This window comes from Pollachius pollachius (genome assembly GCF_949987615.1).
Source record: "Pollachius pollachius genome assembly, chromosome: 11".
Lineage (NCBI taxonomy): Eukaryota > Metazoa > Chordata > Actinopteri > Gadiformes > Gadidae > Pollachius > Pollachius pollachius.
This window is the reverse complement of record NC_136944.1, coordinates 13,724,918-13,785,181: the sequence shown is the minus strand read 5'-3', so window position 1 is coordinate 13,785,181 and position 60,264 is coordinate 13,724,918. Positions and strand designations below refer to the sequence as shown.

The 60,264-nt window shown below is 45.7% G+C and overlaps 1 protein-coding gene and 3 long non-coding RNA genes across 11 annotated transcripts; 3 read left to right on the top strand and 1 right to left on the bottom strand.

Annotated features, from left to right (window-relative positions):
- The first annotated feature begins 17,113 nt into the window (after positions 1-17,113).
- LOC307083172 lies at positions 17,114-18,366 on the top strand. Its single transcript, XR_013812274.1, has 3 exons — positions 17,114-17,178; positions 17,313-17,483; positions 18,121-18,366. It is a non-coding gene; the product is annotated as an uncharacterized lncRNA (long non-coding RNA).
- A 2,202-nt stretch (positions 18,367-20,568) lies between these two features.
- Positions 20,569-22,029, top strand: LOC307083044. The gene is made up of 3 exons (XR_013812265.1): positions 20,569-20,637; positions 20,772-20,942; positions 21,580-22,029. It is a non-coding gene; the product is annotated as an uncharacterized lncRNA (long non-coding RNA).
- A 2,234-nt stretch (positions 22,030-24,263) lies between these two features.
- Positions 24,264-44,416, top strand: LOC307082626 (nuclear body protein SP140-like protein). 8 transcript variants are annotated; one of them, XM_079746251.1, is made up of 16 exons: positions 24,264-24,321; positions 24,456-24,626; positions 25,264-25,432; positions 30,181-30,261; positions 30,858-30,991; positions 31,933-31,971; positions 32,093-32,129; positions 32,294-32,443; positions 37,434-37,550; positions 37,797-37,936; positions 39,930-39,998; positions 40,853-40,980; positions 41,300-41,408; positions 41,916-41,990; positions 42,232-42,372; positions 42,881-44,415. In XM_079746251.1, the coding sequence occupies exons 2-16, from the start codon at positions 24,456-24,458 to the stop codon at positions 42,962-42,964; spliced, it is 1,644 nt and encodes a 547-aa protein (XP_079602377.1). In that variant the 5' UTR covers positions 24,264-24,321; the 3' UTR covers positions 42,965-44,415. The 8 variants fall into 8 exon arrangements, with proteins under 8 accessions (XP_079602377.1, XP_079602378.1, XP_079602380.1 ...); XM_079746252.1 differs by lacking the exon at positions 24,264-24,321 and having other exon boundaries at positions 24,375-24,626; XM_079746254.1 differs by lacking the exons at positions 24,264-24,321; positions 24,456-24,626 and adding an exon at positions 24,809-24,947.
- A 403-nt stretch (positions 44,417-44,819) lies between these two features.
- LOC307082223 lies at positions 44,820-45,257 on the bottom strand. The gene is made up of 3 exons (XR_013812204.1): positions 45,237-45,257; positions 45,085-45,159; positions 44,820-44,982 (listed from the first exon to the last, which is right to left on the bottom strand). It is a non-coding gene; the product is annotated as an uncharacterized lncRNA (long non-coding RNA).
- Between the last annotated feature and the right edge of the window lie 15,007 nt (positions 45,258-60,264).

Sequence of the window (60,264 nt, the reverse complement as noted above, 5' to 3'; positions counted from 1 at the left end):
AAATCGATGTCTACAATCCTCTCGTAGGCGATTTTCTTAATTTCTGTTGTAGCTGCCTCACATGCGTCAACATGGTTTCTCAATACGGCTGACGGTGTGAAGTGAACTAGTGCTTCGGAATATGTTTTCACCACTGACTCTTTATCTTTCTCCAGAGCATCGAGCAGAGATGCCAGCTCACTTTCATTGAGGTCTTTCTTTAACTGCTCTCTTGACTCACGGGCTTGACTCTTCCATTTTTCATACGCTGTGAGGATCTTTCTTTCCTTCTTCTTCACCTCATCTTGTTGAAGTTCAAGCATTTTTGGAGTCAGGATTTTTGTTCGAGTTGAGCGTCGGCGGCTATCCTCTTCCTGTTCTTGAAGTTGACCTTGGAGGCTATTTAATGTTTCTTCTCTACTTTGAATTTCCTTCTCTAAACGTTCTCTCTCTGTAGTCACCAGTGTTTCATCAAGAGCCCCTTTAAGCCTTCCTATTTTATGCTGTAGGCTATCTATCTGTTTCTCTAGCTCTGACTGTGGGGTAGGATTCTCTGCTCCTTTAATATTCAATTCTGCCATTATTGATATGATAAAATGTTCGTCTTTACAATAGCCTATAGACTGTACAGCGGGAAGAAGAATCCTTAATATTTAGACTACACAAAGATAGGAGCAGATAATCTGACATAAATACAGACCACTCAGAGGACTAGAGCCTATTACTGTAGGCTGATTGTTAAATGATTGACTGCAATGTTAAAATGAAATCAACCTCTCCAATTAATACAAAATTCAGTTAACATTTAGACTGCACATTGTTACACATTGAAACACCCCTTTTTCTTTTTTTTTTCTTTTTCTATTTGGAGTTAACAGGAAGGATGATCAGAAAATGTACAGTAGCATAGCAGTCAATAAACATAAACAAAGTCACAAAATTCACTTGTTTTTTCTTTGTGTGAAGAGTACCTTATTTTTTCTTAAAGGTCCTATAAGCTTTACATTTAGTAGAAGAAAATTCAATAAATGTCCATTTTTGTTGAAATAATTTTCTTCTTAATTTCTTTCTTCTTAAACCGTTACAGATGAATATGAATGTTCTTAGTGAAGATGAATCGTTCCTTTCCAGTCAATTAAATGTTCCATACCTTTAATGTCTGACCGTCACACCAAACCTTTAAGCCAGCTGCACGATGACTTAAAGTCCCTTTGTCTAGAAGACCCGTAGAATGGAGCCGAGTTGCTCCCTACATGAGGTGTCGGCCGTGGGACATCTATCCCCGGTCTCCCCTAGTCGTGCTGCAACCTGGGTCCGTGGATCGTCTTCGTAGACCTCTCCTCTCTGGCAGCGTGGTGGCAGGGTTGATGAAGGGTCTAGCTCTTACTGTAGCATTCCCAGCTGGACTTTATTCAGACTTTAATTAGCGATGCACTCCATAAAGATGACTGATGGCCCATGGTGCGGTATCAACCATTTATTTTCACACATCCACACCACAGATACACCGTAAGAGCTGAAAGCAAATAAAAAAGGTACAATCATGCACTCGTAATATGACCATGCTTTCCCCACAGCTAGCTACCACCACGAGGTGAATAGCACTAGCTAGCATTAGCTAACTCCAAAAATGCATACTCTTACACATATATCAAAAACAAAACGTAACAGAACTTAATTCCACAGTTTATCAACACACATACCTGTTCGCCTTCCAGCTAGGTGCTATTAAAGGGATGAACAATGCTTCATATGTTTTGTGAACAGTTCTAAGCATGAACAAACGTGTTCACCTCTTAAACCTTCCTTTCCGTCTGAGTCGCGCACCGAGAGACGGCAGGTAAACGTCTCTGTGGCCTTTCAAAATAAAGGTCACACAACAAGGTGCAAGTAAAATTCGCTATGAATATTAATCAGAAACACATTTAGGGCACCATACAAGTTTGAATGAACAAATGTGATATCCAAGGCACTATAAACCAATCTCAATAATATAAAATATGATAAAACAAAATTATATGGGTCATTTACAATGGTAGATGAATGATTTTAAAACAGTATGAAGATAACGGAATACATAAACAAACAAGACAAACCCACAGGCAATATTCACACTCAGTCTCCTGTGTGTAGCGTATCGCTACCGTGACGGTAGCTATGCGCCCCGTCACAGGGACATTTCATAGTGGTTGCACATTTTGGACGTGCCTGTGGACCCGAAGGACCTGTTTGGCCCAGCGTACGGCGTCATGCTAAAACGCTGGGAGGAGAAAAAGAGGGAGGGTGAGGCGCTGCGACTGTGTCTTCCCAGAAGAGCGCCTTTCCCCGCCAACGCACCCGGCCAGGTGTTCACCCAGCCCCGCGCTCCTCCGCCGGCTTACCGCATCCAGAAGCGTCAGCCCCACCCAACCCACGGGGCCGGCCGGGGCCAGAACAAACCGCCGGAGCACAGTGGCGCGTGTGGGAAGGAAACCACCCGCGCCCGGGGCGGCGCCAGGTGACCGTGCGGCCCCTTCGGCTACTCAGGGAGCCATGAAGAAACGGCGCGCTACCTGAGGCGCTGCGACCAGGGGGGTACGGCAGGCCCGGCCAGACGCCGTCGCCGTGATGTTCTGTTCCACACCCGGTTCCAAAAAAGGTTACAGAGGGCGTGTTCCAAGCCCTGCAAAAGGCGTGCAGAAGGCCGTTCGGTCTTCACAGTTCACGACGCGAAGGAGAGAAGGGTCGGACCTGCAGAGAGCTCAGTGGAGCCGCAGCGGTGTCTCGCAGACACATGCATGTGTATGAGCACACGCCAGTGCCCAACATCACACATGTGTCCCCCTTCCCAAAATCATTGTTCATTAAATATGTTTGCCAGCGCGCATCCAGGCTCCGAGCCGACGGCGCAGTTGTTTGTGAAAACAGAAAAAAATAAAAAATAAAAAAGGAACAGAATGTCATAAAACGGTGCCTGGTGGGCATGAGCTCCGGTGCGCAGCACACCATGCCCGTTCGGCCCGGCACGACAGCGGAACCAGCCAGGATGGGGCCGCTGTCTGGCCGGGCTCAACAGTGGCGTGCATGTGGTGCGTCAGATTGGGTTATAAAAACTGTAACCGCCGGCTACCGGCTCCAATTTGCGTCCACTCCTCCCCGTTTCAAGGGGATACTGCAGTCGCAGGCCCGTGGAGAGAAAGCTCATGTTTTACGGGAGGTAATCACCTCTCTAAAAACCAAAAGGGCAATTCAGATATTGCCACCGGAGAAAAACCAAAGCGGTTTTTACTCGAGGTACTTTCTAGTCCCAAAGAAGGGAGGGGGCCTCCGGCCGATATTAGGTTTACGCGCTCTGAACAGATGAGACAGTACAGTTTCAGGATGCTGACACACGCCGCTCTCATACGCTTCGTGCGAGGCTGGTTCACAAGCATAGCTCTGACGGGCGCTTATTTCCATATCCCCATTTATCCCCCTCACAGGAAATATCTCAGGTTCGCCTCCCAGGGCGTAACGTACGAGTATTTGGTTCTCCCGTTGGGCTTTTCGTTAAGTCCACGGGTGTTTGTGTAATGCACGGAGGCTGCTATCGCGCCCCTCAGGTTGAAGGGAATGCGTTAAGCAACGTACATAGACGACTGGCTTCTAGCCACACAGTCACCCCAGGAGGCTCAGGGGCAAACCAGCTTGCTCATATCGCACCAAATGTCCCTGGGTTTCACGTGAAAAATAGTGTTTTGGTCCCTACTCAAAGCATAACGTTCATAGGCTTGTGTCTCGATTCAGTGACGTTCAAAGCACGTCTATCCGCGGAGAGAGTGGAAGCCTTTCAGGCTTGTCTGGCACTTTTTCGCAGGGGGACGATGTTGAAGTTCAGAACGTGCCTCAGACTATTGGGTCTGATGGCGTCGGAGCTGGTAGTAGTCCCACTTGGCCGCCTCCATATGAGGCCGGTTCAGCGATGGGTTGCATCACTGAACCCTGACTGAACCCGACGTGCCATGGCCATCGCCGAGTTTTGATCTCCATGGCGTGCGTCTTGGCGCTGCGCCCTTGGGGACGCGCGTCCTTTTTAACTACAGGCGTTACCATGGGCACTATCCTGGCAAGGAAGGTCCTTTCGACGGATGCCTCTCGGGCGGCCTGGGGAGCCGTATACGAGGGCAGAACAATAAATGGCACGTGGAGTTCACATCTGCAGTTTGTTCACATAAACTGCCTGGAACTTCAGGCGGTGTAACTGGCGCTGAAACATTTTCTTCCCTTTCTGAGAGGGCAACATGTTCTAGTCAGGACAGACAACACCACGTTGGTGGCGTATATAAACCGTCAGGGGGGGCTACGCTCCCTCAAATGCACACGTTGGCACACAGACTGACCATGTGGGGCAACGCCCACCTGTTGTCGCTGGGAGCAACACACGTGCCGGGCGCGCGGAACTGGGGAGCAGATTTAATGTCCAGGGACGACCCTCGCTACAAGGACTGGAAGTTCCACATCGTGGTCGTGAACCAGATATGGGAGAGATACGGTCGAGCGGAGGTCGATCTCTTTGCATCAGAGGAGAACACTCAGTGCTCAGTGTCCTATTCCCTAACCGGTCGGAGCGCCCCGATGGGGCTGGATGCTTTGGCATCCGAGTGGCTGCGCGTCCTCCTGTACGCTTTTCTCCCATTAGAACTGATCATTCCTACTCTCGCCAGAGTGCGAGAGAAGGGTCATTTGCTGATCCTTATAGCCCCCCGTTGGCCGGGGAAATATTGGTTTGCGGAAATAGTCCAGTTGCTCTGCAGCCAGCCTTGGCCTCTGCCTTTACGCAGGGATCTCCTGACGCAAGCGCATGGGGAAATCTTCCATCCTCATCCGGAGCGCATGGCTTTGTGGGCCTGGCCCGTGAAAGGATGAACCTAACGACGGCTGGACTCCCATGGAATGTCATTACGACCATCCAGGGCGCCAGGGCTTCCTCTTCGCGTAACGCATATGACAGGAAATGGCGTGTGTTCGAGGAGTGGTGCACGAAAGCTGGGGAAATAGCTTTCCAGAGTCCCGTGCCTGTTATTCTGACGTTTCTAAAGGACTTGCTGGATAAAGGCCGGGCTTTCTCCACTGTCAAAGTGTACTTGGCCGCTATATCGGCTTGTCACATAGGTTTTGGGGACAAAACGGCAGGCCTATCGTTTGCCGGTTTATGAAAGGTGCACGCCGTCTTCGGCCGGTGTCGCGGAGCTTGGCTGCTCCGTGGGATTTATCTACGGTGCTTGATGCACTGTCACGCCCACCGTTTGAGCCCTTACAACAGGTAGAGCTTAAGAAGCTCTCGTTTAAGACGGCTTTGTTGCTCGCGTTGGCCTCGGCTAAACGCGCGAGTAACATCCATGCGCTGTCGGTTAGCCCGGCATGTATGCAGTTTTTGCGGGGGAACTCAAAGGTTTTATTAAAGCCGAATCCTGCGTTTGTTCCCAAGGTATTCGACTCTGCGTTGTCATACCGCCCTATTGAGCTGTTGGCTTTCCATTCTCCTCCTTTCTCCTCCCAGGAGCAGGAGCGGCTGAATGCGCTCTGCCCGGTGCGGGCTTTACGCGTCTATGTTGATAGGACGGCTGGATTCAGGAAATCGGAGCAGCTGTTTGGATCATGTGCTACGTCACACCTGGGGAAGCCTCTCTCGAAGCAGCGTTTATCACATTGGACCGTGGAGGCTATAGCCATGGCTTATAATAGCGTGGGTTTGGAACCCCCTATCGGCCTGCGCGCAAATTCGACTCGCGGCATGTCCGCATCCTGGGCACTGTTTCAGGGGGTCTCAGTGGAAGAGATATGTGCGGCTGCCAGCTGGGCGACGCCTCACACTTTCACTAGATTCTACAGGTTGGATGTTACTGCGCCTAATCTGTCTCACAGTCTTGAGCGTTGGATCAGTGAACATGCCTGTTTGATGGGTTTGCACTGGTACTTCTTTGGCAACACGGGAGTTACTATATCCCATAGTGAGATACCGAGCGAATATTGAAAGAAAACTTAAGGTTAAGAAATAAACCAAGGTTTTCTGATAGATGAGTGAGGTATCTCACCAGACCACCCTCCTTGCCCGGAGCGAGGAAGAGGTGTTTGCCTTTAGACTGAAGAGATGACGTGACGACGGGACTTATGTAGTAGGAGGGAGTCCCTCCTCTGCAAGCAGACGTCACGTCTGTTGGCCAGTAACGACAGGCGTAGTGTAAAATTGCTTCTGGGGGACAGCACGAGGGGCGTGTCCCATAGTGAGATACCTCACTCATATATCAGAAAACCTTGGTTAATTTCTTAACCTTAAGTTATTACTATAAACGTCAACCCAGTCAAACCTGGCACAATGCTAGGCATAGGAAAGAAAGTGCCTAGTGCTAGGTCGTGGATGATCAGCTGGTCTGACGAGGAAGTGACGGAGTTCCCGCCCAGAAATAGAATAACAGAATAACATATTCAATTGCATTCGCTGATTTTGCAAAATCTTATGCAAAGCGTTTTGCGGATTGAAATATAATTTTAATTTCGCAACATACGGAGCGTGGCGAAGTGCATTGCAATCACGGGGACGCTATAGCTTTTCAATTTGAATAAAGGAACTCCAAAAATTTGTTTTCTATTTCTATTCTATTTCTATTGTTATAACTTTTGCAAATTTAATTGAGGATTTCATTGTCACTTTGCATATTAAAATACACTTTGAATAACGTATTTACATTATTAAATTGCATAATGAATTGTCAATTGCATAATGTAATGACTTGCAAATTGCATTGCCATTTGAATTTTGCTACATATATGCTTCCATAGTTTGTTGACAATTGTTTTGATTAAAAAAGATTGTGTAATCTTGTTCATCAGACAAGTATCAATCAGTTTTCTTACATGCTGCAAGTTGATTTTACACCTGGGACAAATATACATTTTATTTTCAAGCGGGATGGCGACTTTGTCTTTTTCGGCTATGACGATGTATTGAGCAGAGATGTTGGGATGTCCAATACACAGCAGGTGGGACTGGTGATGTTCAAGGAGGCTTGCAGGATCGTACAGCACACTGGAAATGCTGGTTCCAATCATTTATTTCATTTTATTATCAAACAAGAACAAAAACTAGTCAACATTACACATATTCATGGTTCCAAACACATTTCCAAATCGATAATACTTTTTTTTACATAACACAGTCATAATTGTAACTTTGTGAACCCCTTGGAATTATTAGGTTTTCTGCATTAGTTGGTCATGACATGTACTCAGTCACTAAACAAATACAATATGCTGAAGCTAGTAGCGCAAATGGAGTGTCCCTAGCCAAGCTATTCACATCAGACATCCTAAAAATATGGCTCAATTGAAGAAACAATGGGTTAAAATACCACATGGGCACTGTGCATATCTGATTCACAGCTATGAGGAGCACTTGGTTGAGACTACTCCTGTCAAACGAAGCTTAAACAGTAATTGATTCCAAGGGGTCACTTATTTTTGGATGTTTTCAATAAACACGAGACAGACAAGAATTTGCTTTGCACAGTTAGCATCAGCACTTTGTTTTTAGTCATACCGGTGAGTTAGATGAAGATCAGATCACATTTAGTGAAGTTATACAAAAAAACGAATGATTTCATGGGGTTCACAAACTTTCAATTTTGACTGTGCTAGATTACATTGCACCAAAAAATATATGCAAAACATGCGCCAACAAAAGGTCCAACATGGCTCACTAAAATACGGCAGTATGTCTCAATCACTATCAGACGTTAGGGAATCCTGTCATAAATGCTGCAAAACCTATCGAGAATTATCCACTATTTAATGTAAAGACATTATTATTGTAACTAAGAAATGTCTCTGAGGTGATGTAAAAGCTATCTGTCTGCCACCTAATTTTAGAAACCATGTTATCAACTTCCCGTTCGAAGCACACCTACCAAGCAACAATCGCCAACGCCAAGTGATCAAATTGCCTTCTCTCCTGTACCAAGTCTGACCTAGGGGTAATGTATTTCCAATGTATAGAAATTCATTGATTTTCAATGTATATATATCAATGGGGCTGAAACAGGTAGTGCAACCCAAAATGTTCAATGTTAACATGTTAACATTCACATTCATGTTCAGCATGGTCAGACCTTTAAAAAAAATTGGTTTCGTCGGGAGGTGGTTGCATGGTAAGGCCCCGTAACACACAGCCTATTTAAGTGGTAGCTTAGTACTAAGCTACCATGTCAACATGTCACTATAGCTAGCTATAGTGACATGTTAAAATGGTGTATTAACTTACAATCTCTTCCCCTTAACCAAGACACTGACACCAATCCTAACCAGGAGTTTCCTCGATTTCTCAGACAGTATTCTAATGGCCTCGTTATCAGCCAGAATAGTGGGTCCTTTCCTCTCCAGTACTGCTTTCATAGTTTCAACTTCAACATCATTCTGTTGATGGGGTAATGTCTTTAGATGTGGGCTCAATGGCCATGCTATATCTCAGTACATTCTGACATGAACCATTTCTAATGTTATCAGTGTTAATTAAATGTATATAACAGGGTTAATACAGAAGTATTCATTGCACATACCTGCTGACTACTAGGACCATCTACATTGTGATGTTCAACCTTAAAAAAAAAACTATTACCGCCACACACACACACACACACACACACACACACACACACACACACACACACACACACACACACACACACACACACACACACACACACACACACACACAATGTATATGTAACCCAGGCCGTGCGAGCTCAAGCCACTCCACACCCCGACTCTGCGTTGTGTTTGGTGTAGGTGTTGGGGGGGGTGCGGAAGGAGGGACACACGGATGGTTTTCTTGATTTATGGCTCGGACCACGCCGCCGTTTATTTCTCTCATTCACAGCTCAAACGTTCAACCTTACGGCAGAGAAACAAACAACTGACATAAGTATAAAAAAGAAAAGAAAGAAGAGAAGGATTCACCTACGGCTAGCATTCTACCACAAAACATACGGATAAAACATAAGTACTTTACATTTACACAGAGCACCGTTTATGCAGCTTACCTTACGGCAGAGAAACAAACAACTGACAAAAATGGCGCTTGCGCGGGCAAATCCCTGCAACAAAACGGTGGCCTGTAAGGCCAAAAGGCCACAATCGCTAAACCGCTGAGGACCAACAACAACACAACAGCGCCATCCATGGTCGCGAAAAGGCAACTACCCTACATCCACCCCTTCTTTAATTGATGGCGTCTCAGTCATCATAACAAAATAAGCAAAATAAGGACCACCTATTAAACATAAACAAAGAGAACTGCCAAAATAAACATGTGAAGAATGAATAAGTGTGGTGTGCAGTGTTTTATGATGAAAATGTGTGCATGTACCCCCCCACTAAGGTGGGTGCTTTTGCTGTGTTAAGCTACATGTGTCCTGCTGCTCTTCTTGCTTTGGCTCTCTGCCACAACTTCCATCCTCTCTCTATCTTCTGCCGATCCTCCTCTGACTCCACGACTCGTAGCTCACAGGACAGCTTTTTGGGGGGAAGTCGATTTCTCGGCGCGTTCCTCCTCGGAACATTGGGCCTGGGAGGCAGGCTGGTGCCCCTGGCTGTTAAATGTCCCTCCTCTCCTTCACTCACTCGTCCCGTCTCTGTATCCACTTCCTCCAGTTCTGTGTGTTCACACTGTCCATTTATTGTCCCAGGTACACACTTCTCCACATTGTCCTCCGGGTTATCCACTTCCAAGTCCTCCACTCTGTCTGACTCCTCTCCGGCTTGCTCTCCCATGTCCTCTGTATTCTCCATCTCCATGTTCTCTGTATCCTCAATGTTCTCCTCTGTGTCCGGTTCTACCTCTCCTCTTGTCATCCCACCAGCCCGATCGACTGGAAGAAACATACACTGTGTGAGGAGATTGCGATGGACCACTCTCTCTGTGTTGCCATTTTCTGAGCGCACCACATACACAGGAATGCTGGGCTGCTTCTTCACCACAATGTATGGCCGGGGCTCCCACTTGTCTCCCAGTTTCTGCCGCCCCTCCACATGACACACTTTAACCAGAACTCTGTCACCTGGGTTGAAGACTTGACTCTTTGCTCTCTGGTCGTTATATTTTTTCTGTTGTCCCTTGGCTTGGTGAGAGGTCTGATTAGCCTGGGCATAAGCTTGTGACAGACAGTCATGCAGAGTCTGGACATACTCACATGGCTCATTAGTGGTCTGCAGCCCGAAGATCAGGTCGACAGGGAGCCAGGGATGCCTGCCAAACATCAGGTAATACGGCGTGTAACCAGTAGAGTCATGGCGTGTGCAGTTGTAGGCGTGTGTCATTGCATCCACATATTCATGCCACCGCGGCTTCAGGTGAGGCTCCAGTGTCCCAAGCATGTTCATGAGGGTGCGGTTAAACCTTTCAGTGGTTCCGTTGCCCTGGGGGTGATAGGGGGTTGTGTGGGTCTTGGTGATGCCAGTACACTTACACAGCTCCTTCACAACAGCACTTTCAAAATTGCGCCCCTGGTCTGCATGCAATTTCGCAGGGAAACCAAACCGACAGAAGAAGTTTTTCCACAGCACTCTGGCAACAGTGTTGGCCTTCTGGTCTTAAGTGGGGTACGCCTGTGCGTAGCGTGAGAAGTGGTCAGTGACGATGAGAACATTTTCTATGCCGCCCTTTGACCTCTCCAGAGTCAGAAAGTCCACACATACGAGCTCCATGGGGGCACTGCTGTGAATGCTGACCAGGGGAGCCTTTACTCCTGCAGTTGGGGTCTTTCTCAGGCAGCACCTCTCACACTGCTCACACCAAGCCTTTATCTCCTGGAACATGCGTGGCCAATGAAATCTCTCTCTTATCATCTGCACAGTCCTCTCCAAACCTAAGTGCCCTGAGTCATTGTGAAGAGCCGTCTTGACTGATTCACGCAGCTTCTCTGGCAGTACTAGCTGCTCCACTGCTCCCCTTTGGCTGTCTCGGATGCGGCGGTACATGATACCATCTCTGATCACTAACCTCCTCCACTCCTTTAAGAGAAGGCACACCTGCCCACCACCACTGATCCTCTCGCTGCGGCTCGGCTTCTGGTCGAGACTCTTGTAGTGCAGGACAGGGCCGATGACAGGATCTTCTTTCTGCCCTGCGCGGATCTCCTGTTTCGTCATGGCAGGCAGTGACTCCACTCCTATGTCTCTGTAGGGCTCATTAAGTGTGGGGGGTTCAGACTGGGGTTTCTCTGAGGCAGACGTGCTCCTGGCTGTGGGGTTTACTGGGTCCTGTGTGGGCTGTCCCACACCATGCCTGGGCTCACTGGACCTCACCTGCTGGGGGCACGTTTGCAGGACCTCGGTGACCTCCTGGTTGGACATACGGGAGAGGGCATCCGCGTTAGCGTTGCTCTGGCCCCTCCTATACTGGACATCGAAGTCAAAGGCAGCCAGCCGAGACACCCACCGCTGGCCCGTAGCATCTAGCTTTGCAGAGGACATGACATATTTAAGAGGGTTATTGTCTGTCTGGACTGAGAATCTACGCCCATAGAGGTGGTCATAGAATTTGTCTGTCACCGCCCATTTTAAAGCGAGGAACTCGAGTTTGTGTGCAGGATACCTCGTCTCAGCTGGACTCAAACCCCTGCTGGCGAATGCTATGACCCTCTCTGCTCCACTCTGAACTTGCACCAAGACGGCGCCGAGCCCCTCCCCTGAGGCGTCCGTCTGAAGGACAAAAGGCAGGCTGTAATCAGGATAGCCCAGGACTGGAGCGGTCGTCAGCCTTTCTTTCAGGGTCTGGAAAGCCTCTTCACAATCACAAGTCCACAAGAAGGGTGGGTCAGGTGCCAGACTTTTCTTCCCGCCTCTTTTCTTCTTCCTTGGGTCACCAGTAGTGAGGCGGTACAAGGGAGCAGCTAGGGCGGAGTATCCACTCACATACCGGCGGTAATAACCAGCGAACCCCAGGAATTGCAGCACTTCCTTCCGGTTTGTGGGTCTCACCCAGTCCTTAACCCTGTTGATCTTCTCTGGGTCTGTCCGGACTCCCTCAGCAGACACCAAGTGACCCAGATACTGCACTTCCTGCCTCATCAGCTGGCATTTGGAGGGTTTTAACTTCAAGCCATGCTCCTGGAGCCGATCAAACACCAGCTGCAGCCTCTCCAGATGCTCATCAAAAGTTTTGGAGAATATGATGAGGTCATCAAGGTAAATCAACAGGTGAGTGAAGTTCAGATCTCCAAAGCAGCAGGTCATGAGTCTCTGGAAGGTGGAGGGGGCGTTCTGCAGTCCAAAGGGCATCCTGTTGGCCTCAAACAGCCCCATCGGTGTGCTGAATGCTGTCTTGTGTTTGTCATGCTCCGCCACCTCCACCTGCCAGTAACCCGACGTGAGGTCCAGTGTAGAGAAGAACTTTGCTTGCCCCAGAGCTTCCAGGGCCTCTTCTATTCTGGGCAGGGGGAAGGCGTCTCTTGTGCTGCAGGAGTTTAACTTTCTGTAGTCAATACACAACCTTAAAGAGCCGTCCTTCTTGGTCACAAGCACTACAGGTGAAGCATACGGACTCTTACTGGGCCTGATGACTCCTGTAGCCTCCATCTCAATCAACAACTTTCTCACATCTTGCCACTGTGCTGGGGGAATCTTGCGATAAGGGAGCCGAAAAGGCTTGGAATCAACTAGAGGGATGTCGTGCTGCACTGTCTTTGTGTGGCCATAATCCATGGGATGCTGGGAAAACACACTTACATTCCTCTCCACAAGATCTTTAAGGAGGGAGCGCTGGTGCTCATTCTCAACTGCTGCTTCCCCCAAGTCCACTCCACAGCTCGCCACAACCTGATCCAGACTCATGCACGTCTCTTTGCTCTTGCTCTCGTGACATTGGCCCTGCTTTTTGTCTGAAAAGTCCACCACGCTGTTCACCAGGGAAACTTTGGCCAGATGTGTGTGAGGCTTGATGGTAATAGTCTGCTGGGACAGGTTCATTACCCTGACAGGGGCACATCCTCTCTTTACATCAGCGAGGACTTTGGCGACTAAGAGGTCTTGGGGGAGCTGCAGGGAGGAGTGACCTTCAATCATTGCAGTGTAAGTCTTTCTTTGTGGGCCAGCCTTTATCTTGCACATTAAATCCATCTCTTTTCCCCCAGGAATGTGTACCTTGCGGCCAGTGTACACAGCAGGGCCCACCACGTCATCCACATCATTATGTTCTATGCCCCCAATCTCCAGCAGAGAAGTGTACCACTCTGGATGGCTCTGCTTGACCTGGTGGAGAAACTGCTGGCCATAGGTTGCTCGGAGATGGGTTCTGGAGGCACGGAGGACATTAGTTCCCACAAGCAGAGGGACAGAGGAGCGATACTCAGAGTCAGTTACAACAAAAGCTGGCACATTCTTGAACTCTTTTCCCAACACAGTCAAGTTGATGCGCAGGACACCATGGTAAGTTACACTCTGACCGGCTGCACCTTCAATGGGAATTTTAGAGGGCTGGAGCTTTTGTGTCTGGAGGATGGGGTGGTTGCACCAGTATTGGTGTGTAATACTGGTTATCTGAGAGCCTGAGTCAATGAGCGCTCTGCACTTCATTCCATTGACTTCCACCTCCCCCTCATTCCTGGGGCCCACTAAAGGGGTATCCTCTTCTCCATCACCAGTCTTGCTCACCTGCAGTGGGGGGTCTTGCTGCTTGCCCATAGTCGCCCCGGTGACCATGGGCTCTAGCCGTTTAAAGGCAGAGTGGGGTGAGGTGTGGTCCCTTCTGCAGGGGTCATGGGCTGAGGTTGTTGGGCCCATATCTGATTGGGATCTGGGAAGACTGCTCTGCAAACCCGGGCTATATGTCCTTGCTTCCCACAACGGTAGCATGTGACAGCTGAAGTCTGGGTTGTGGGTCCGGGGGGCGGCCGGGCTCTTGGTGGGGGGACAGGGGCAGAGAAGGGAGCAGCCATTCTTGATTCAAGGTGCTAGCCATCTGCTCCTCTTGACAAAGGGCTAATTTCTTGACGAGATCTGTTAGCTCTGACCACTCTGATGTATGTTTAGCTTTGTCTGTCTTCATATTTAGAGTACACTCTGATGCAACCTGGACCTGTGCATAGGTTTTCTTTGACTTGTTTAATGACTGGAACTTTTTTGTCTCTTTTGCCAGATTTCTGAGCTCATCTTGCAGCTCCCGGAAGCTCAGAAGCCGAGGTTTCATTGGAGCAATCCTCATGTACACCTCCTCCTCCTTTAGTCCTCTTAGAAACTGTCGGGTGAGTTTACTGTCACGGTCAGGGAAAAGCTTGCCCCCTCTTTGGGTTTCTTCTACAGCTCGCAGTGTTGCCTCTAGTGCTATAGCATAAGAGCAGGCAGACTCACCTGGCCGCTGGCCACGTTCATAGAAGTCGGCCAGTGGGTCCAGGGAGCCCTGTGTGTCACCGTACTCTGCCCTCAGCTCTTCAAATGCCTTCTCAGGGGTTTGGTTATGGGGGGGTAGATTCAGGATCAGCTTCCTGGCCTCACCACTCAGGTGACGTACCACAGTGGAGAAGCGGAGATGGGGCGGGAGCTCTATTGCCTCCAGGAGATATTGCATGTCACGAACCCAGTCCTCTATAAGCATCTTGCTGTCAGCGTTACCAGTGAAGACTTGGACATTCTTCACCTGATGAGTCTGCAGGAAACTGCCATAGGCTGCTGGTGGGGGGCTTGGGGTGGCTGTGGCTCTGACAGGGGCGTTTAGAGGTGCAAGCATGTGCTGGATGGAAGATGGAGGCAGGAGGGCGTGTTGGGGGACTGCATCTGGATACATGCTGACTTGAGGGACTGAGGCAGGGGGCTGTAGATATACTGGGGCTTGGGTGTGGGGAGAAGATGTGTAGTTGAAAGCAGCATGGGCAACATTCAGAGAGGTGGGCGCAGCTGAAGTGGGGCCCCATGCACTGGTGGCAGATGAGTGCAGGGGAATCTGAGCATGGTGTGCAGCAGCTTGTGACATGTGCAACTGGGGGATTTGTCCATAGTCTGTGCCTTGGAAGGTCTGTTCAGCTGTAGAGGGGTTATTCATAGTGTTCATTGTGTGTGGTGTTGGGAAACTCAACATGGGGGCTTGGGGTGCAGGTAAGGGAACAGTATCGCTGGTGGGGACCTGGGGGCTTGGCTGATAAACTTGCGTTGGATAAGGGGAGACAGCTGGCTGGTTCATGGTGGGCTGCTGTATGACTTGTGTCTCTGGGAAGTTGGGATATGGGGGGCTTTGAGGTGGCAGGGTGACTGTGGGGGGCCTTTGCACACTGGTCTGGGGCAGGAGGACAGGGGGCATGGTAATGTGCACAGCCGGCTGGAACACTGGGGGAGTTGCACTTGGGGTTACAGGGGCTGGTAATGTGGACACTTGGGCTGGAGCTGCACGGGGATCAGTATAGGGGGACAGAATTGGGGGTGATGGGGTGAGCTGTGCGCCCAGTCCAAAGTCTGTGGGCAGCCGGACTGGAGTGTGGTACTGCAGCTGCTGAGTAGGGGACCTGAGGAACTGGGTGGTTAGCTTTGACCTCACAGATGGTTGTTGGTGACTGGTGGAAGCTCCTTCACTGGGGAAGTGAGTATGCGTTCTGCTTGGGGAGTCATAGCTGTGGGTTGTTGCAGGCACAGGGGTGGGTGGGCCTGATGTTGCTGCAGTGAGACCCTGCTTCAGTGGAGAGTCTGCATGGTCACTCATCATCTTCAATATTCTCTGTCTCAGATTTAAGCAGCAGAATAAAATGTATGTGTGTGTGCGAATTACTTGTTATGCTTGACTGTGAATGGGTGTAGCTGTGTTTGAATGTAATAAACAAAATAAAATGTGTGGCAGGCACAATTATCACTTAATAACCCAAAAGCTCACACAAAACATTAATTCAACTCAAAACGTGATTACACTACTCTATGTTCAGCACAGAGAATATGAATGAGAAAAAAAACAACAACACTTGCTTAATATCAATCACAAATTATCCTTATAGAAATGTTTCACACAGAATATTCATTTAGGTACTGTAGCTTTAAGACTTTTTTTTTTTTTTCGTCTCTTTAGAATATCATGGAAATGTCTTAAATAGGAAACACAACAAAATAAGATGCACTTCAACTTTCAAAGGATATGCTGGATAGGATGAAGATCCTGGCAATGCACCTTCACAGGAATAACTCAGTTCGTCACACACAGTTCAGTACGGCGGCGGCGTTGAGGGGCTGCGGCCAGCCTCGCTTCCTCTTCGGCCTCGGAGCGCCACAAATCCGGGTCACGGCACCAAAGATGTAACCCAGGCCGTGCGAGCTCAAGCCACTCCACACCCGGACTCTGCGTTGTGTTTGGTGTAGGTGTTGGGGGGGGGGTGCGGAAGGAGGGACACACGGATGGTTTTCTTGATTTATGGCTCGGACCACGCCGCCGTTTATTTCTCTCATTCACAGCTCAAACGTTCAACCTTACGGCAGAGAAACAAACAACTGACATAAGTATAAAAAAGAAAAGAAAGAAGAGAAGGATTCACCTACGGCTAGCATTCTACCACAAAACATACGGATAAAACATAAGTACTTTACATTTACACAGAGCACCGTTTATGCAGCTTACCTTACGGCAGAGAAACAAACAACTGACAAAAATGGCGCTTGCGCGGGCAAATCCCTACAACAAAACGGTGGTCTGTAAGGCCAAAAGGCCACAATCGCTAAACCGCTGAGGAACAACAACAACACAACAGCGCCATCCATGGTCGCGAAAAGGCAACTACCCTACATATATAACAGGGTTAATACAGAAGTATTCATTGCACATACCTGCTGACTACTAGGACCATCTACATTCTGATGTTCAACCTTAAAAAAAAACTACTGCCGCCACACACACACACACACACACACACACACACACACACACACACACACACACACACACACACACACACACACACACACACACACAGAAAGATCCACTCAACAAAAACCGAAGACACAATCACACACGTGTCTGTCTGATCAAAACATACCTCACATCCTTGGCAGGGAGCAATAGCCATTTAAATATATACTACTGTGTGTGTGTGTAGCCTACGCAAGGGTGCCCATTGGCTGCTTCTGAATAAAACACGCCTCCCAAGTTTCATTTTTTGAAACATCACTGCGTAAGAGGACCTGAAAACGTTTACCACTTCGCGTCGATTGTGTTTTCAGTCCGTAAGCAAATTAACTTGATTTTCCGTCATATTTTCACAGGTTGCTTGTTGTTACGCGTTTGTAAGTACATAGCCTACGTAGACGTCTACATTGAGGTTATACTTGTAACATGGTTATCATATTTGTATCTACAGATGGAATTGCAGACGGAACTATTCAAAATGAACCCATTGGATGAACTTGACTATTTACATCTTCTACGGTTTTTCGGGCGCAATAAGACAGAAATGTCCTGCATGGATAAGCCGCAAACATTTTTAAACCAGCTGCGGGATCACCAGCTCATTCTTGAGGAGAAATATCAGGTGAGACTAAAAGTATCTCGGATCAAAGAGCCATGAGTGTCTGACGCAACATATTTGAATTATGCGCGCAAATATAATGGGCTAAGAGAACGGAAATCCTTTAGTTGCCGCCTTGTGCGGCAACTGACTAGAGGGCTCATTTGCCTTACATTTAAGCAGCACGCACCAGGAAATGAACTTTACTTTATGAAGTTGAACTTTGTCTGCACGTTTGATTAAAAGTTAAGAAGCATTGCACTCTGCTGACACAGTTAAGTGTCTAGTTTTAGTTATGAATCTTATGATCCTCTCTAATGCGCCTCCACACGACGCGTCGCGCGAGTATGCTATTTAGTTAGATCAGTGTAGGCCAGGCCACACGCTTTAGAAAAGAAATGCATGTGCGAGTGCACTGCGCGCGTTCATCATGAATGAGCGTTCATGTTTTCGTCCCTGGTGAGCTCGGCCAGGAACCGCTACTGATAAATGCAGAGGTGGGAATGTAGAAATGGACTATTCCAATAGGCATCAATGCCCTTTATTATGGTCCTCATACTATAGTTTGTGACTCGCTCCACTCTCAAACGTCCACGAAAATCTGTTACCTCATTCATACCCCTCGATGTTAATGAAAAACTTTTCTTCCTCCCATCTCCAGGAGACGATAAACAGCAGCGAAGAAATGCAGCAGAAAGTATATGAACTTCTGTGCTGGATCGAGAAAGAGCGACATCCGGACATCAAGATGTTCTGGACCTGCGTCTTCAAGGAATTCATGATGACCCAGTACCCCACTCTGAAGCAGCTACGAGACAGTCTCTTCGATGGTTAGAACCCTGCTGCGGATGTGTGCACGCGCGTGTGTGTGTGTGTGTGTGTGTGTGTGTGTGGGGGGGGGGGGGGGGTAAAGGAATAAAGGAACTCCAAAAATTTGTTTTCTATTTCTATTCTATTTCTATTGTTATAACTTTTGCAAATTTAATTGAGGATTTCATTGTCACTTTGCATATTAAAATACACTTTGAATAACGTATTTACATTATTAAATTGCATAATGAATTGTCAATTGCATAATTTAATGACTTGCAAATTGCATTGCCATTTGAATTTTGCTACATATATGCTTCCATAGTTTGTTGACAATTGTTTTGATTAAAAAAGATTGTGTAATCTTGTTCATCAGACAAGTATCAATCAGTTTTCTTACATTCTGCAAGTTGATTATACACCTGGGACAAATATACATTTTATTTTCAAGCGGGATGGCGACTTTGTCTTTTTCGGCTATGAGGATGTATTGAGCAGAGATGTTGGGATGTCCAATACACAGCAAGTGGGACTGGTGATGTTCAAGGAGGCTTGCAGGATCGTACAGCACACTGGAAATGCTGGTTCCAATCATTTATTTCATTTTATTATCAAACAAGAACAAAAACTAGTCAACATTACACATATTCATGGTTCCAAACACATTTCCAAATCGATAATACTTTTTTTACATAACACAGTCATAATTGTAACTTTGTGAACCCTTTGGAATTATTAGGTTTTCTGCATTAGTTGGTCATGACATGTACTCAGTCACTAAACAAATACAATATGCTGAAGCTAGTAGCGCAAATGGAGTGTCCCTAGCCAAGCTATTCACATCAGACATTCTAAAACTATGGCTCAATTGAAGAAACAATGGGTTAAAATACCACATGGGCACTGCATATCTGATTCACAGCTATGAGGAGCACTTGGTTGAGACTACTCCTGTCAAACGAAGCTTAAACAGTAATTGATTCCAAGGGGTCACTTATTTTTGGATGTTTTATGGATGTTTTCAATAAACACGAGACAGACAAGAATTTGCTTTGCACAGTTAGCATCAGCACTTTGTTTTTAGTCATACCGGTGAGTTACATAAAGACATTATTATTGTAACTAAGAAATGTCTCTGAGGTGATGTAAAAGCTATCCGTCTGCCACCTAATTTTAAAAACCATGTTATCAACTTCCCGTTCGAAGCACACCTACCAAGCAACAATCGCCAACGCCAAGTGATCAAATTGCCTTCTCGCCTGTACCAAGTCTGACCTAGGGGTAATGTATTTCCAATGTATAGAAATTCATTGATTTTCAATGTATATATATCAATGGGGCTGCAACAGGTAGTGCAACCCAAAATGTTCAATGTTAACATGTTAACATTCACATTCATGTTCAGCATGGTCAGACCTTTAAAAAAAATTGGTTTCGTCGGGAGGTGGTTGCATGGTAAGGCCCCGTAACACACAGCCTATTTAAGTGGTAGCTTAGTACTAAGCTACCATGTCAACATGTCACTATAGCTAGCTATAGTGACATGTTAAAATGGTGTATTAACTTACAATCTCTTCCCCTTAACCAAGACACTGACACCAATCTTAACCAGGAGTTTCCTCGATTTCTCAAACAGTATTCTATTGGCCTCGTTATCAGCCAGCATAGTGGGTCCTTTCCTCTCCAGTACTGCTTTCATAGTTTCAACTTCAACATAATTCTGTTGATGGGGTAATGTCTTTAGATGTGGGCTCAATGGCCATTCTATATCTCAGTACATTCTGACATGAACCATTTCTAATGTTATCAGTGTTAATTAAATGTATATAACAGGGTTAATACTGAAGTATTCATTGCACATACCTGCTGACTACTAGGACCATCTATATTGTGATGTTCAACGTTAAAAAAAAACCTACTACCGCCACACACACACACACACATACACAATGTATATAACAGGGTTAATACAGAAGTATTCATTGCACATACCTGCTGACTACTAGGACCATCTACATTCTGATGTTCAACCTTAAAAAAAAACTACTGCCGCCACACACACACACACACACACACACACACACACACACACACACACACACACACACACACAGAAAGATCCACTCAACAAAAACCGAAGACACAATCACACACGTGTCTGTCTGATCAAAACATACCTCACATCCTTGGCAGGGAGCAATAGCCATTTAAATATATACTACTGTGTGTGTGTGTGTGTAGCCTACGCAAGGGTGCCCATTGGCTGCTTCTGAATAAAGCACGCCTCCCAAGTTTCATTTTTTGAAACATCACTGCGTAAGAGGACCTGAAAACGTTTACCACTTCGCGTCGATTGTGTTTTCAGTCCGTAAGCAAATTAACTTGATTTTCCGTCATATTTTCACAGGTTGCTTGTTGTTACGCGTTTGTAAGTACATAGCCTACGTAGACGTCTACATTGAGGTTATACTTGTAACATGGTTATCATATTTGTATCTACAGATGGAATTGCAGACGGAACTATTCAAAATGAACCCATTGGATGAACTTGACTATTTACATCTTCTACGGTTTTTCGGGCGCAATAAGACAGAAATGTCCTGCATGGATAAGCCGCAAACATTTTTAAACCAGCTGCGGGATCACCAGCTCATTCTTGAGGAGAAATATCAGGTGAGACTAAAAGTATCTCGGATCAAAGAGCCATGAGTGTCTGACGCAACATATTTGAATAATGCGCGCAAATATAATGGGCTAAGAGAACGGAAATCCTTTAGTTGCCGCCTTGTGCGGCAACTGACTAGAGGGCTCATTTGCCTTACATTTAAGCAGCACGCACCAGGAAATGAACTTTACTTTATGAAGTTGAACTTTGTCTGCACGTTTGATTAAAAGTTAAGAAGCATTGCACTCTGCTGACACTGTTAAGTGTCTAGTTTTAGTTATCAATCTTATGATCCTCTCTAATGCGCCTCCACACGACGCGTCACGCGAGTATGTTTTTTAGTTACATCAGTGTAGGCCAGGCCACACGCTTTAGAACAGAAATGCATGTGCGAGTGCACTGCGCGCGTTCATCATGAATGAGCGTTCATGTTTTCGTCCCTGGTGAGCTCGGCCAGGAACCGCTACTGATAAATGCAGAGGTGGGAATGTAGAAATGGACTATTCCAATAGGCATCAATGCCCTTTATTATGGTCCTCATACTATAGTTTGTGACTCGCTCCACTCTCAAACGTCCACGAAAATCTGTTACCTCATTCATACCCCTCGATGTTAATGAAAAACTTTTCTTCCACCCATCTCCAGGAGACGATAAACAGCAGCGAAGAAATGCAGCAGAACGTATATGAACTTCTGTGCTGGATCGAGAAAGAGCGACATCCGGACATCAAGATGTTCTGGACCTGCGTCTTCAAGGAATTCATGATGACCCAGTACCCCACTCTGAAGCAGCTACGAGACAGTCTCTTCGATGGTTAGAACCCTGCTGCGGATGTGTGCGCGCGCGTGTGTGTGTGTGTGTGTGTGTGTGGGGGGGGGGGGTAAAGGAATAAAGGAACTCCAAAAATTTGTTTTCTATTTCTATTCTATTTCTATTGTTATAACTTTTGCAAATTTAATTGAGGATTTCATTGTCACTTTGCATATTAAAATACACTTTGAATAACGTATTTACATTATTAAATTGCATAATGAATTGTCAATTGCATAATGTAATGACTTGCAAATTGCATTGCCATTTGAATTTTGCTACATATATGCTTCCATAGTTTGTTGACAATTGTTTTGATTAAAAAAGATTGTGTAATCTTGTTCATCAGACAAGTATCAATCAGTTTTCTTACATTCTGCAAGTTGATTTTACACCTGGGACAAATGTACATTTTATTTTCAAGCGGGATGGCGACTTTGTCTTTTTCGGCTATGAGGATGTATTGAGCAGAGATGTTGGGATGTCCAATACACAGCAAGTGGGACTGGTGATGTTCAAGGAGGCTTGCAGGATCGTACAGCACACTGGAAATGCTGGTTCCAATCATTTATTTCATTTTATTATCAAACAAGAACAAAAACTAGTCAACATTACACATATTCATGGTTCCAAACACATTTCCAAATCGATAATACTTTTTTTTACATAACACAGTCATAATTGTAACTTTGTGAACCCCTTGGAATTATTAGGTTTTCTGCATTAGTTGGTCATGACATGTACTCAGTCACTAAACAAATACAATATGCTGAAGCTAGTAGCGCAAATGGAGTGTCCCTAGCCAAGCTATTCACATCAGACATCCTAAAAATATGGCTCAATTGAAGAAACAATGGGTTAAAATACCACATGGGCACTGTGCATATCTGATTCACAGCTATGAGGAGCACTTGGTTGAGACTACTCCTGTCAAACGAAGCTTAAACAGTAATTGATTCCAAGGGGTCCCTCATTTTTGGATGTTTTCAATAAATACGAGACAGACAAGAATTTGCTTTGCACAGTTAGCATCAGCACTTTGTTTTTAGTCATACCGGTGAGTTAGATGAAGATCAGATCACATTTAGTGAAGTTATGCAAAAAAACGAATGATTTCATGGGGTTCACAAACTTTCAATTTTGACTGTGCTAGATTACATTGCACCAAAAAATATATGCAAAACATGCGCCAACAAAACGTCCAACATGGCGCCGCTCACTAAAATACGGCAGTATGTCTCAATCACTATCAGACGTTAGGGAATCCTGTCATAAATGCTGCAAAACCTATCGAGAAATATCCACTATTTAATGTAAAGACATTATTATTGTAACTAAGAAATGTCTCTGAGGTGATGTAAAAGCTATCTGTCTGCCACCTAATTTTAGAAACCATGTTATCAACTTCCCGTTCGAAGCACACCTACCAAGCAACAATCGCCAACGCCAAGTGATCAAATTGCCTTCTCGCCTGTACCAAGTCTGACCTAGGGGTAATGTATTTCCAATGTATAGAAATTCATTGATTTTCAATGTATATATATCAATGGGGCTGAAACAGGTAGTGCAACCCAAAATGTTCAATGTTAACATGTTAACATTCACATTCATGTTCAGCATGGTCAGACCTTTAAAAAAAATTGGTTTCGTCGGGAGGTGGTTGCATGGTAAGGCCCCGTAACACACAGCCTATTTAAGTGGTAGCTTAGTACTAAGCTACCATGTCAACATGTCACTATAGCTAGCTATAGTGACATGTTAAAATGGTGTATTAACTTACAATCTCTTCCCCTTAACCAAGACACTGACACCAATCTTAACCAGGAGTTTCCTTGATTTCTCAGACAGTATTCTATTGGCCTCGTTATCAGCCAGAATAGTGGGTCCTTTCCTCTCCAGTACTGCTTTCATAGTTTCAACTTCAACATCATTCTGTTGATGGGGTAATGTCTTTAGATGTGGGCTCAATGGCCATGCTATATCTCAGTACATTCTGACATGAACCATTTCTAATGTTATCAGTGTTAATTAAATGTATATAACAGGGTTAATACAGAAGTATTCATTGCACATACCTGCTGACTACTAGGACCATCTACATTCTGATGTTCAACCTTAAAAAAAAAACTACTACCGCCACACACACACACACACACACACACACACACACACAATGTATATAACAGGGTTAATACAGAAGTATTCATTGCACATACCTGCTGACTACTAGGACCATCTACATTCTGATGTTCAACCTTAAAAAAAAACTACTGCCGCCACACACACACACACACACACACACACACACACACACACACACACACAGAAAGATCCACTCAACAAAAACCGAAGACACAATCACACACGTGTCTGTCTGATCAAAACATACCTCACATCCTTGGCAGGGAGCAATAGCCATTTAAATATATACTACTGTGTGTGTGTGTAGCCTACGCAAGGGTGCCCATTGGCTGCTTCTGAATAAAGCACGCCTCCCAAGTTTCATTTTTTGAAACATCACTGCGTAAGAGGACTTGAAAACGTTTACCACTTCACGTCGATTGTGTTTTCAGTCCGTAAGCAAATTAACTTGATTTTCCGTCATATTTTCACAGGTTGCTTGTTGTTACGCGTTTGTAAGTACATAGCCTACGTAGACGTCTACATTGAGGTTATACTTGTAACATGGTTATCATATTTGTATCTACAGATGGAATTGCAGACGGAACTATTCAAAATGAACCCATTGGATGAACTTGACTATTTACATCTTCTACGGTTTTTCGGGCGCAATAAGACAGAAATGTCCTGCATGGATAAGCCGCAAACATTTTTAAAGCAGCTGCGGGATCACCAGCTCATTCTTGAGGAGAAATATCAGGTGAGACTTAAAGTATCTCGGATCAAAGAGCCATGAGTGTCTGACGCAACATATTTGAATAATGCGCGCAAATATAATGGGCTAAGAGAACGGAAATCCTTTAGTTGCCGCCTTGTGCGGCAACTGACTAGAGGGCTCATTTGCCTTACATTTAAGCAGCACGCACCAGGAAATGAACTTTACTTTATGAAGTTGAACTTTGTCTGCACGTTTGATTAAAAGTTAAGAAGCATTGCACTCTGCTGACACTGTTAAGTGTCTAGTTTTAGTTATGAATCTTATGATCCTCTCTAATGCGCCTCCACACGACGCGTCACGCGAGTATGTTTTTAAGTTACATCAGTGTAGGCCAGGCCACACGCTTTAGAAAAGAAATGCATGTGCGAGTGCACTGCGCGCGTTCATCATGAATGAGCGTTCATGTTTTCGTCCCTGGTGAGCTCGGCCAGGAACCTCTACTGATAAATGCAGAGGTGGGAATGTAGAAATGGACTATTCCAATAGGCATCAATGCCCTTTATTATGGTCCTCATACTATAGTTTGTGACTCGCTCCACTCTCAAACGTCCACGAAAATCTGTTACCTCATTCATACCCCTCGATGTTAATGAAAAACTTTTCTTCCTCCCATCTCCAGGAGACGATAAACAGCAGCGAAGAAATGAAGCAGAACGTATATGAACTTCTGTGCTGGATCGAGAAAGAGCGACATCCGGACATCAAGATGTTCTGGACCTGCGTCTTCAAGGAATTCATGATGACCCAGTACCCCACTCTGAAGCAGCTACGAGACAGTCTCTTCGATGGTTAGAACCCTGCTGCGGATGTGTGCGCGCGTGTGTGTGTGTGTGTGTGTGTGTGTGGGGGGGGGGGGGGGGGGGGGGGGGGTTGCAAGTGAAGGTGAATAGAATAATACACGGAGTCGGGCTGTGTCTCTTAGTAACATGTATTAACGAGCTGGCACATAACAGGACTGACGCGTGTTGACTGCCCGAGTCCATACACACACAAGCCCACCAGAGGGAGCTGTCGGCGTGAGAAATCCCTCCCTGATAATCCCTAATTAAATCTTACCCCCGACGTTGTAAACCGATTTCCGATTAGTTATTGCACGTTCTAATGGTAGCCTACTAGCTCCAGTAACAACATCTTTGCCTAGTGTTTATTTCTAAGCTTTATTTTACCCAGTGTGCGAAATACCCGTCAATATTCAGGGGTCCCCATCTCCTGATTGTTGCGCAATACCGATATACATTTTAACATTAACATTACAATATTTCATTGATGCAAGCCAAGACAATCAGTATTTAGCCTACATGACAACACACATAGGCTACTAACAATTTTTGATGATCCGATATGCTATATATTTTAAAGCAACACTGACATAGGAGGCTGCATTGGCTAAAGTTGTTTGGATGCCCGTTGATTCATTACAAGGAGAGGCAAAGTTGTGCATTACAATGCAAACACGACAATAATTGGCACCACTTAAATGAGCAATCAACTGAATAAATGGCAGGTATAGCCTATTGGACACTGTGGCATCCCGCCGCTGAACCTCGGACCGGGCGGGTCCGAGGACACGCAGTAGACCTGGTTTACCGTCCCCACCCTCCAGCCGGCAAAGGAGGGCACCACGTCTCTCCCCCCAATCAGCGCAATCGGGGACACCTGGCCGGAGGAAGGGAAAGGACCAGGAGCCGGGCTTAAAAGGAGCCCCAGACCGGGCAAACGAGAGAGTGACACGGGGGGAGTAAGCACCAGACCGGGCGAACGGCAAGGGACGCGGAGGGAGTACGCACCAGGGCGAAGCGACACGGAGGGATTCCACACAGCGCCGGGCAAGTGACACGGCGGGAGTACTCGCTAGACCGGGAGAAGGGCGAAGCGACACGGAGGGATTCCGCACCACGCCGGCGATCTAGAGGCTCACTGAGACCCTAGCACGAGTATACAGACTACTTATTCTGTTGAAATAAACGCAGACTGCGACTTTAACCCCTGCTTTCCGTGTAATTCCTACCGGGTATCTGACACTTGGGGAGACGGGTTGCCACATATGGTGGAGAATGCAGGCAACTCGACCGCGCTACGGGCCGGTTTTGTGAGGGAACCCCCTTCAGCCGGCATGCAGAACCCGGATGGGACCGCGGCGACGCCCGCCCAGCAGCAGCAGCGGGAGACCACGGAGAGTCTGGCCCTGCTCTACGAGGCCGTACTACGGCTCACCGAACTAACCGCCGCCGCAGCCGCCGCCGCGACCGCCGCCCCGATGCAGCCGGAGACGACGCCGCCAGAGACGACGGGGCCCGAGATGAGGCCGCGGGAGACGAGGCCGCGGGAGACGGGGCCCCGAGGCGAGCCACGCTGGCAGCAGACGCAGCCATGCATGCTAGCGACCTGCTGGGCACAGGGGAAAACAGGAAGCCCGACCATACCGGCGCGGGTAATGAACCGGGGCACGCAGGCCCTCGTGGATACCGGCAGCGTGGTCACTCTCCTCCGCCCCGACTTGGCGGGCGGGAAGGAGGGCGCGCCCATAGAGGTGACCTGCATACACGGGGACACCCGGACGTTCGAGACCTGCCACGTCGTCATCCGGACCCCGCACGGGGTATTCACGACGCGGGCAGGGATCGTACCCCACCTCCCGGTGCCGCTGCTAATCGGGAAGGACTGCCCGATCTTCCACCGGCTACAGGACCCGGCGCGTGAACTCCGGAGCCGGAGAGAACCACCCCGCAGAGGGGTGAGGGGAGCTCAACAGGCCTACGGGGCCACCAGGCCTCCGTCGCCCCCCGGAGGGCGAACAGGGGAGGCTGAGCCCGCGGCCTCACCGGAACCAGAGGCCGTGGCGCTGCTCGAGGCCGACTCGGAGCCAGAGCTCGAGGCCGATCCAGAGACCGACATCGACACCGAGCCCACGACAGAGGCCTCAATCCAGGCCGATGAGACGTCGGTCGTGACCCAGCCTGTGGTGGAGACGGAGCCCGAGGCGGAGGCTGAGCCCGCGGCCTCACCGGAACCAGAGGCCGTGGCGCTGCTCGAGGCCGACTTGGAGTCAGAGCTCGAGGCCGAGCCAGAGGCCGACGTCGACACCGAGCCGGAGGCAGAGGCAGAGACGGAAGCGGCAGAGACGTCAGTCGAAGCAAGGGACTCCGCTAAAGAAGCTGAGGACGACCACCTGCCCGTGTCTATCCCCAATGAAGCCGCCATCACGCTGGACGTGGATGGGGACGACCTCCCGAGACAGGTAAACCTGTGAAGCTTCCAGATCCCGACATCCCTCTGGACCCACGGGCCACGACGACGATGACGACGACGACCTGATGGAGGAGGTGACCAAGGACCCCGGCTCCAAGAAGGCGTCGACCGCCAAGCCGCTGCAGCGAATCACAGTGGACCACGAGTGTGCCTATCAAGCCCAGAGCCGGTGGAGGGCGGAGGGAGGTCATCCTGGTCACCGACCACGCCCCCCTGAAGCGGATGGCCGGAGCCAGGGACACCAACGCACGAGTGACGCGGTGGTTCCGGGCCCTCCGAAACATCAGGTATTATCTCCTAGGGAGGGAGGTCATCCTGGTCACCAACCACGCCCCCGGAAGTGGATGGCCGGAGCCAAGAACGCCGACGCCCTGTCACGCCGGGATGCCTGCCTGAGCGGGTTCACCGACGACCAGAGGCCTGAGCAAGCGGTGGAGGAGTGTGGCATCCCGCCGCTGAACCTCGGACCGGGCGGGTCCGAGGACACGCAGTAGACCTGGTTTACCGTCCCCACCCTCCAGCCGGCGACAGAGAGCACCACGTCTCTCCCCCCAATCAGCGCAATCGGGGACACCTGGCCGGAGGAAGGGAAAGGACCAGGAGCCGGGCTTAAAAGGCGCACCAGACCGGGCGAACGGGAGAGTGACACGGGGGGAGTAAGCACCAGACCGGGCGAACGGCAAGGGACGCGGAGGGAGTACGCACCAGGGCGAAGCGACACGGAGGGATTCCGCACAGCGCCGGGCAAGTGACACGGCGGGAGTACTCGCTAGACCGGGAGAAGGGCGAAGCGACACGGAGGGATTCCGCACCACGCCGGCGATCTAGAGGCTCACTGAGACCCTAGCACGAGTATACAGACTACTTATTCTGTTGAAATAAACGCCGACTGCGGCTTTAACCCCTGCTTTCCGTGTAATTCCTACCGGGTATCTGACACTTGGGGAGACGGGTTGCCACAACACGCAATCAGTGCACTTGCAAATGAGTGCTTGCAAGTATGACCGATCGTGGTGTCAGACAGCCCACAACAAGCCAAACATCACCACGGCGGGTGCGCTCTCTCTCTCTCACTCTCGCACGCCCGTACACAATCACTCCAACGTATCCAACTCCAAGGCTAGGCTGCCGCACTAAGACCACAACTAACCACAAGGCCTTCATAATCATGCAGTATGCAGAAGCCAGAAAGGACACACGCACAGTCGCACACACTCATCTTATGCAAAACAATCCGTTTTATCGTCAACATTCAGTCATTGCAAAGATTTAAAGAATAGCCTCTTACCATAAGTTAGAATGGACCCAAAGTGTGTGATTGATACAGTCTGGTTTAGCTTTCGCTTGCTATCCGTTTTTAGTATGACTTCTCAACATTACTGTTAGGCGCACATGGCTAATTTGCATCCCTGCACAGGATGGCTGGCTCCAACATATTTAATTATATTTCTATCTGTCTATCTATCTATCAACGCATGTGTCTAGTTTTAATCTGATGTATTTTGGGTATGTCCAGTCAGACTTGTTGTCTCCCTTGTTCTGTGTGGTCTTGTAGGCTATACTGTCCTGTGTGAGCAGAATCACCTAAATGAATTCCCGACGATTTGTGTCGTTTGGTATTAATAAAGACTTGACTAGGCTATCTATCTATCTAGGCTATTAATGAACAATTATTCGCCGAAGGCGAAGTGAATAGTGAAACACTATTCACGGAGCCTGAGGTGAATAATTGTTAATTAAATGTTTTAGTGTATACTACACGTGAACAGCCCAAAAATAAACAAGATAACACTTTTTGCCAGGATATATTTGTTTTTATTAGCAGACATTTTGCGATGAAAACTATATTGAGTTTGAGATGTCAATCATGGGATATTGCCCAATATCCTGAGATAGCGAACCAATCAAATTGTGCCATCTTAGGAGGTTCACGTGTAGCATATACTAACTATATATAATGTCTATGTATTTATATGTATCTGTATAATCTGCTGAACACTCTCTTACTTGTCTCCACTCTCAAGGGACTCAATGCGGCTTTGGTCCGTGTCTCCCCAAGTGACGTCATGCAATGCATTCTGGGGGAAATGAGAATCAATAGCAAACCGCTAAAATAGTACCTACTTTTTCATATTACATTCTGTTTTGTGATACCTAACAACATTAAATTCAATGGATGACTATGGTTTAAATCTTTATTATCAACAAGCAAATTGCACAAATTCGTTGGAAAATAAAGCCTGCAACACGGCCTTTAATATGTTTTTTGCTGTATTCCTGAGTCCAGGCTCTGCGGAGTTGGCTTCACACATTCCTGTTACCTGTGGTGACCAGCAGGGGATGCTCTACCGCACCAAACTGGCAAAAGGTGAGCGGGAAACAGCCTGATTAGGGGCTGGAATGTGTGATCATTTTATTCTTGTTCCAAGGGTTGAGTTTAAATACAAAGTTGTGTACAGAAACACAGCAATGGGATTTATGTTTTTTTATTTATGTGAAGGAATTGGTCTTGAAGTTTTCAGTGTGGCGTTTGAGGTTATGAACTAATAAGACTACAAAATGAGCCATGAAGGAGTAAAAGCCTGATTTCCTCCTTGGTTTAGGGGATTCATGATTAAACTTTCTGTATTATTGTTAACATTAAAGATGAATTATTATGGTTTTCATTAGAAATTTTGAAAATCAAACCAGGTCTTGCATTTGAAAATTAATTAATATATAACAAAAAAAATGAAAAGACATTGGTTACACTGGAAACAGTGACCAACTGGAGGAAAGGGAAAAACAACAAGATGGGGTTTCTATTTGTCTCTTCAGGTTAAACAGAGTGGGCTTGACCAGAGATTTAAACGCAATTTAGAGGGGTTTGACAAACAAAGAAATGCAATGTTAAGTTCTGTTTTATTTTTTAAACCTATTTCCCACCTTCAAGCAGTTTTAACCTCACTGTCTCTGTGGTTTCAGGAGAGCCGTGCATCCTGAGGAGCTATAAGTGGTACACACCCAGCAAGTTTGAGAAGCTGGGCGGCAAGCACAGGTCGAGGAACTGGAAGCAGAGTATCCGTTTCAACGACACCATGTTAAAAGAGCTATTTATGGTATTTAAAAGGAGAACCAAACCCTAAAACAAATGATTTTAGGGGACGAAGGACCCTCTAGTCATGCGCTGCGTTATTAATTGATGGCAGATTTGGTCCAGTCAAGCACACATTTACACAGATTTAAGACCTTTCACCTCCCACACGCTCAAAGTAAAGTGGGCTGTGAAGGCTTTGGCCCACCACCACCCAGCCTCCACCTGCTTTGGTTCTGCTCTGTATTATATATCACCACAATGGGTTGAGATATCTGATGTTCCACATGGAGGATTTGTCTAGTGCTCCCTGTTGTCAAATGATGGTATTATCTATCTGACATCTGTATGTCCTGCTTAAAATCTTACTGCAGGGAAAACCATAAAGGAGTAGAACCCTACCCCAAAACCAAAATTATTACCATAATACCAAAAAATCGTTAAATCTATCAGATGACAGAAGTGATGTTAGGAATATGGATCAATATTAAAATACTAATTTATATATGGACTCATGACTCGAGTAGAAAGTGAAGACCCCTAGGCCTGAACAGCAATAAAGCCACCACTTAATTTAAAAAAAGTGTCTGTGAGACGGCATGTTTCACAATTTTGGTTGTGGGCAGGGACAAGGTCAAACAGGGTGTTCGGGGCAAGAGAGTTGGGTGTAAGGTTTGAGAGTTCATGCCTGCATGAGCAAACTACTAGTGATCAATCACTTTGGTTCTGTTTAAAATATCTAGATTCTACATTCTAAACACACTCACAGCACAGCCTGTTTAGACATAGGGGAGTTGATATCCTATGTGAGGAACCTCTTTCCATTAGCTTAATGTGTGTGTGTGTGTGTGTGTGTGTCTGTGTGTGTGTGTGTGTGTGTGTGTGTGTGTGTGTGTGTGTGTGTGTGTGTGTGTGTGTGTGTGTGTGTGTGTGTGTGTGTGTGTGTGTTGTGAAACCCTATTGCAGCAGGGACACCTGAAATGCCCGGGATATAATAAGAGCAAGGTAACTTTCAATAAATCAATCCGGCGGTTACCGTAAAATCATTTGGATTGCTGGTTTGTGTTTTCTCAGGATTCATGCTTGGCTGTTTGTCCTCCTTCTGCTCGTTTGTTCTCATGTCTAGGCTAAGAAATTGATGCCCCCCTGCAGCTCAAACACCGGTTTGTTGCGGTTATTCTGCTTCATTTATTTGACATTTTACTTGTAAAGGTTAGGTATTTTTACCGCATTTATCTATTAAGTGACTGAACAGGTGAGGCTGAGATCAATCAATATGACCAGAGATGATAATGAACATTTGCATGAGCTTTTTTTCTATTGTCAGTTCCAGCTATCTCTGACAGCGAAGAAGAGTTGGAGGAAGAGGAGGGGGAGGAGGAGGGGCTGCAGGCCAACCCGGATGAAGACGAGGTTAGCATTGAGGACGAAGTGGAACTGCAGGGGAATGACTGCTCTACCCAGAGCTCCGATACAGGTACATGAGACAGTGCTACATATGGACACATTAAAATGTATTACCACTATTGTAGTATTAATTTATATTAAAAGGATTATTAGCTATTACAGGCTAAAATCCAATATCTGAATTTTAAGCCTTCAAATGTGTTTTGAGGAGTTTTTGGGAAGAGGGTGGAGTGTTATCCACATGGTTACGACCCATGCCAATTTAAGTGGCCAATTCCACCGAGCGGTGTGGTTAGGCAGTGATGTGCCTGAACGCGTTCATTGAACGATAGTTCATGAACTCGTTCATATTTTGGGCAAACGTGAACTGAACGTACTGTATTACTGCCTGATGAACATTACTGTGAACTCGTTCATTCTGGTGTCTGTGAACGGCACGCTCACTCGGTTTAACTTCGTTCAATAGGGGGATTATTTTTCTATCAACACGGCGGATGCGCGCACAGAATGATCGCAAAAAGAAGATTGTTTGACCAGTTGCCATGGTTATCTCCGTGTGGTTCATTTGCAGTTGCGGTGTTGTCAGCTTACTGTTATATTAAACTGTAATCAGAAAATGTGGTTATATGCTATAGACCCTATAGTATCTGTGGTATAAAGGCTGGGGCACCATTATAAAACAACATAGACAGACCAAAAACCAAAAGTAGATGCTAAACAATACTAACATTATCGATATAAACCATCCTGACGTTTCATCCAGGCTTTAGTAACAAAAGAGGCTAACTTATAAACATTAAAGGTAAACAAACATTCCATCCTGACACCATCATTGCTCCAAAATATTTCAGGGTTTTGAGCACCCTTGAACAGTTCATTTACAAAAGGTACTCTTAGTTCATCATAGAAGGGACAGTATAAAAGAAAATGAGATTCATTCTCCACTTCTCGTAAATCACAAAGTTCACAAAGTCTCTGTTCCTCTGGGATATTTTTAAATCTGCTGACCTCAAGTGCAAGGGGAAGGATTCCCATTCTTAATTGAGCAATCAAGGATCTCTGATTTCTTGGTAAATTTGTTTTAACAAATTATTCTGTTTCATAATTATGCTTGATTTGGACGTATGTCCGTAATTTTGGTTTTAACATTATATCATTTAACTATTTTTTATTGAACCCGACAAGTAAGTTTTTTCTAATTTTGTTTATGCTGCATGATAAATTATTGCTATAGATATACTGAAATTTGGCTTCTTCAAAGACAGCATGAATCTCTGCGGCCCATGGAGAGTTCTGTACTTTACTCCAAAGGAGAACTTTCTTATTGATCCTGTCATCTGACACATTAATAAAACGATTCCACAATCTAATCATATCACACTTTCTCCTTATTGTACCAGGAATCCCACCCATGTCACACTGAGCAACCAAAGAGGGAACTGAACTTTCCCAACACTGCGGTTAGGTGCGGTATGGTTAGGTGCGGTTAGGTGCTGCTCGCGTTTCCAACGCCGACCGTACCAATATGGTAGGGCGGGGTTAGCCGGATGGCTATAGCGGCAGCTACGTAATCAACGGACGCCGTTTGTAGCTCCAACATATGCACTAGGGTTGGATTTAGTGATTTGTTTCCGCGAACCAGTTCGCGTCATTCAGTTCGCCAAGAGGAGTCGTTCGCGAATCGTTCGTTCAGTCGAGTTTCCGGTAGCGGTGAATCGAATCATACACGGTTCTCTGAGTCAGTCAGACTCAGCCCCTCGTTCGTTCGTTCGTTCGTTCGTTCGTTCGTTCGTTCGTTCGTTCGTTCGTTCGTTCAGTCGAGTTTCCGGTTCAGTCGAGTTTCCGGTAGAATCATGGAATGAACGGCTCAGACTCAGCGCCTCCCTCGTTCTCATTCTCATACGTCAACATTACAACTTTAACCAAACGCAGCGGGATGGGGGGTGAAGTTGATTATTGGATGTTTAACATATCAGCAAAATAATAGACTTGATTTAGCAATGATGGTGGGTGTCCCGGGTGTTTTAGGCTCCCATAAACAGAACCCTGTGCAGCCAAAGACTAAATCTAGCTGCAAAAATTAACACTGCCTTCAAAACGAGAGCTGGTTAATTGTGAAAAATGCAAAAAACTGTCATCAGACAACGCAGTTAAACGCTATTGTAATGACCTCGCCGGTGACAAACCAGGTCACTGAAAACCCGTAACCAATGGCAAAAAGCCACACTAACAACAACCGGTTACCCGGGCAACCCCCCAACCCGGTCCCTTCAACGTGCAAGCCCCCACCCTCCTGTTCTCCCAAGGCCCTCCCCCAGCTGACCTGATGATTTGCCCCCCACACTGATTGACAAGAAGAACATCCAATGCATGCACAGAGAACAACTGGCATAACGGACAACGAAATACAATGCAACACATAACACACAAACTCTTTAAATGTCCCAGGGTCGCTACACTATAGACTCTAGAGTTTCTGGTATAAAGGCTGGGACGAAGTTCAAATGATAAATATGTACACTTTATGTTGAAAGTATACTGTCGTGATTTCCATTGAAACGAATTGCGCGGCGACTAGTCTTCACAACGAGAGCTGGTAGGTTGTGAAAATGTGGTATAAAGGCTGGGACGAATTTCGAATTATAAATATGTACAATGCATCCTTTAAATAAGTCCATGCAACAGATGGCCAATGTGAATAATAGATAGCTCGCTCACTAAGCCCATTTGTTTTTTCCCCATTAAACCTGTTGATTTCTGTCTCTCATTGACTAAAATTCAACGAGAGCGTCCTAAACTCAGTCCTAGAACAGCATACGATTGGCTGGCTCTCGTGAGTCGTGACGTCTCTCAGTCGGTCCCTCCTCACCACTCACACAGTGAGTGAACGAACTGTCAGCGAGTCAGCAACTAGTGGGTCTGGGAGGAGTCGAGTCTGAGAACGAACGAGGCGAACGAGACGAACGAGGCGAACGAGACGAACGAGACGAACGAGGCGAACGAGATGAACGAGGCGAACGAGGCGAACGAGAGAGAGAGGAACCAGTTCAGTTTGTTCGTCTTAACGATTCGTTCATTCAAACTGATTCGTTCGCGAACGAGTCAACACTAATATGCACACACACACACACACACACACACACTAGGGCTGGGTATTGCCAGGTACCTCACAATTCAATCAAATTCGATTCTTTAGGTCTTCATTCGATTCGATTTCCAAGTGCAGATGACAAAAATACCTAAATATTATTTAGAATTAACCATTTCATAATGAATTAACCATTTCATTGTGCTTTAACTAGCAAAAAGGGAATACACCATTGTATAGTATTGTTCCTGAGCTAAACTTGCAGCATAAAAGTAATAATCTTAACATGGACAAATGTAAAAGGGCATGTACATTTAGGCATACTCGCTTCTAGATTACAATGACTGAGTATGCTTCTTCTTTTATTTTTTATGAAATAATCGATTTCAAAAAAATTCTGAATCGAAATTGAATCGAGAACAAATAAATTGCAGTGCAATGATGACTCGATATTTTTACCCAGCCCTAACATACACACAGTAGCGTTATGCTGTATGTGTCCGGGAAGCCTTATCCTTAGATGAGGGTATTAAATACATTGCTGCTCAGATGGAGCTTCACCAGCCACACACATCATGGCATTCTACTATGAGTGTCTGAAAAGCCCAACTTTCTTGCGACACGCAGTCAACCGCTTCCCAGACAGAGCTCCACAAATCCACACACACCGCGCCGCCGGAGCCCCTTCATCGTGACATCAGACTACATTGGAAAAAGTAGTCTGACGTCGCGAGAAGAACGCAAGTGTTTTGGGGAGAATGTTTTGCTTTTGTCCAGTGATAAACAGTGATAAAATTGCATTGATTATTATGTGGATGATCATATAAGACAAACAACCACGTTTTAAAACAAAGTGGTTTCGAGTTCACTGGCTCTTTAGATATGATTATGACAGGTTTTAAAAATGTATTGGATTATGGAACCAATAACCAGTAATGCCAGTAAAACGGTTCAATCAGGTTAGAATTTATCAGAGCACATCCAGCGTCATGTGCCCCAAAACAGTGTGTTGCAGGGCCTAGTGGCGTGTCCTCTCGTCAAAAAAATGGAAACATGTTTGTGTTAACATTAATTTCATCTACTATGGCTAAGTGCAACTTCAACAAGATCTGGCCCGAGAACAGCTCTGCACCTTGTGCAAGAAAATGCTCAAATTAGGAACTTTGGGTATAACGGCTTTTAGAGTCGCATGGGAAGTCAGAAAAGCATAAAACCGCTGTTACAAGCCACCAGCAAACTCCTGCCTTCACCCATTATCGTTCAGTATTCACATCGGGAGCATCAAGGTGGTTCCAGCGCGACCCACACTGCATTAACAATGACCCTGTAACTCTGTAATGGCTCAAAAACGGTTGTATGTGGCGGACACAAGCATTTTTACCTAAATGAGGCATAGCTCACGTCAGCATATTCGGCGAAATTCCACAAACCTAACTTTTGTTTGTATCTGTCGTATCTCATAATTGTAAACAGATATGTCTTACAGAGTACTAAATTATAGGCACCTATCACACGTGATTATATGAATCACGCTCTCTGATATATTATGTGACTGTATGTGGCTAATCAGTTAGATTAACCACCAGCTGCAGACATTTTATGTCTTCTACAATGTCTCTAGTGGGATCTATGTTTTTGTTGAATGAAGCATTGCATATTATACTCGTACAACCCTTACGTACACACAGTTCTGTGTAGTCGTGTTATTTTGAATGCAAATACATTTATTTACTTTGCAAGTAATTCTGGTACTTTGATTTTCCTTCATATCCTTCATACTTTTTTGCAAGTATGTTAGTTAAATAAGTCTTAAATTGCATTCATGAAAGTCTGGTCTTAAATTTAACTTGTTGAGACCTGCAACAACCATATACTAGAATTAGCATTTTGAGCAATGGAATTATTAGCATTGTTGACATAATTATTGACATAATTATTCATTCAAATGTTGTGTGTGTGTATATATATACAGACAAAGGAGATTATCGGGAGGAAGTGACAGACGAGACGCCCAGGGTCGGCCAGAATGTGTTCAGAGTCATTTGTGGAGCTCTGAGTGGGATGCTGCACAAGAGCCGCTTCGCCTCAGGTATCAGGGTCTATCTGTCTACCTTTTCCTGACTGCCAATTGTCTTCCTGGACCAAAATATAGATAATTGAATGCACTTTGACTTATTTAAAAAAGACGTGGCAAATGCATACATATTGATTATGATCATGGCATGAAGAACGGCATTTGTTTAATGTTGTGTGGCATTATGAACGCTGTACGAAAGTGAGGTGAGTTATGGTCTGGTCAGGCGTGGTCGGATGGCTGAAGGTCCTCTTTCTCCAGGGAGGTGTGGGAAGAGTATTCGGACAGAGGACCATTGGTTGAGTCCAGTGGAGTTCGTGGAGCAGGGGTCAGCAGCGCCTCACGCCCACTGGAGGAGGGACATCCAATGGGAAGGACAACCTCTCAGCAGTCTCATTGAGGTAACACACTTTCTGTGTGTGCGTGAATGACACTAATGTGAACTCACAACTAAACCCACACCTATGCCATATTTTATATATTTTGCTGTACACACACACACACACACACTTACATAGGGCTGGGAAAAATGTATTTCGGAACAACTACATAAAAAGTTGTTTGTGCAATTAAAAAAAAGCATGCACGCACACACACACACACACACACTTCCATTGAGGCCATTGAGGTCACCGAGGTTAGGACCGCTGTATGTTTTGTTAGGTAATATAAAAGTAAAAAAAATGTACATGTTGCCACCTAGTTCGGAACTTTCACACATTGCAATAGAAGGACCACAGGCTTAATAACCATTATGTTACCTCATTTGATGATAGAAAGAGAATGAACTGATATCTTTCATTTGAAAATATCCTACAATATAACATTAAAGGTCCAATGGCATGAAAATCCCACCTTATGAGGTTTTCTAACCTAAATATGAGTTCCTCTAGCCTGCCTATGGTCCCCCAGTGGCTAAAACTTGCATTCGGTGTAAAACGAGCACTAGGTGTTCTGCTTGCCTATGAAAAAACGGAGGCTCAAGCGCGCTGATATGGAATGTGGTCCCTTATGTCGTCATAAAGGATCTAATCTCCTCCCGTTTCTCTGCCTTGCCTGCCCAGAGAATTTGGCCCGCCAATGAGACACGACCGTGTGAGTGCCACGTGTGTGTGTGTGTGTGTGTGTGTGTGTGATTACACACACTGTAACGCAAGTGTTTGCTGTTGGTGTTATGGCGCATAACACATTGGTTCTTTGACGTCTCTTGTATTTCCACAACGAGACTGTCGTTGGAGTTATCTCAGCCATGGTTGCAGAAGGTTTCCCGCTGCCGAGGCACCACCGCCAGGAGGCGGTGGTGCCTAAGCGCTGACCGCTGCCGAGGCGGTGGTCCCTCGGCAGCGAGGCTCCAGTGGGAGACAACCGCGGTCAACAATCCCTTTCTCCTCCACGTCATGGTTCAGTCAACTTCAGATTGATGTGGACGTGGAAGAACCAGAGACGTTGGAGAACCCGACGCGGCCGTTTGTGATTCATAATATCGTCTGGAGGCTAACACAGCTTTGGCCGTGATAATATATATTATATGATATCTATGTATAATATGATATTATTTAGATATAGAGCTCCAGTACTCCCGTGTGTTCTAGAATATTTACAGAACTAGGCTAAAGGCTGTGTGGCCTCGCCATCGCGATACATCCAATGTAAACAGAGCGCATGGTACCATGGCTGCAAGCTGCTCAGGGCCACACCCCCACCCTCCTCCTTGACCCGCCTCTCTGCTCCTCATTTGCATTAAAGCTACAGACACCGAAACGGCGCATTTGGGAAAAGCTCAATGTGCGACTGGCTCGTCGTAGCTGTAATTCTGCACCACAGCTGAATTTCGGGAAAGTCTTAAAATACTGTGTTTGGGGCCTACTAATATCTATATTAAAGCATCCATAATGTAGCATGCCATGGGACCTTTTAAGACCTCGATATGCGCTTGCATGAGTGTGTGTGTGTGTATGCATGTGTAACATTTGAATACCCATCCGATCATCTGCCTTGTGAAGGCCTCTTCTTCATTATAGAACTACAACAAGTTTTGTAATCAAACCATATTTTAGTTAGTTGCAATGCACTAACTATTGCCCTGCAGTACCCTTTACTACCCAAGTTAACGTAAAAAGATAATATTATAAAATGACGGAACAATACAAAAAATACTAACCAATTCTTAAAGCTGTTGTTCCTTAATGCAGAATACAGCACAATTGCATAAACAACTTTTTATGTAGTTGATCATATATAGATTTTTCCCAGCCCTATGTAAGTGTGTGTGTTTGTGTGTGTACAGCAAAATATATTAAATATGGAATAGGTGTGGGTTTAGGTTTGAGTTCACATTAGTATCATTCATACCCTTTACATATATCTGAGAGAGTGTGTTCTTGATCCTTCCAGAGGAAGAGGTTGACCTTACACTCTGAGCAGTGTTTCTGTCAGCTGTGCCATCCTGAGCCTAAAGCCCTGGTGAGTCCCCCTGTCTGTTGGAGATAGTTGCAACATGTTTGATTGGTGAAGAAAAGACCCCCAAATATATTATTTTAGGAGTTATCCTAAACAGCTGGAAAAGGATGTTCAGGACTACTTATCATACCATTACTTCTATTTATCATACAAAATACTAATATTATTCTATTTCCGGTCATTTCAATGCTACTTATCATACTTATACTACTACTTACACTACTTTTATCAGACAAATGCTACTACTCGTAAGTTATCATACCAATGCTACTATGTATCAGACTAGTACTAATTCTACTACTAATACTTAAACTAATAATAAGGTATCATAGCAATACTACTATGATTCATACTTGTACTACCTTTGCTTATACTACTACTTAGAAGGGATCATTCCGATACTATTATGCATTATACTCGTAGTACTTCTGTTAGGCTTACCTATCATCCTTATACTACTTATCAAACTAATGCTAATCATACTACTAGACATAGGTTCAAACTATATCACTTAAGTTTAGCCATTTGTTTACCTCTTTCACTTAGGTGTAAAACCAACAGTTTTACATCATTCAAATGGTTGGTTCGTTCAAACTGTTACGTTTACTCCAGTCCGACATTAATGTATTGAACTCTTTTAAAATCTTTTCACTTCGGTTCAGCTATTCTACATTTATGTATATTAAACCATGAAACTTTACTAAACACATATGGAAGATCATTTGTGATCAGAAGTTTCACCTAAAACTACAGTTCTCCTTGTGTGTGTGTGTGTGTGTGTGTGTGTGTGTGTGTGCACATGGGCGCACGTGTATGTGGGTGTGTAAATGCATGTGTGCCTGTGTGTGTGTGTGCAGGAGGAACAGAAGAATGATGATGATTGCTATGTGTGTGGGAGTGAGGGTAACCTGGTGATGTGTGACCAATGTCCACGCTCCTTCCACCCAGAGTGTCACCTGCCCCGGCTGGACCCCTCTATACTGGGGTGAGCACTCACACACACACACCCACACACACACGCACCAGTTACACGCACACTCAGGGACAACAAGCTAAGATATCACTGTTCAAACGATGGGGTGCAAGCACACACACAACATATGCATGTACACACAAACCCAAAGCCACACACACAGGGACACCTTGGTACACACATGCGTATTTGCACAAACACAAAAGCACACGAGACACGTACTGACACACATACACAGGCACACAAACACATTGCCTCCCCTAAAAAGTAAAACATCCTAACCTTGTGTGTGTGTGTATATGTGCCTGTGTGTTTTTGTGTGTGAGAAAAGGGACGACAGTGCTTGGCTGTGTACGTTCTGCATCTGGAATATGAATGAGTATCTCTCTCAAATGACGCACGAAGAGACCCTCATGCATCCTGTCTCCAACCACATGCTGGTAACCACCCTGGTCCTTTTTACCTCTCTTGCTAGCTACCATCCTAGCTCACACACTAGCTTCCATGCTAACTCCCTTCTAGCTCACATGCTAACTCATCACACTAAGTCCTTGAATATCAAGTGCTAGGTCTTCTGCTAGACCGTCCTTCTAGCGCTCCCTGCTAGTGTAGCCTATTTGTTGGTGCTAAAGACATTTGGCCACCCAGGATCAAGGTTTGGCAGGGGCCTTTTTTGGTCCCTGGTAATATGGAAAATGAAACCGATTGGCACACAGGGTCAATAACTTTGTCTCAAATCCATACATAAAGCAGTAAAGTAACAGCATATAGAATAAACGTATTTGGCTATAAGGAAAATAAAACCATTTGCTGCATCCCAAGGTTTAAAATAAAAGTTGTCTTTTTAGCTGTGACACAACTCATGATAATATTGCATTTCCAAAATAGCAACATACAGTATTCATATCGTAATTTGTAATATAAAAGCTGTCTTTGTGCCCTAACAGCAGTGCCACTACCTGCTCCTGTCTCTGTACAATGCAGACAAGGATCACATTTTTGCAAAAGATCCATGCATCCATGTAAGTATCACTGTTTTCAACATTATTCTCTATTGTGTATGTATGTGATCTCGCTCGGTCTCTCTGTCCCTCCCTCCCTTCCTCCCTCCCTCCCTGCTTCCATCCCTCCCTCTCTCCCTCCTTAACTCTCTAGCAGACAGATATAAACAAACATACTGGCAATTGTACGACTGAACCAAATCAGAAAGATTTTCAGTTTCTCTCTTGCTCTCACTTTATCTCCCTCCCTCCCTCACTTCAGGTGAGGGGATACAGCTCTCAAATTGTGGCTCCTATGTGGCTGGACAAGATCACAGAGCAGCTCCTAGACCAGCAGTACACCGTCGGACAGTTATTAACCGATATCCAACTCATTTTCTCCAACTGTGATCAATTTAACCAGGTTAGTGAGTAGGACTCCTCCCTCCCGGCTCACAAATAATGCCGCGTTCGAGATGCATCGTACACCACCCGCCCGAGTTGCTCTTTTGACGTAATTTCCTGGCTTGTAGCACTTATAGCGTTTACATTTCTCTTTGTTGGCATCGGGGAAGAACAGTCATTGGCTATTCATTGTTATTGTTAGCTACATTAGCCTCTTTAGCAAACCAGTCGTGCGGTTAACCTTGCTGAACTTGGTGGACTCTCAGGACTACGAGTGGGACAGGTTATATTACAACCAAAAGGGGGCGTGCCTCTGTGAAAAGTCGCAAGAAAGCTGGGAGATTTTCCACTTTGTAGCTCGGGCAGGTGGTGTACGATGCATCCCGAACACGGCATTACACCGGCCGTGCGAGTTAGATATGTAAGCTAGACTAGTCATTGTTTTTTTTGTTTTTTTCATTAGTTATTTTTGCCAGGCATGTTAAAGGTCTTTGGTAATGTTTAATAGATTTGTTTTGTTTTTTCAGAATAAACCAGAGTTCCGGGACATGGGAATCAGACTGAAAGAGTTCTATGAACAAGAGGAAGAAAAGGTTTTTCGCAGGCAATAGCAGAGAAATGCAACGTGCTAATGGACCTCGGACATGCTAGAATTAAATGTGTGGATTCGTCACTGTGTTGCGTTTAGCTCGTTGAGGAACAAGGCAGTTTAGCAGTAAGAACGGGTACTTGTCTGTGTGAAAGGCACAACATTCCTTACTTTAACATTAAATAACTTTTTATAATGTTCTGGCCTTTAATGTATAAAATTAGGGCGGTCAAATGTTATCAAATGGAATGACACATTATCATTCATACAAAATATACTTAATAAATAAAAACTAGACCAAGTGATCTTGAGGGAGTTTTATTGACTTACTCAGTGTGGGTTAAATATGAAACTTATGGAACACAACAAATTTGGGAATTGTAAACAGGCAGTTACTTAGTACAATTGTAAACCAACAGTTACTACAAGTGTAGTTCAATTCAAATAAGTAGCACCACAGATTTGGGAATTGTAAGCAAAAATCACAGCCCTAGTATAAATATAACTAATGGAGATTTTCAACATCTCAGGATGAAGATATTTAGTCAACATCAACTTAATAGTCTAATAATATACCAGGATAATTGTGAGGACATTCCATTGGCAGGATGGGGGTGCTAAATCTGATACCGTAGAATGAATTGGCTTCTAGAAGGAGACCCCTTACAGTTATACATTGTTTCTCACTCTCAAAAAGGATGCGTTGGAAACAACATATTCTTAACGCATCCATGTGTTTAGTTAAGGACAACACATCTTGGGCCCTATTTTAACGGTCTGAAACGCAAGTGAGAAGCACCAAGCGCAAGTAGCTTTGTGGGCGGTTCTATGGCGATGTCGCTATTTTACCTGCGCAAAAAATGACTTGCGCCCGGCGCAAATCTAAAAAGGGTTGGTCTGAAGTAGCCTAATTACCCTTAGGTGTGGTTTGGGCGTAACGTGCAATAAACCAATGAGAGTGCCAGCTCCCATCCCCTTTAAGAGCCATGTGCGCATTTGAATCTGACGAGTTGATATTTTGACAGCGCGTCTGCAGTCTCCGATGAGACAGATGCACATGAATTTCAAACTTCAAATGGCTCAGTTGATGGCCAAATAATAGGCCTAATTCACACATGGAATAAGGTTTTCTTTCACAACTTCAGAAATACTGAGTCCTCAAATAAATTTCGGCAAAGAAATCTTATATGATATAACATATGATATACGGTAACTGGTTCTATTTAATGTTTCTTATCTGTTTCTTATCAGTATTGCATGCATTATCGTTATCGACTTGTGTTCCTAATATGCATGTGTCCCCCCGTTAATATACATTGCCATGGACTGTATTATGCGTTACGTGTGTGACCGGCACTAGGATTACTTGTGTATGACAACGCCACTCTCTTTAAAGGGGAGAGACCCTGGACTACACGCAGTGTGACTAATCTACAGCAACCACTCCCCACTCAGGTTAATACCTATTAGGGCAAGGACAAGCAGAGGCTCTTGAAGTTGTACAAAAATAAAGTTTATTTTAACAATATCCCCTCAACAATAAAATCAATACTTTTGTATTTGATAAGGCTGATACCTAGAGTTGGACACACATAACCAGGTGAATACTGTTATGTATTTAAAGGTTCGAAGGCACTGCACACTTCAAAGACACTGCACACTTAAAAAACACTGCACACTTAAAAGTTCAAAGGCACTGCACACTTCCAGAGCAAACATTAAATTCTACGACACCATGGAAAGGTGGATGGTCACAACTATCAAGGTAAGCGCAACAAAACAAAAATGGAGACACTAATTATAAGGATTTCTGGGAGGAGAGAACAGTGGCTGCCCTGCCGACGTGTGTCGCCAGTTCAGCCTACAGGACCGAATAAATACATTACAAGAAATTCAACAGTATTATTAAAACTGACCCAGATGATACCCATGCCCAGTCTCTCGTACCTGCTTTGAGCTAAGCTGTAGCGCATCCAGGTAATACAGTAGATTGACTGGGACAGCTAATGCTGCTTGTCATAAAGTGCTGATGATTAATATCTACAAATATAACAGGAAATACAAAGTTAAATAAACCACCGAATGTACAGCAGCAGACGGGTGGCAACATCATATTAGGTGGACATTATTAGTAGCTCCCACCTTAAACTGCTACGAGGTAAGGCCTACAGGTACGAGGTACCATGCAGTTTAACCCTCATGGCACCAACCGACACACTAAGAATGCAAGGAGAGGTAAATAATCTAAACTCAACATTAAACACAAGCATATAGACCCAGAAAAGTGTTTGTACCTCTTTTCTTCTCAGACCTGCGACGCCGGCAACAGGAGCATGGACGAGGGTGAGCTACGAGAACAAACGTGGACTTGCAAAGTCCCGCGAGATCCTAGTCTCATGTACTGTGAGGCTGCTGTTGCTAGGTTCCCCACCTGGTGACCTGGGTCCTAGCGTCCCATACGTTACACGTGTTTAGTTTGCGTGTGTTTAAACAGATGGACGCACATACGCGTGCCCGCATTCATTTATTATTTTACACATACACACACGCGCCCTGATTCATTCATTCTTTTTAACACTCACTCGCGGTAAAACAATGTTTTCTCACAATCAAATACTCATCCATCCTAAAAGTTATGGGCATGTACACGATGTCTGTGTCAAGAAAATATTTGTTTGCTGTACGGTGTTTGCAGATGCATTGATTTAAAAGTACAACTTATTACCGCTGTATCAGCTGTTCTTTCCCAAATAATTTACCAAGAATGTGTGGCTAGGTAGATGAGAGAAGCAAAGTGTATGCGCGAGGTGCACAAGCAACATTATGCATGCGCCCTTAAAATAGCATCTCAACAACGCGCCACTGACTTTAAACCAGGTATTTCCTGGTTTGTGGCGCAAGTGGTTTCTGAAACTGCAAAATAGCACCTGGGAACGTTTGCGCCAGAACACGCCTCCTTTCGCCGAAGCACCCCTTGGGGCGCAAGATCGTTCCCTTTGCCCAGGAGGGAAAATAACTATTGTTATGTTAAACGCATACAATACAGTTAATGTGTTGATGTTTGAACACTCTTGTGCAGAGGTCTTCAACTGGGGATACCACTTTTGCAAATGCCATATATACAATACATTCGGATCGCATGATAGGAATAGATCTATTCCGAGTAGAAATCGGATCAGAAGTGTCCATGTAAACGCGGCTAGTGTGTTGGATTCATGTTAATGTGCGACCCCCCTGCAGTACCTCTGCGGTCCCCCTAGGGGTCGCGAAGGTTTTGGTTGATTAGACCTTTTTTTTATATTCCCCCGCTGCAAGTTTTTTGATAAATTGAAATGTCTTTAAATACACATTAACATGAATCCAACACACTAGCCGCGTTTACATTGACACTTCTGATCCAATTTCTACTCGGAATTGATATATTCCTATCATGCGATCCGAATGTATTGTATATATGGCATTTACAAAAGTGGTATGTCTCTCGCACACACCTGACACATCTGGACCGGCGGCGCCATTTTTATGTATTTGATTTTAATGAAAGTTCAGCAGGAGAGAGCTTATCTCTGCCTGCTCCTTTAATTAAGGACAGCACAGCGACGTAATTTTCTCGTCCCGTCTTTATATCTACCCCCTCCTCCGCCGCAAACAATACATATTTGGATGAGATTGCGCAGCCAAGACTGTTGGGAGAGAGAGAGTGCTGTTATGTAAGGGATAATGTACAGAACGCCGGTCATTATCGGAAAAATAAGCGATCAGCAGAGAAAGACTGCCAAAGACGTTGACGTCGCTTAGCAACCGCACACGAGTGTTAAGAGTGTTAAGAAAGATGTGAATCAGGCAAAAAATGACACTAACAAGCATCACTAATTTTCGTTTCCACATTTATGTTTTAAAAATGTCAATTTGAATAGCTTTTATGCATGATTACATGCAATTGACAGACATTGTTGATCTTGGCAGGTATCAGTTTATTATGTTATGTTTATGAATGGCAGTGGCATGGCCACCCTACTCACTGTACCCTGCACATGTTTAAAATAAAAACATGAATATATGAACCTGTGTATAATTTGAATATCTTAGTATTGAATGCAAAATAGCAAGGTACATTTATACATGGCACTATAGGACCAGTTTTCTTTAGAACACAATTTTATACAATATATAAGTAGGGGTTCCCCGCTCCATCTCTCCATCAGTTTGGGGGTCCTTGGCCTGGAAAACGTTGAAGAACCCCTGCTCTAGTTTAAAGTTAACACATTTTTGTAAATTTGTTTTTGGCTACTTATTCTAATCGTTACTTATTAGTTAATAATAATATGTATGCTTTTTTTTAACATTTATTTAACCAGGAAAGTCCCATTGAGGTTAAAAAACTTATTTTTCAAGGGAGTCCTGGCCAAGAGGCAGCAAAAAAAGGCAGCAAAAGTTACACAGTTACAACATACAGACAGCAATTAAAATGATAAACAGTTACAAGTAAAGGAGGTCGTCTCAAGTGCTCTGGATCTGAAAGCATTCAAAGAAATCAGTTCAGTTATTTTCCATACTTTTTGCAGCATGTTCCATGTAGAAGGAGCAGAGTAGATGAAAGGCCTTTTTTCAAGTTCTGTGCGGGCAAATGGAGCAGTCAGCAAGAACTGATCATTTGAACGCAAACCGTAAGAATCAACACTTCTCTACACTTCTTAGATTACAGATGTAGGAGGGTAGTAGCACAAGCATGGCCTCGTAAATAAAAGTGCACCAGTGTCCCAGTCTCCTGGGGGACAAAGAAGGCCATCCTACTCGAGAATACAATTCACAATGATGGGTCAGGGCTCCACAGTTAGCAATAAACCTCAGAGAAGCATGATAAACAGCATCAATCTTACTAAGACATTGAGCTGAGGCGTTCATATACATCAGGTCCCCATAATCTAAAATGGTTAAAAAGGTTGCAGTGACAAGCCGCTTTTTCACCTCAAGAGAGAAACACAATTTATTTCGGAAGAAGAAACACAATTTAAGTTTGAGTTTCTTCACAAGATTGACAATATGGGGCTTGAAGGTGAGGGAGTCATCAAGCAAGACACCAAGGTGTTTGTACATATGAACCACCTGTATGACATTTACGTCAAGAGTGGACACTGTTGGGACAGTTTTAGGTACTTTCTTTGTTTTTCGAAACATTAGTTTAGTCCTGTCAGCGTTGAGGACTAGTTTTAGCTGCAAAAGTGTGTGCTGGACCACATCAAAAGCTCTCTGCAGAGAATCAACAGCTTTAGCATGAGTGGATCCAAAACAGTAAATAATTGTGTCCTCGGCATAAAAATGCATGATAGCATCTAACAATTTTTTTCCCAACTCATTAATGTACATAATAGGCAGGAGGGGTCCTAATATCGAACCCTATGGCATCCCCTTGTAGACACACAAATTCAGTGTTCACAAACACAGACCAATAATATTTAATACACTTAGTCCTGTCACTCAAATTTGGGAACCAGGAAATTACATGATTGGACAAACCAAAACAAAGAAGCCTGTGCTTTAAAACAGCATGGTCCACATTGTCAAAAGCTTTTGACGGATCAATAAAAAGTGAGGCACAGTACTGCTTTTTATCAAGAGCAACAAGTATATCATTGATCACTTTTGTAGCCGCAGTGATGGTACTGTGATTTTTCCTGAAGCCTGATTGCAGTTTTGAGAGATCATTTGAGTTTAGAAACTCTCTCACTTTAAGTTGATCACACACAAGAGATCAAGAATTTTTGACCAGACACACAAATTTGATATTGGCTTGTAGTTAGTTAAAGCTGCTGGATCACCTCCTTTAATAAGGGGGTTACAAAAGCTGATTTCCAAACGGATGGAATTTCTTTGTTTTCAATTGGGAGATTTAAAAGGATTGTTAGAGCCTGTGCTACAAAGTCAGCTGCTATTTTCAAAAAATAGGCCTCTATCAAATCAGGTCCAGGGGTTTTTCTGTGATCCAACGCTTTGAGGGTGTTATGCACTTGCTGCACAGTATAAGGTAAAAAATGAAAGGGTTCTCCAGAAAACCTTGGGGGGTCTGTGCATGGAGTCACAGGGGCAGCTCCTGTTGAGTCAAACAAAGAACCAGATGATACAAAATGCTTGTGAAAGCAATTTAGGACCTTAGTTTTATCATAGACTGGGACCGAGATTTTCGGAAGACCTGCAGACTTTTAATTACAGATAAAGACTTGATCACTTTCCAAAATTTCTGTGGATTATTGAGGTTCTCAGTAGTGACAGAAGAATAATATTCTGATTTTGCCTTTTTGACAAGAGATTTTGATTTGTTCCTTAATTGCCTGAAAATAGACCAGTCAGAGGCGAAATCACTATTTCCTGCTTTGGCCCATGCCACATTACGGTGATAGACGGTATCTGACAACTGACAAGAAAAACAAGGGTTTTTGAGGCTGTTCACGAGAAAAACAAGGGTTTTTGAGGCTGTTCACCCTGAATTTTTCCTGATAGGAGAATGTTTATTTGCAATTTTCACAACATTTTAAGAGAATGTCCAAGTTACCTCTACTTCCGGCAACAGACCTATATGCCCCCAATTAACCAAGACAAATCATAATGATAAGGCTGTTCATTAAAAAAAATTAAATTCCTCTTGAAAATAATGCGTGGTTTACATTTGGGGATTATCATTGCAGAAGACTCCCAAAGATGAGCATTTATGAGGAACATTTGTTAGAATTAGATCAATCAAAGTGGACTTAAAATTTGACCTTGTAGGTAGGTTGACCAGCTGGCTGAGATTAATAGAGTCACAGAAAGATTTAAATTAATCAGAAACTGCATTTAGCCAGTCCCAATTCAGATCTCCAGCCATTCTAATTTAATTTGGACAAGAGATGCTTAGGGACTTGGCTATTTCCACCTTCAATGCCAAAAATTCCATTTGGTTGCAGACTCAGACAAAACAATTGACGCCTCAAATTTTGATTTAAACTAAATGGCTACACCACCACCTTTCTTCAGCCTGTCGGTACGATAAACATTCTATCCGAGTATGCTAATGCATTCATTGTAATAGATTTCGTCAGCCAAGTTTCGGAAATTATCACAATATCTGCATCTGTTGATCTTATCCAAATTCTGACTATTCTATCTTGGGTAAAAAGCTGCGCACATTAAGATTAACAAATTTGAGACCAGACATTCATTTGAAATCAGCAGGAGTCTGGATACATTGCAGCTCAGGACCAGGGTTTGATTACACATCTTTAGACAGAAGTAAGAGTAGGAAAATCTTCAGTCCTCGTTTCACATTCAATTTTGAAGCCAGGCAATGCCTTTCCTTAAGCGAAAGAGTGAGTTTATATAGAGCAAAAAAAAGTGGTTGTTGGTCCAACCACAAGTTTAAGGCCCAAACCAAATGAGACTGGTTGCTGAAGATGCCCGGCAGCATTAGCTTTAGTGCCACTATAGTAAGTGTCCACACATTGCTAGAGGTACTCACCAAGGGCTAATTGCTTGGTCTCAGGTCCCAAACAGCCAACAAACTATACTAAAGTTAAGAAAAATGCCATTGCCTTAAACTAGTTGGCCCATGCTCCAGGAGGATGTAGCAGGACCAGGCCAGTTGGCCCAGACTCCAGGAGGATGTAGCAGGCTCGGGATAGTTGGCCCAGGCTCCAGGATGATGTAGCAGGCCCAGGCCAGTTGGCCCAGGCTCCAGGAGGATGTAGCAGGCTCGGGATAGTTGGCCCAGGCTCCAGGAGGATGTAGCAGGCCCAGGCCAGTTGGCCCAGGCTCCAGGAGGATGTAGCAGGCTCGGGATAGTTGGCCCAGGCTCCAGGAGGATGTAGCAGGCCCAGGCAAGCTAGCGCTGGCTCCAGGAGGATGAAGTAGGCACAGGCCTGATTAGCCCACCTTAGAGCAAATGTAGCAGAGTATCCTTAAACTCATTAAAAGTCCACAATTCTCTAAAAGTTTTTGAGGAGATTTCAATAAAAACAGCAAACTGCAACTTTTACAAGGATAAAAATGCAGTCCAATTCATTTAAAACAACTTAATCCAGAGCGACACTGATCAGACAAGAGACATGCTGTCACATACTGCCATCTTGGGGGGGGTATATTAACATGTGACTGCATAAAAATGTGTTCACAGACATGGTGACTAATGTATGATAGTAAGCATTATTGGCCCTTAACGCTAATATTCAGAAACAACACTGCCTCAAAAGGCTATTGGCTTAAGAAACACCAGTAGAGGCATATACTTTTCCCTGAACTTTTAAACGTTGCAAACGTGCAAAACATAATTATATTTTTATGTGGCATTCAGTCCAATGCTTAAAATATATCTGTGGCATTCAGTAGGCCAATGCTCTGGTAAAGTGTGTAAAGTATGACTGTGGGGGGACGTGCGGCGTCTGGCCTGCAGGGGGAGGGTGAGCAGGTTGGGAGCGCACCGGATCAGCTGGGGGGATCGGGCCTGATTGCGGGCACCTGCTCGCAATCAGGCCAATCAGGGAGTGTGTATTTATGTGCCTGCTTTGTTTGTAGTAGGGAGAAACCGGGAGCAGAGAGAGGGAGAGATCCAACGCGGTCCCCAGAAGAGATCACAGATCGCGGAGCGCTGAACGAGAGGACTCTCCCGCACTGTTGATTAATAGTTTCAAGCCTCTGTTCTGTTTTACTTTTGTTTGAAATAAACGAGCTACCAGTGAGGGACGACGAACTGTGGTCGCCGCGCGCTCTCTGACCTGCTACAATGACAAAGTGTTTCTTTCTGTTCAATAGATAGAACTTCATCAATCCCCTGCGGGAGGTTCCCGGGGGCTCACCGGCCTACGGGCACCAGCTGGGGATCGGAGGTGGACCTCACCGGGGCTTCCCTGACGCTGGAGTTGACTCCACCTGACGCTATCGAGGCTAGCCTGCTGGCAGGGCCTGATGAAGCCGAGGGCGGTTACTCTGAGTCGGGGGAGGAATCTATTAGCTTCGGCTCTGATGACGACGAGGACGATGATCACTTTTCCCCCCGCACCGCGTGCACCAGCTCCCTGAACCCCGCCGTCAGCGTGGACCTCCACGAGGCCTGCAAAAGGGCAGCTGCGAGGCTGAACATCGAGTGGCCTGAGCCCCCGGTGGAGACCGCCACATCTCGCTACGAGGGCAAGCGACTCCCAAAGGCGAAGGCCTCATCCAGCCTGCTACTTCTGGCCTTTCCCGAGTGCCTGGATGAAGCGACCTGGTCTTGGAGCAAGTCTCTCTCAGCCAAGATCCCTGTCCAGGGTGGATCAGGGTTGGATTGGGCCAGTATGGAGGAAAAGGGGTTCTCCCACCTGCCTCCGGTTGAACCACCGCTGGCGTCGCACCTCCACCCCACGCAAAAGTCCGCCATGACTTCGGCGAGCCCTACACTGCCATCCAGAGCCGACTCCTTCCAGTCGTCAATGACCGAGAAGGGCTACAAGCATAGGCGCCGGAACCTATGAGGCCGCGGGGCCAATGGCCACCCCACTTTTCGTGAAAAAAAAAATTATATATATTTTTTTAGCCTGTATTGATGAACTATTTCGTTTTTTAGTAATGTTTTGGCCTAATATTGTTACTATACAAATGAACAGAGCTTCCCTCCCCACGACCTTATATTGATTGAGTCTAAAACGACGCAATAGCAATCGCTCTCCATTCTCCGCGCTGAGTCACCTGGAGAAAAGGGGGAGCTACGTCAGGATGCTCTTCATTGACTTCAGCTCAGCTTTTAACACTATAATACCAGACATTCTGATCCCCAAGTTAATCAACCTGGGGCTCCCACCACCCACCTGCTCCTGGATAAAAGACTTTCTGGTCAACCGACCCCAGCAGGTGAAACTGTGTCCTCAACTCTCCTCCTCCCGCACTCTCAGCACTGGCTCTCCCCAGGGCTGTGTGCTGAGCCCACTACTCTACTCCCTCTACACATCCGACTGCAGTCCCACCCACCCAGAGAATATTATTGTCAAATTTGCTGATGACACAACGGTGGTGGGCCTTATAACAGGGGGAAATGAGGCGGCCTACAGAGATGAGGTCCTGAAACTTGGTGAGTGGTGTGCATCTAACAACCTGGCACTGAACATCACCAAGACCAATGAACTCATCCTGGACTTCTGACGGAACAGAGCTGCCCCTGCCCCCCTGTACATCAACAGTGAAGGTGTGGAGCGAGTGCAGTCCTTCAAATTCCTCGGAGTCCACATCTCTGCTGATCTCTCCTGGTCGGTCAACACCTCAGCGCTGGTCAAGAAGGCCCAGCAGCGGCTACAATTTCTGAGGGTGCTCAGGAGGGAGCATCTAAACACAAAGCTGCTGGTGACCTTCTACCGTTCCACCATCGAGAGCTTGCTGACCTACGCTGTGTCAGTGTGGCACTCCAGCTGCACGGAGGCCGACAGGAAGAGACTGCAGAGGGTGGCAAACGTCGCACAAAAAATCATTGGCTGCCCTCTGCCTTCCTTAAGCACCATCTACGGCTCCCGCTGTCTCAGCAGGGCCAGAGGGATCCTGAAGGACACCACCCACCCCGGCTACCATCTCTTCAACCTGTTGCCTTCTGGCAGGCGCTTCAGGTCCATATATGCCAGAACAAATAGACTCAGGAACAGCTTCTTTCCCAAAGCTGTCACCATACTGAACTCAGATCTGCACTGATTGTTGTCTGTTTGTGGTCTTTACTCTGTATTTAAGTTTTACTGTGTATTTAAATTTTTATTTATCTTTATTATATATTGCTTTTGTATATTATTATAGATTCGATAACTATCTATGCACTTTTAAGGAGCTGCTCATTGCACTTCGTTGTACTTTGTATAATGACAATAAAGCATTCTATTCTAAACATTCTCAACGATTCAGCCAATGAGAGTACTACAGCAGGTAGCAATCGCGATGCCATGGCCCAAGGGTAAGCAAATAATAAGGCACCGCCACACAAGTTAACTAACGATCACTGTAGGCTTCCGTATCATGCAAGCACTTTGTTTTCTTTAAAAAAAAATGTACATCACAATTGCATGCTATAATAAACTATTGTTTTAACCTACCATTACGAGTCTTGTTTGGTCTAGTAGGGAATTTGCCCATGGCGCTGCTACTGCTTGCTTATGGCTGGTTCAGACTACACGATTTCAGCCCGATTTTGCCCCGATTCGTTCGTCACAGACAAAATTGAAATAAAGAAATAAGTAGGTTAACATATTGACTAGACAAACGGCAAACTGACAAATTATATTTTTCTATAATCTCCCTGCTTCTGAAATCTCCGCCCAGTGCTCGTCCGCTGGTTTTCCATAAACATTCCACTGTGCGTTCATCCCTGCTGCATATGCCCTCACACATTGTTGAAATCATATGATGGATGCTTTACTCTTTCTATGTGGCTTTTAGTTAATGATTGGGCTATAATAAGACCACGTTGGCTATGTTCACTGACAACAGGGGACTGTCATGGGTAGATGTGTTGGAGCGACTTGAACGAAATGGAAAAACACTCAGGAGCAGACGAGGAGTGATGGATAGGATGGGATATTTTATTTATCCCAATTTAAGGCCCTTAAGGCGATAAAAAAATAGAACAAAAATTAACAAAAAAACAAAAACATAAAAAAAAATCTATATATAGCCTATACACATAAGGTTGACTCAGCATATCAAATAGGCTTGAGAGTCACCAAAAAAAACATAAGTCAAAACTTCAAGAAACCGGACCTTTAAACAGGTCAAATACAGGAGAGCAATATTCAGGCATAAGTCCTTTTTCTAACCGCTTCCTACAACCACTGTTGATTGTCGGCCTAAGTAGGCCTAACCCCCACTGCTAATTGGTGCATACCAATTTTCCCGTTGCGTCAGGGGTGTTTACCAGAGCAGTTACACAACAGCTTTAAAACAGCTTCCGTTCTATCCTCAATTAGCGAGAAACAATTAACCTTGTAAACTGTGCACCATTGCTATATTTTGGCATAGCCAAAATGTACAAAGACAGCAATAAAAATAAATATAATAAATCAGGGTCACTTCCGGTTTACCCGGAAGATTTGACGTCGATATAAACCCTGGTGACGCGGTGCTCCAACCCTCATATAAACATAAGACGAGTGGTTATTGCGACAAAACAGGTGACGTTAATGGTAAATGGAATCAAACAGAAAGTTGTAATGATGGTACATGCAAGATTGTATTAAACTGTCGTAGTGCGTATGATAAATGACATGGTAGATGAATGATTTTAAAACAGTATGAAGATAACGGAATACATAAACAAACAAGACAAACCCACAGGCAATATTCACACTCAGTCTCCTGTGTGTAGCGTATCGCTACCGTGACGGTAGCTATGCGCCCCGTCACAGGGACATTTCATAGTGGTTGGACATTTTGGACGTGCCTGTGGACCCAAAGGACCTGTTTGGCCCAGCGTACGGCGTCATGCTAAAACGCTGGGAGGAGAAAAAGAGGGAGGGTGAGGCGCTGCGACTGTGTCTTCCCAGAAGAGCGCCTTTCCCCGCCAACGCACCCGGCCAGGTGTTCACCCAGCCCCGCGCTCCTCCGCCGGCTTACCGCATCCAGAAGCGTCAGCCCCACCCAACCCACGGGGCCGGCCGGGGCCAGAACAAACCGCCGGAGCACAGTGGCGCGTGTGGGAAGGAAACCACCCGCGCCCGGGGCGGCGCCAGGTGACCGTGCGGCCCCTTCGGCTACTCAGGGAGCCATGAAGAAACGGCGCGCTACCTGAGGCGCTGCGAACAGGGGGGTACGGCAGGCCCGGCCAGACGCCGTCGCCGTGATGTTCTGTTCCACACCCGGTTCCAAAAAAGGTTAGAGGGCGTGTTCCAAGCCCTGCAAAAGGCGTGCGGTAGGCCGTTCGGTCTTCACAGTTCACGACGCGAAGGAGAGAAGGGTCGGACCTGCAGAGAGCTCAGTGGAGCCGCAGCGGTGTCTCGCAGACACATGCATGTGTATGAGCACACGCCAGTGCCCAACATCACACATGTGTCCCCCTTCCCAAAATCATTGTTCATTAAATATGTTTGCCAGCGCGCATCCAGGCTCCGAGCCGACGGCGCAGTTGTTTGTGAAAACAGAAAAAAAATAAAAAATAAAAAAGGAACAGAATGTCATAAAACGGTGCCTGGTGGGCATGAGCTCCGGTGCGCAGCACACCATGCCCGTTCGGCCCGGCACGACAGCGGAACCAGCCAGGCTGGGGCCGCTGTCTGGCCGGGCTCAACAGTGGCGTGCATGTGGTGCGTCAGATTGGGTTATAAAAACTGTAACCGCCGGCTACCGGCTCCAATTTGCGTCCACTCCTCCCCGTTTCAAGGGGATACTGCAGTCGCAGGCCCGTGGAGAGAAAGCTCATGTTTTACGGGAGGTAATCACCTCTCTAAAAACCAAAAGGGCAATTCAGATATTGCCACCGGAGAAAAACCAAAGCGGTTTTTACTCGAGGTACTTTCTAGTCCCAAAGAAGGGAGGGGGCCTCCGGCCGATATTAGGTTTACGCGCTCTGAACAGATGAGACAGTACAGTTTCAGGATGCTGACACACGCCGCTCTCATACGCTTCGTGCGAGGCTGATTCACAAGCATAGCTCTGACGGGCGCTTATTTCCATATCCCCATTTATCCCCCTCACAGGAAATATCTCAGGTTCGCCTCCCAGGGCGTAACGTACGAGTATTTGGTTCTCCCGTTGGGCTTTTCGTTAAGTCCACGGGTGTTTGTGTAATGCACGGAGGCTGCTATCGCGCCCCTCAGGTTGAAGGGAATGCGTTAAGCAACGTACATAGACGACTGGCTTCTAGCCACACAGTCACCCCAGGAGGCTCAGGCGCAAACCAGCTTGCTCATATCGCACCAAATGTCCCTGGGTTTCACGTGAAAAATAGTGTTTTGGTCCCTACTCAAAGCATAACGTTCATAGGCTTGTGTCTCGATTCAGTGACGTTCAAAGCACGTCTATCCGCGGAGAGAGTGGAAGCCTTTCAGGCTTGTCTGGCACTTTTTCGCAGGGGGACGATGTTGAAGTTCAGAACGTGCCTCAGACTATTGGGTCTGATGGCGTCGGAGCTGGTAGTAGTCCCACTTGGCCGCCTCCATATGAGGCCGGTTCAGCGATGGGTTGCATCACTGAACCCTGACTGAACCCGACGTGCCATGGCCATCGCCGAGTTTTGATCTCCATGGCGTGCGTCTTGGCGCTGCGCCCTTGGGGACGCGCGTCCTTTTTAACTACAGGCGTTACCATGGGCACTATCCTGGCAAGGAAGGTCCTTTCGACGGATGCCTCTCGGGCGGCCTGGGGAGCCGTATACGAGGGCAGAACAATAAATGGCACGTGGAGTTCACATCTGCAGTTTGTTCACATAAACTGCCTGGACCTTCAGGCGGTGTAACTGGCGCTGAAACATTTTCTTCCCTTTCTGAGAGGGCAACATGTTCTAGTCAGGACGGACAACACCACGTTGGTGGCGTATATAAACCGTCAGGGGGGGCTACGCTCCCTCAAATGCACACGTTGGCACACAGACTGACCATGTGGGGCAACGCCCACCTGTTGTCGCTGGGAGCAACACACGTGCCGGGCGCGCGGAACTGGGGAGCAGATTTAATGTCCAGGGACGACCCTCGCTACAAGGACTGGAAGTTCCACATCGTGGTCGTGAACCAGATATGGGAGAGATACGGTCGAGCGGAGGTCGATTTCTTTGCATCAGAGGAGAACACTCAGTGCTCAGTGTCCTATTCCCTAACCGGTCGGAGCGCCCCGATGGGGCTGGATGCTTTGGCATCCGAGTGGCTGCGCGTCCTCCTGTACGCTTTTCTCCCATTAGAACTGATCATTCCTACTCTCGCCAGAGTGCGAGAGAAGGGTCATGCGCTGATCCTTATAGCCCCCCGTTGGCCGGGGAAATATTGGTTTGCGGAAATAGTCCAGTTGCTGTGCAGCCAGCCTTGGCCTCTGCCTTTACGCAGGGATCTCCTGACGCAAGCGCATGGGGAAATCTTCCATCCTCATCCGGAGCGCATGGCTTTGTGGGCCTGGCCCGTGAAAGGATGAACCTAACGACGGCTGGACTCCCATGGAATGTCATTACGACCATCCAGGGCGCCAGGGCTTCCTCTTCGCGTAACGCATATGACAGGAAATGGCGTGTGTTCGAGGAGTGGTGCACGAAAGCTGGGGAAATAGCTTTCCAGAGTCCCGTGCCTGTTATTCTGACGTTTCTAAAGGACTTGCTGGATAAAGGCCGGGCTTTCTCCACTGTCAAAGTGTACTTGGCCGCTATATCGGCTTGTCACATAGGTTTTGGGGACAAAACGGCAGGCCTATCGTTTGCCGGTTTATGAAAGGTGCACGCCGTCTTCGGCCGGTGTCGCGGAGCTTGGCTGCTCCGTGGGATTTATCTACGGTGCTTGATGCACTGTCACGCCCACCGTTTGAGCCCTTACAACAGGTAGAGCTTAAGAAGCTCTCGTTTAAGACGGCTTTGTTGCTCGCGTTGGCCTCGGCTAAACGCGCGAGTAACATCCATGCGCTGTCGGTTAGCCCGGCATGTATGCAGTTTTTGCGGGGGAACTCAAAGGTTTTATTAAAGCCGAATCCTGCGTTTGTTCCCAAGGTATTCGACTCTGCGTTGTCATACCGCCCTATTGAGCTGTTGGCTTTCCATTCTCCTCCTTTCTCCTCCCAGGAGCAGGAGCGGCTGAATGCGCTCTGCCCGGTGCGGGCTTTACGCGTCTATGTTGATAGGACGGCTGGATTCAGGAAATCGGAGCAGCTGTTTGGATCATGTGCTACGTCACACCTGGGGAAGCCTCTCTCGAAGCAGCGTTTATCACATTGGACCGTGGAGGCTATAGCCATGGCTTATAATAGCGTGGGTTTGGAACCCCCTATCGGCCTGCGCGCACATTCGACTCGCGGCATGTCCGCATCCTGGGCACTGTTTCAGGGGGTCTCAGTGGAAGAGATATGTGCGGCTGCCAGCTGGGCGACGCCTCACACTTTCACTAGATTCTACAGGTTGGATGTTACTGCGCCTAATCTGTCTCACACAGTCTTGAGCGTTGGATCAGTGAACATGCCTGTTTGATGGGTTTGCACTGGTACTTCTTTGGCAACACGGGAGTTACTATATCCCATAGTGAGATACCGAGCGAATATTGAAAGAAAACTTAAGGTTAAGAAATAAACCAAGGTTTTCTGATAGATGAGTGAGGTATCTCACCAGACCACCCTCCTTGCCCGGAGCGAGGAAGAGGTGTTTGCCTTTAGACTGAAGAGATGACGTGACGACGGGACTTATGTAGTAGGAGGGAGTCCCTCCTCTGCAAGCAGACGTCACGTCTGTTGGCCAGTCACGACAGGCGTAGTGTAAAATTGCTTCTGGGGGACAGCACGAGGGGCGTGTCCCATAGTGAGATACCTCACTCATATATCAGAAAACCTTGGTTAATTTCTTAACCTTAAGTTATTACTATAAACGTCAACCCAGTCAAACCTGGCACAATGCTAGGCATAGGAAAGAAAGTGCCTAGTGCTAGGTCGTGGATGATCAGCTGGTCTGACGAGGAAGTGACGGAGTTCCCGCCCAGAAATAGAATAACAGAATAACATATTCAATTGCATTCGCTGATTTTGCAAAATCTTATGCAAAGCGTTTTGCGGATTGAAATATAATTTTAATTTCGCAACATACGGAGCGTGGCGAAGTGCATTGCAATCACGGGGACGCTATAGCTTTTCAATTTGAATAAAGGAACTCCAAAAATTTGTTTTCTATTTCTATTCTATTTCTATTGTTATAACTTTTGCAAATTTAATTGAGGATTTCATTGTCACTTTGCATATTAAAATACACTTTGAATAACGTATTTACATTATTAAATTGCATAATGAATTGTCATTGCATAATGTAATGACTTGCAAATTGCATTGCCATTTGAATTTTGCTACATATATGCTTCCATAGTTTGTTGACAATTGTTTTGATTAAAAAAGATTGTGTAATCTTGTTCATCAGACAAGTATCAATCAGTTTTCTTACATGCTGCAAGTTGATTTTACACCTGGGACAAATATACATTTTATTTTCAAGCGGGATGGCGACTTTGTCTTTTTCGGCTATGACGATGTATTGAGCAGAGATGTTGGGATGTCCAATACACAGCAGGTGGGACTGGTGATGTTCAAGGAGGCTTGCAGGATCGTACAGCACACTGGAAATGCTGGTTCCAATCATTTATTTCATTTTATTATCAAACAAGAACAAAAACTAGTCAACATTAC

Coding starts and splice junctions, on each gene's coding strand:
- LOC307082626 (XM_079746251.1), top strand. CDS start 24,456: ATGGAATTGCAGACGGAACTATTCAAAATGAACCCATTGGATGAACTT. Junction 30,992..31,932: donor TGTTAAAAGAGCTATTTATG/GTATTTAAAAGG, acceptor ACCCTATTGCAG/CAGGGACACCTGAAATGCCC. Junction 32,444..37,433: donor TACCCAGAGCTCCGATACAG/GTACATGAGACA, acceptor ATATATATACAG/ACAAAGGAGATTATCGGGAG.